The 72,089-nt window shown below is 39.4% G+C and overlaps 3 protein-coding genes and 1 long non-coding RNA gene across 5 annotated transcripts; 2 read left to right on the top strand and 2 right to left on the bottom strand.

Annotated features, from left to right (window-relative positions):
• Window positions 1-15,625: 15,625 nt before the first annotated feature.
• Window positions 15,626-16,469, bottom strand: LOC134283904 (EEF1A lysine methyltransferase 2-like). Its single transcript, XM_062849135.1, has 2 exons — window positions 16,159-16,469; window positions 15,626-16,103 (listed from the first exon to the last, which is right to left on the bottom strand). The coding sequence occupies exons 1-2, from the start codon at window positions 16,364-16,366 to the stop codon at window positions 15,640-15,642; spliced, it is 672 nt and encodes a 223-aa protein (XP_062705119.1). The 5' UTR covers window positions 16,367-16,469; the 3' UTR covers window positions 15,626-15,639.
• A 9,339-nt stretch (window positions 16,470-25,808) lies between these two features.
• On the top strand, window positions 25,809-53,636 carry LOC134288547 (staphylococcal nuclease domain-containing protein 1-like). The gene is made up of 8 exons (XM_062853719.1): window positions 25,809-26,179; window positions 48,345-48,469; window positions 48,542-49,687; window positions 49,947-50,855; window positions 50,921-51,017; window positions 51,486-51,667; window positions 51,963-52,089; window positions 52,530-53,636. The coding sequence occupies exons 1-8, from the start codon at window positions 26,111-26,113 to the stop codon at window positions 52,638-52,640; spliced, it is 2,766 nt and encodes a 921-aa protein (XP_062709703.1). The 5' UTR covers window positions 25,809-26,110; the 3' UTR covers window positions 52,641-53,636.
• Window positions 53,637-58,801: 5,165 nt separating this feature from the next.
• Window positions 58,802-59,370, bottom strand: LOC109398244 (uncharacterized). 2 transcript variants are annotated; one of them, XR_009997263.1, is made up of 3 exons: window positions 59,223-59,370; window positions 59,042-59,159; window positions 58,802-58,977 (listed from the first exon to the last, which is right to left on the bottom strand). It is a non-coding gene; the product is annotated as an uncharacterized LOC109398244 (long non-coding RNA). The 2 variants fall into 2 exon arrangements; XR_009997262.1 differs by having other exon boundaries at window positions 58,802-59,159.
• Window positions 59,371-65,100: 5,730 nt separating this feature from the next.
• Window positions 65,101-66,393, top strand: LOC134287379 (uncharacterized). The gene is made up of 3 exons (XM_062849134.1): window positions 65,101-65,220; window positions 65,285-65,338; window positions 65,489-66,393. The coding sequence occupies exons 1-3, from the start codon at window positions 65,211-65,213 to the stop codon at window positions 65,941-65,943; spliced, it is 519 nt and encodes a 172-aa protein (XP_062705118.1). The 5' UTR covers window positions 65,101-65,210; the 3' UTR covers window positions 65,944-66,393.
• Window positions 66,394-72,089: the final 5,696 nt, after the last annotated feature.

Here is a 72,089-nt window from a genome sequence, read left to right as displayed (position 1 = left end):
GAACACCCCTAGGCTCCTTCAGAAAACCTTTAGTAATTCCCAAAAAAAAAAACTCCTGACATAGCTCTAAGAATTCGTCGGAGAATCACTTCGGGGATTTCTTCAGAAATACCTACGAAAACTGTTGAGGAATAACGCCAAAAAATACTTCCGAAATTCCTCAAGAAACTCTTTCGGGAATTACTCCAGAAATTCCTCCAGGAACTCTTTCAGGTATTCCTTAATAAATTCTTCTTGGAACTCCACCAGGAAGTCCTTCAAGAATTCATCCAGGACTTCCTCCAAGACATCTGCCTAGAATTATTTTAAGAATCCTTCCAGGAATTCCTCTGAAAAATCCTTTAAGACTACTGCCAAGAATCCCTTCAGGTATTTCACCAAGAATATATCCAAGGATTTTTTTTCAACCCCAGGGGTTCCTCCGAGAATTCTTTCAGGTAATTCGCCAGGAACTGCTCCGAGCTTCCCAGAATTCCTCCAAGAATCCCATCAGGAACTTCTCCAATAATTTCTCCAAAAATACGAATTAATGGAATTAATCCGGGAAATACTCCAGGAATTCCTACAAGAAATATTCCGGGAATTCCTCCAGAAAACATGCCAAAGCTTTCTCCAGGAATTCCTCCAGGATTTCCTCCGAGATTTATTCCAGGAAGTACTCCAGGAATTCCTACAAGGAATATTCCAGGAAATTTCCTGGAAATACTCCAGGAAATAAAACTACAAACAAAAAATAACTTCGAAAATTCCTCCAAGAGTTCCTTCAGGACTTCTTCAAGTAAATCCTTCAGGAATTCCTCTAAGGATTCCCCCAGGATGTTCTTTTAAAATTCCTTCACACTACATGAATTCTTCCACAAAGTACTCCATGAATTCCTGCAGGATTTATACAGACATTTCTTCAAGAAATTCTTGGACAGATTCCTGGTAGAATTCTTGTAGGAATTCTTGAAGGAATTCCAAAAAGAATATTTCAAGGAATTCCTGAAGAAATTCCTAGAGAAAATCTTGGTGGAATTCTTAAAAGAAGTCTTGAAAGTATTCCTGAAGTAATTCATGGAAGGGAATCCTGACAGGAATTCTGGATTGATGGAGGAATTCCTGGAGGAGTTCTTGGATGATTTCCTAATGCAATCCCTGGGGAATTTCCTGTAGGCATTTCTGGTGGAATTTCACAAGGATTTTTTGGAAGAATTCCTGAAGGTATTTATTGAAAAATCCCTAAAAGTATTCCTAGAGTAATTTATAAAGGAATCCCTGCCCGAATTCCTGGAGGGATTCTTGGAGGAATTTTTGACAGAAGCATTGGGACAGGTTTTGGAGAAATTCTTAACAGAGTTCCTGCGGAATTCCTGAAAGAATTTCTGGAGGAATTTCTGGACGGATTCTTGGAGAAATTCTTAGCAGAAGTTTTTTTTAGGAATAACTGAAGAAATTCTTGGAAAAAATCCTGGAGGAATTTTGGAATCCTTTGGAGATGAATGTGCTCACCCTTGCAGGATTATCTGAAGGAAAACGTTGAGATATCCCTGAAGGAATCTTTGTAACGTAGCTTGAAAAAATCCTTGGAGAAAAAGAAGTCTTCTCTGGAACTTCTTGAATGATTCATGATTGAATCGTGAAAGGGCAATAGAAAAAAATGCCTAAGGAATCTTTGGTCGATTTCATACAGCAATTATTGGAAGAACTTCTGAAGAAATCTTTGAAATGCTTGAACAATGCTTCGTAAGAAATCCTTGAAAAGACTACAAGAAAAACCATTTATGGCATTGCAAATAGAATTCATGCAGATATTCTTAAAAACAAATCATAAAAGAATTCCTAAGGAATTTCTCTTGGAAATTTGCTCAAGGGATCATGTGGGGTAGCCGCAAAGCAATCGTTTGTTGAAATATTTAAGAAACTCTTTATAGAATTCTTGGGAATTCTTGGGAATACATAAATTCCTTCAGAAACGCTGTAGCAACTTTCGAAACAAATCTTGGAGGAATTTGTAAAAAAAAGTCCTTGAAGTTATTCCTAGATGAATCGTAAAAGATATCTAAGAAAGAGTTCTTGGAGTTCCTCATTTGGAACAAATGCTTGACGAAATCCTTAGAAAAAAAATCCTAGAAGCTTCGTGAAGAAAATTGGTGTTATCGCTAAGTAAATCTTTGATGGTATCAATAGCTGGAATCCTCGGAAGAATGCTTAAAGAATTCATAAAAAAATTCCAATAAAATTTCTTGGACGAATTTTATTGATAATTCCTGAAAGAACTCTTACATTTTTTTATTAGAATTTTCCTTTGGAAATTTCTTTTGGATCTATTTCAGTAATTGCTTTGGAAATCCGTGCAGCAATAGGCCTTTTCAGCTGACAGGTATGTGTATGCCACTGTTTACAACTGCTGAACAAAGGCGCAAACGCTAAACTGTCATTTTCATTGGAGAACTGTCAAAGGCCCGAGAAATCAGCTGATTTAAGACGTCAAATGAAAAGGCCCTTTCGTTAGGGAATATCTTTGAAAATTTATTTGGAAACTCCTTCGACATCCTTCATTTTTTTAGAGAAATTCTTTGGCAACTGTCTCAGCTATTGTGTACGCAATTCCTTTGGTAAAAACTATCGAGATTTTTTTAGGAACTTTGTTACAAGTTTCATTTAAAATTCCTACGGCAAATCTTTTGAGAAATTGTTAGGCAATTCCTTTGGAAACTTCTTTGATAAGTTCTCGGCAATGCTTCAGAAATGGCTTTGCGAACTTCTCCAAAATATTTTTTCTACAGAAATTTCTTTGGAAATTACATTTACAACTTCTCGTTGTTTTTTACCCTTCTTACACCCATATTACCCTTCTTACACCCATAAGAAGGGTATAAATACCGCTTGGAAAACCGACTTTCGATCCGAGGGCCGCAGGGCCGAGTCACATATACCAATCAACTCAGCTCGACGAATTGAGCAAATGTCTGTATGTGCGTGTGTGTGTGTGTATGTGTGTGTGTATGTGTGTGTGTGTGTGTATTAGAGTGGGTCAACGTTGTATGGGAAAATTCATATTTAATCACATCAGCGCGGAACAAAGCTTTTTCGATGCCTATAATGGTCATAAACAACTGTGTAAAATTTGGGCGCGATTGGTTGCGTCCCCGCATTCCGCATTGCGTTTGAAATTTGTATGGAGTTCAATATGGGAAAACACACTTTTTTGCATTTTCCTCGTGAGAGGATCGGATTTGTCAGCAAATATGAAACTCACGATGTTAAAGTATAGCCCAAGAGATGCTGATAAACTTTGCCGAAGAGAGTAACATGCTAGAATGACTCTGAAAAAAGTTATTAATGTTCAAAGTTTGATATCTTCGCTCAACCACTGAAAACCATTTTTTCTGCCAACACTGTTGTTGGTGCTTGAAATGATCAATTCATCCATGCATTATATTCTGTCATTTCGTGGAACGCAAACCTCAACTTTATCAACAAACATCATTCAAACTTATGGTTTTCAGTTGATTTTCCACTCATTCTTCAATTAGTTTTTCTATCACAAAATTCATATCATTTTAGAATCTGCCTTTGGAGATTTTTTTCTGGAGCAGTTGAAGTTCAGCGCCGTAGTAACATTTTTTCTGAAACCGAAGGCCTCTATTTTAGAAAACCACCAGTCCAGGGACGTTTCTGAGCAAGTATAATGCAAGATATGTATGTTGGGACTTTTTGACGACTTCAGGATGCTCTGGATTTACGCAAGGAAGAAAGCAGTTTGCGAATACGTATTTCAGAATCAATAATTTGTAATTCAATTATTATTTTAGTAGGATTTAATGTGGGTAAACCAACAGATAGGCAAGTGAAACTAATAAACAAGTATATTCTGTCTTTTTTGGAACCACTTTCTTTCTAAATCGCAGATCTACCATACGCACATTATAGTTGGAGAGGTGAATGGGTGTCATATATGGTGTTACAGTTCATGCAAAAGTGGAACTGACCAATAATACAAACAGCGTTATAACGGTTAGGAATGTGTTTGAACCGATCATTTGAACCCAAATAATTGAGGAGCCTGCCATGGCCTAGTTTTTATTCCTTCAAATAAAATAGACCCAGTTTGGTAATTACCCTCCACTCTAAAGTCTTTGTTCAATAGCAATATTCTGCCAGGAATGCTAGAATAGATCATTTCAGAATTTCTTCGAAATTTGAATAAAGTACGTATAAAGTCATGGTGGGATATGTTGTCGGCTAAAGTCTACGGTCCAAAAATGTAAAAATGTTGTTTAAATAAAAGTTTCCGAAGGAGAAGGAGGGTCTGATATGGCTAAAACAAGTCGTTTATGGACAGCCTCTTACTTGGAAACTTTTACGTACTACCATCTTTGGGGATAACAAGAAAACATTTTTTTAGTTGCCGCTGTGGTCAACATTTTCAAAACGTTTATTATTGCTCTTGGTTTGCAACACCAAGAAATAAGATGCGCCACAAGCCGGCCTTCAGAAATATTCTTCTTCATATCTGGAATAATCCCGGGAACTATCCATGTCCATTGAATACGCAGCATGCCTGGTTCAGATGAGTTGTTCATAAAGTGGCTACCGGTTCAAGATGGATGGTTTCTATGGTACACATCTATAATAGTTTTTAAACCATTCCCCAAAAGCAGATCCTAGAACGACAAGAATTTTATGATCAAAAAATAAAAGATTGAGTGGAAATTCAACTAAAAACCATTATCTTAGCCGTTGTTTGTTGATGAAACGAGAGTTGGGGTTCCACGAAATGACAGACTATTAAGCAAGGATGAGTTGATCCTTTTAAGCACCAACAGTGTTGGCAGAATAAATGGTTTTCATTAGTTGTGCGGAGATATCAAACTTTGAACATTAATAACTTTTTTCAAAGTCATTCTAGCATCTTACTCTCTTCGGCAAAGTTTATCAGCATCTCCTGGGCTATACTTTAACATCGTGAGTTATATAGTTCCACACAAATACGAGCATCTAACGAGGAATATGCAAAAAAGTGTGTTTTCCCATATTAAACTCCATACAAATTTCAAACGCAATGCGGAATGCGGGGACGCAACCAATCGCGCCCAAATTTTGCACAGTTGTTTGGGACCATAAAAGGCGTCGAAAAAACTTTGTTCCGAAAAAATGACCATGTTGACCCGGTCTAGTGTGTATGTGTGTGTGTGTATGTGCGTTCCAAAAAAAAGTCACGCACGTTTCTCAGCCGTCTGTCAACCGATTTGAGTTCTCTTGGAAGCAAATGAAAGCTATTACATCCTAGTAGAACGCTATTGAATTTTTTTTCGATTGGACGTTTGGTTACCCAGATATCTCTCGAAGAGTACTTATGAGTCATACATCTAAACTTTTCAAGATTTTTGACCAAGTGTATCATAATAAATATTTCGGCCGTTTGTCAATCGATTTCGGTTCTCCTGGCACCAAATGAAAGCTACAACATTCTAGAAGAACCCTATACAATTTCAATCGGATTGGACATTTGGTTACCGAGATATCTTGTAAAGAGTACTTGGGAGTAATACAGGTTAACTTTTTGAGAGATTTTTGACCAAGGGTACCATAATAAATATCTCAGCCGTCTGTCAACCGATTTGGGTTCTCTAAGCACCAAATGAAAGCTACAATATCCTTGTTAAAGGCCCTGAAATTTTATTTCGATTCGACATTTGATTACTGAGATATCTTACGAAGAGTATTTCAATAAATTCTTTTTTATTAATCTATTTACATTACATTTACATTAGTTTTTGACCAGTCTATGGGAAATTAATTTTCAATAAATAATGCTGTTTGTATTGTTGTTTTCAATAAAATTATAAATAACAAATTACAAATACACAGGAATTTTATGAAAACTAACAATATGTTAAATGAAATCTTTGAATTTATACATTGTGGGAAAAAATGCAAGAACCGGACAGCGAAAATAACTAGCTAATGCCAAAACTGATTAACTTAGTAGATGTATCATTTTTGTCCTTTTTTCACCATAACCATGAATACCAAGTACTTCGGAGCTAATTTAATCGACTGATTAAGAGATATTAGACAAAGTATATCTCGCTGATTTTCTTATCCATTTGTTAATCGATTCAAGATCTTTTGGCAGTTAACAAAAGATACAATATTCCAGAATATGTAAGCTATTTTTTTTTTAAATTTTACACAAAATTCTAGAAGGTGTCTGGCATTTCTGGTAGTTTGGTCCATGATGCTATTTTGGAAACCAATTCACTAGATGCCAAATCCACAATATTTTCTAGAACTTTTGGTCCATCACACAAAATAAATATGTTAAATACAAATAATACAACAATAGTTTTAATAAGTGTAAGAAGGGTTCTGTTCACCATAGGTGGATTAAATTGGGTTTTTTTTTTGAAACTATATCGGCAGTTCGTTTGAAATTTGGTTCAGTAACTCATTCGAAAATTTCTGGGCAAGAATATTCGAAATTGATTTAGGTTTTTAATTTTTCAATATATCTACGACATAACTTTTCGAAGTTCTTTGGGCAATAGCTCTAGAAATTTATCAGGAAAACCCTACGATATTCCCTTCAGCAATTTATTTGGAAGATTCACTGGCAGTCCCTTTGCTAATATACTTGATTTGTGTAATTCTTTCAATAGTTCCTTTCGAAATTCCTAAGTCAATTCGTAAATTGAGACGGCAATTTTAAAAAATTCCTCCATTCATTTCTCAAAAAATTTCTTTTGTAATTCCTGTGGAAATTTCATTTGATAATTCCTTACGGATTTCCGTCTATTGTTACTTTTGAGATTTTATGAGATACACTCTTGCGAATTAAAAAAAAACAAGCATTTACAATGGAACGGCCGAAGAAAATCTCAACGAATTATCTAACGAATTATCTAAGGAATTTCCGAAAATCTAAGGAAGTTCACAAACAATTTCCTAAAAAAAACACAAAAATTGTTTGAAGGAATACCAGGATTTTTTTTTATTTGCCACTGTTCTTTGGGGAATTTCTGTGAGAATTCTTGAAAGAATTCTTTCATTTTTTTATTTGAATCAGTTGAATCATTGAAGAAATCGCAAGAGAATCGCAAACTAATAAATAAATCTTTGGAAAAACTCCTGAAGAAAGTTTGGAAGGAATTTCTAAAGCATCTTTGAAGGAATTCTTTTAGAATTTTCAATAAATCCTTGGTAGAATTCCTAAAGCAATCCCTGGAAAAAGCCCAAAAGTAATCTTTTATAGAGTTTTTGGAGAAATTATTGAATAAATTAAGCAAAGAATGCTTTATCCGATTGATAAAACCTTCGCAGAGGTTCTTAATAAGATATTTGAAGAAATTCTGAATGATTTTTTTGAAGAAAAAATTAAGAAGAAAAAATCCCGTAGGAATTTTTGAAGCGATTCCTGAAGAATTCTCGATAGGTACCCTATATGAAATCTTAAACTTGCATTAATCACTTAAAAGATGCTTCTAGGCATTCTTAAAGAATTCTCGAAGAAAGTGGCAAAACAGTCTTAGGAGGAATCCTTGTAGAAACTTCTGAAGAAATCATTTGATATTATCTTATCAAATCATTTATTATTTAAGCATATACGCTCCTATTTTCATCCTACTGACAACAAAGGAATGAAGCGCTTTTTTATATTTTTTTTTAGAAGTGAGCACGAATGATAACAAAAATTACGTAATCAATCGGCGCGGTAATTGCTTTCTTTTCGAAAAGGATGAATTTGGGATTGTAGGATTACTAAGACACGTTGACCCTACCAGGAATCCTCGAAGATTTTTTGGACGAAATTTCAGAGGAACTTCTGGAGGAATCAATAATAAATCCTGAAGAAATGCTTGGCTGAGATGTTGTAGGTAACTTTGTATTTTTTTTTTCTCGGAATGAGAATGAGAGTTTTTCGAAAGAATTTTTAAGGAGCCTGATCAAAAGTGACAATAGAAATTTTTAGAAGAGTTCTTAGAGGAATGCTAGCTAAAATTCCTGAAATAAATCCTTGGGGAAACTCGTAGAGTAGATGAATTCTAAAGAGTTCTTTGGAAGAAATCCAGAAGGATTTTTGGAAAGTATTCCAACAGAAGTTCCTCTCAGAATTATCTTAGAGGAGCTTCTGTATGGATCCTTTGTAGATTTTTTAAAAATTATTATCCAATGGATTCTTTTGAAATTTAATGGAGGATTTCTAGCATGAATCTCTTAATAAAATTTTAGAGAAACTCCTTCAAGAGCCCTTGCAGATTTTTTTTTTCAAAAAAAAGCGTTGCAGTAATTTTTGAAGGAATCCTTAGAGAAATTTGTAAAAGAATCTTTGGATTTTTTCAAGAAATCTTCAAAGGAACGCCAAGATAAGTAATGAATACTTGAGGAAATTTCAAGATATGTAACTTCTTGGATAAATCAATGGAGAAATGATTTACATCCGTGGAAAAATCATTTAGGGGATATTTGGAGGAACTCCTGATAGAAACTATGGAGGAATGTTTGAAAAAATTCTAAAGGACTGCAAGAAGGTTTTGAAGTATTCTGAAGTACTTTTTAAAACATCCTCGGAGACAACACTGTAAGAATACATGAGAGAGTGTTTAGAGAAATATTTAATGACGTCCATTCATGAATTACTTGAAACAGTCTTGAAGACAAATTATTATTCAAGAAAGATTTTTTCAAAGAAAATGATAAAGCAGTCTTTGAAAGAATTCATAAAGGATTACTTGATGCAATTCTATTCTGCTATTCTGCTATTATCAACGCATCCCCTGGCTTTCGCCCATCTGCGTTGTCTTTTCACTAGGCAATACGTCTACCAATTGATGTTTATGGGTTTGCCGGACCAAGTCATGTAGCTAAGCCAAACACCCCACCTACAACTGTTGGGTAGGCACCATTGTCCCGCCCACTGGTCTTTTACAGCTAGTTGTAGGTGCATGTGTGCGTGAAAGTATTGGTGTATGTGTGTTAGGGTGTTAGTGTTGGTGTATTGTAGGCGCCAACTCGTTCTATCCACTCTGATTGCTAACACCCTAATGAACCATTACCCTTAAATCTGGCAATCTATGAAATAGAATGAGTTAAGCGCCTGTACATAATAGTCAGTTAATCAAACAAGGAATATTAGTATTAAAGTGAAGATACAATGAAGCAACGCCCCGAACCTCGAGAGCACAAACCCCAAGAACCAAATGACAGGCTGCGCGAACAGTCGATCGACTGGCCACCACCAGTGAATAATCAATCGAGCAAACCCTCCTGCACAAACCGCCACTAGCTCTTCCGACCTGCGCCCAACAAATCCGAGGCACAGCCCAGCCATAGCTTCACTTTAAAACCAACACCTAGATTGCAGAGCACAATACTTCCCAAGTAACCACGCAGCTCCGGCCGCAAATCACGCACAACACGTTACAAATGAGACAAACACTACCCCGCCCGTACAACCAAAACCGATCAAGGGTAGAGAAGGGTCTCTTTCCACTACAACCCGGACTCAACTGCACCCACAGGGTAGCACACCCCACACACACTGCACTCATGCATCCATCACGACTCGAGCCGCACGGTCACCTGGGTTGCTTCTATCTGCATGACCTCACCCAACCCGTAACGCAGAGTTTAAATCCCTCTCTTGCATTACAAAGCAGTCCCTCTTCCCAAAGTTTGTGCGTGGTATAAATGAGATTATAAAGCTGAAGAAATCGTCACCAACACAACCGCCAACAACACAGAGAAAAATTTCTACTCAGTGGCTGAGTTGGCCTTACTCAGAAATCGAAAAATCCTTTGTTTTCTTACTCAGTTTCCGTTAAAAGTGGGACAACCCATTGCCAATGGGTTGTCCCACTTTTAGCCGAAACTGAGTAAGAAAACAAAGGAATTTTCGATTTCTGAGTAAGACCAACTCAGCCACTGAGTAGAAATTTTTCTCGGTGAATGAGCACTCAATGGTGTCGGCAGAATCAATGACGACCTCCTCAGTCCCAAACCCAATTATCCTACACTACCCAAGTAACCACAATGCTGAAGCCTGTTACAAAAATTTTTTCTTAAGCTAGGACTGAATAATGAAAGTCGTCCTCGCTTAGACTCTACTCGCTGTAATCTACTCAAAGCACCTGACTCACGCAATTGGGTGATTGAGGTCTGTATTTGCTTAGGTCTTTGCCCGGCTATGGCGCTCTTTTCGTTATTGAAACTCTCGCTCAGCCAATAGGGAGTCGGAGAAGTCAAATGAAAATAAGCAAGATGTGCGAAACATGATTATATATTATCCGCATCATTGAAGGACATTGAAGGACCCCATTTTGACAGCAAAAGTTTGTAAACAGTGCACTTTTCTGGACCAACACTTGAAAAGCGCGTAATATTTTCCACAACAAAAAAGACAATTTTCGAAAATACTAGGAGAATCATGAAAAATCTAATTCTCTTAGCTGAAATATGTGTTACAATAAATAAAAACGTGTTCAAATTTTTCCGCTATTGGGGATGCAAAAAACTTTTTTGTTAAAGAAAAAATATCATTCGTAAACTACGCCTAAATCAAATGTTTGACCTGAAACAGATGATGACTTCAAAAACATGGCCGCATCGCAGCTGGTTGGAGAAAATATTGTCGGGCCGCCACCAAACCGGACTTCGCATAATCAAGTCGCGACGCGACCCAACTCGCGACGTTTTTTAGTCATGTCAAAAGTAGTGCGCATCCTTTCCGTTATTGTCTGCAACACAGCGCACTAGATGCGAAACAGTTGCGACACTTGTGGATCAAGAAAATGGCAATTTTTGATTGAATGTCGGTCTTGATTCCAACCGGATAGACAATAGGTAGAGAAGCGAAGAGTGAACAGCCGCCTGAACGGCAACACTTTTTCTGTTTTGATTTCATTGCTCGGATGCTGGCAACTGTCGCAAAGCAGATTAATCCACCCATCGAAGGTAGTGCCTATAGTCCATTTTACGAGCCGATTTTATGAATGAATTTTGACAGGAGGTAGCGTCCAATAACCCGTGAAAACCAATATCATCATCAACATTGTTGTCACTTCGTAAAATGGCTCATCGCGCATACCGCATTTGAAAACTTTTTATACTGTTCAGGCCAAACATTTCAATAGGTCCTATCTGCATTTGAGAGGCTCTCTTTGTTCACTTTCTCTTTCAATTATTGCAATGTAATGGTACACTTTTCAACTATTTTTGCAGTACAAATCAAAAGACGTTTGTTTTGACCATCGTTCAATGCAAGGAGACAATCATAATCCAAATAAACAGCTGAGATATTAACGAAAGAGAGGGAAACCAAAGAGAGCCTCTCTTCTGCAGATAGGACCCTTAGACATGTTTGGCCTGTGTTTTTGTATTAACTAGGAATTATCAATCTGATGTTCCAAAATGGAACAATTTTCATTAATTCAAGAAATCAATGTTGTTTGCACTGTTATCCATAATATTTGGAAACTTTGGTGAAAATTTGTTTGAAATGAGTGCAATACTTATCTTCACTTTTGTGGCAATCGTCAAGGTTTGTTGATTTTGTTCATTAGGATACCAGTTTGACGGTTCGATAAGGTATTTTTGGCTTCACACTATTCGCTTCTCTACCTATTTTCTCTGGTACGAAGTACATACAGACCGAGGGGCGAATCACTAGCGCATTCGATTCAGCCTTGCGTATTGACGGTATTGACATATGCATTGCCGCATTTTGTTACGCATTGGCGTATTAAGGTACGCATTTCTAAAATTGAACAACACCTGTCAAAATTTTACAGCATGCACTTTTCAACGCATTGATGAAATTGTTCGTATTTTTGTACGCATTGACAAAAAAACTTGCAGTTTTCTACGCATGGATAGAAAACATGCATTTTTCTACGCATTGATAGAAAACACGCATTTGTATGCGCATTGGTGGAATGCTCGCATTTTTATACGCATTGATAAATTACACGCATTTTCCTACGCATTGGCGTATTTTTCAACAAATTGTGTATTAAAACTCCAAAAATTCGCCATGCATTCCTGTGCATTTTTCAACGCATTGGATATTTTGGCGCATTTTTCAACGCATTACATTTTCAAACGCATTTTTCAACGCGTTGGAGCATTTTGTAACGCATTTTCCTCAAAACGCATTTTCGATTCAGTTGTTTTGGAAGTGATCCGCCCCTCGATACAGACCTACCCGCACCGCCTAAACAAACCACCTACACGCTAAGGTCAGTTTACCTATTTTTCTAAAATATGGGTAAATTTTACTCAAATATGCGTAAACTTTACGCAAATATGAGTAAATAAAACTCATATTTTGGAAAAGTGCACTTTCGCATTTATGGGTAATATTTACCCATATTTGGGTTACAATTACTCATATTTAGGTACACACTACCCATATTTGAGTCTTGTTTACCTATATTTGAGTATCATTTACGCATATTTGCGGTTGTGCACTTTTTGGAAAAAAGGTAAACTGAGCTTAGCGTGTAGGTCGAACACAAGCGAAAAGCGGCGCCACCACTACAGTTAAACCATGACTATACCAGTAGGTATAATCGCAATTCAGCAATCGTAGATCCATTCCCCGCTCCTACTCAGCCCTAACGATCCATAGCAATGCTTGTCAATATATGCACCCCACACACGCAACCCCCAAAACCCAACAGTATGGTCACTTGAGTATCCCTGGGATTTTGATTACATGATGGTCAGGGATCACAGCCATCAAAACGTTCCACACTTTGCCAGGGCTTGCGACCTGTAACCATGATGATTTCCGCTATGGGAAACCATGATGGCTAGCGGTGTTATAAAGGATTACTTGATGCAATTCATAAATAAATTGTAAAAAAATCGTCAAAATTCTTTGAAAAAAAAATTACGTTCCGGGATGTATCCTTGCAGAAATCTTCTAAGAAATTCTTAAAGGAATACAGAAAATATTTTTTAACCTTCCCAACTAACAATTGCAAGTCACAAACAAGCAAGCTTGCTGAATTGTTGCTTAACAATGGTAATGATAGCTGAACTAAAATTATGCTCTACACATTACTGTTTAAATGATTTTTCAATTGAGAAAATAGTCAATGTTCGACTTTCCTCATCGGTATCAACAATGATAAATTAAAACACTTTTCAAACGTTTAACAACATATTTATTCGACAAGTATTGATTCCTTAACAAAAGAGTTTAACAAAACATTTGTTTGCATCTTATCAAGCTGATGTATCGATAAGCATATGCTTCTGAACAATGTGCTTTTCACTTGTCAAATAAACGCCTTCAGCCCGTCATAGTTTGACTCGGAACTTTGTTCGGATTAAGGGATAAATCATGGCTAAAACTGTTTAGACAACCAAGTTATTAAAGAACCAAAATATTAAACGAATCACATTAAATAAAACAGAATAGAATTATGTAGTTTAACATTGAGTGCTAAGAGACGTAATCAACGTAAAAATGAAGCATTTATTTATTATTATTAGTCTGCAACAAGATATCTTGTACCTTAATTATTATATTTTTTACCTTCCGCAGCAGTTCCATTGTACGAGACGCTTGGATCGATGCATTTGTCATTTCAGTGCTGTCGTGTTTACTGAATATTGTTCCCACAGTCACCTAGACAACCAGCATTCAGAATTCGACACATTTCAAGTATCCCTAAACATCCTTATGCACTATTTATTGAACATAATATCAAGATTCCATGACAAAAGCATAAATAAAAAAATGCTTAACGAATCTTCGACTGAGCATGAGTAGATAACCTGAACAGATGCTGTGAATGCACCATGTCCAAGACCATACCGCACCACATATTGTCATACATTTTTTAAGATTGATATTAAATAATAAAAATAAAAACATTTTCATATCGCAATTAGTTCGTCTGGAAACAATATCTTCAATAAGGACCAACACTTTTTGGCCGCATTCGATACAAGTTTTCTCACCGTGCGATAAAAATACTGTCAGCGAAATCAGAATGGAAAACACGTGTTTTGGGTTGAACAGCTGTTGAGTATAAGGCGTTGTTCAGTTGATTACCACGTGCTTTACTAATTCACCACTGCTGAACACAAGTTCAGGAGTGATCATTATTGAGTATGGGAAGATCATGTTTTGCTTTGGGTGCTGCATTTCACCATCTCTAGGATGGCGCAGATGGGAAGGCATGCGGCTGGTAATCTACAGGTCTCGAGTTCTAATCCGGATTTAGGTAATTTTATATGTAATTATTATTTCATAATAGGTGTTCTCAACATTGAGAGCAAATAATTACTCTCGTGAGAGTTCAAGATTTTTGCATTTTATTTATTTTCAGTCATTTTTGCCAAAGCTTAATAACCACTTTCTTGTCATTTGTAAAACGCTTTGAACAACAAAAAATTAAGTTGGTGCACAACATGATGCTTTATAACTTCTCCAAATTTGTGTTAACAAAACCCGAACATAGGTTGTACGGGGAAATAATTCAAATGTTATTCAACATTTTGCTGAATTAATTCGTCATAATGGTGCCTGTTAAATGAGTGATTGTTAGTTGGGTTCAGTCAGTCAGTTGGCCACCACTGCCAGCATCACGCTAATGCTGAGAAGTCGAGATTTTTTTTAACGCTTTGTACAAAATGCGACGGCGTGATTATTTGAGAGTTAGAAGAATAGATTTAATTGTAAAATATGTATATCTGTAATTATCATGGGGCCCTCAAATTTGGTACCGTACCGGGCCCCCAAATTCCTAGCTACGCCACTGATGAATAGCATTTCATTCAGTCCCCTATGTTGAACCCGTCCAGACGTGATGAAAGTATTTTTCCAAGTTTCGGTTTCATTCACACGAAATGTTTCATTCCTAGTCCGGTCCGATTCCCTTCTTCGGTTATTTCCGTTATTTCACGCACGCACGCAATGCCATGCCATGCCAACGCATAACCTACACCGTGAACTTAGTGGCTGATTTTTTTTCTCGGTCTGTATTCACCAGGCCCCTGGCATCAATGAAATTTATCGTAGCCAACATCTAACTGCCTTATACTCATATTCGTGCAAATTGAAACGAGCGTGTAATCAACAAACACAGCTTTTGTTTGATGTTGTGAGCCACACACGAAATCGATTCACAATGCGTGTTTGTTGGGTTGCTTTATTCAACTAATCGCATGCTCCTCTTACCGTACATTAATATTAAAGCGAGATTGAAGTGTTTTGTGATCATAACAGGTGGAAAAAAATGATTCCAAAAACTGATCAACAAACCAAAATAAACGTCAAACAAAAAATTGTTGATGTTTTCGCATTTGACAGTGGGCGCTATTTATTAGCGCCCAGGACATCCTGTCTACCATGATTCCAATGATTCCAATGCATTGATATAGGCCGTGTCAGGGGCCTGGTATTCACTGAGTAGAAATCTTTTTGGGTGTATGCATCACCGCAAGTCTACATTTAGGCTAATTTAGAAAACGCCGCTACACCCATAAAAATACTTACTTATTACTGAGTGGGTCTGGGTCTAGTTACGAAATTGATCATTAAATATAATTTATTTATTTTAAAAAGGGTGAAAAAGGTCTAGAAAATGCAAAGATTAATGCCGTGATAAACGAAAAAAATGCAAAATGCGATAAAACTATCTATTTAGTAGATTTCTTAACAAAAACAACAGAAGTAACAACATTCCCCACGGCGCCTCCAAACTTAAACGACGGAGTCGGAATGACCACATGCAAATCGAATACTTCTCCAAAACTGTTCACCAGTTCCTTTTGGGTCCAGTTACATGAAGTAAGAACAAAAAGTCCATCATCTTGCAAAAGCTGCGCCACGCTTTTAATGTAAGTCTCCCTCATCTGCTTGGCGTTGTCCGGATGAAGACTGACCGCATCGTAGGTCCCTTTGTCGTGGACGATTTTAAACTTCCCCAAGGCCACCACATCGGACTCGTTTAGAAGATCCACAACCCTGTAATTGATGTCCAGCTCCTGATCTTTTGCTATCGACTGTGCCAGTTCTATTGCTTTTGGTGAATAATCCACACCCGTTAGATTGGAATATCCTTCGCGGGCCAGTTCTACCAGCATCATGCCGTTACCACATCCTGGAGAATTTACAACGTTAATACTTATACAGAGAATTATCAATCAACAAGTTACCCAAGTCTATAATGGAATCGTCCTGCTGAACCCGATCCTCCTGCCGCTCAATCCACCGGATTATTCGCAGCTGACTGTCCTCGTCGAACCACACTTCGCCTACATCGCCGTGGTCCCGGTAGTTGCGTATTTCCGTTTCGTAACTCGCCTCCCAGTAGTCTTTGGTGCCCAGCTCGGAGCTTTCCAGTTCCTCAATTTGGTCCGTCATTTTATAACTGATCACAACCTAAATTTTGTATTAAAATTTTAAATAGGTAACTTTTTGATCAACGCTTTGCAAAATATAATTTTGGTATGTTTACAATCGAACACGCCTAGCATCTCTTGTTGTTGTTTGATAGGGTGCCCAGCGCACTGGAAATCACGAATACCACAGCTGATTAATTTCCGCACGAACATTAGAAAAGGACTCAAACATTGTATTTTTCACGATCAATCAGACTTGGGCGACGAAATTGAACTCGCTCTAAAGCACGGGGGTCAATCTTTATCACGAAAAGGGCTGCTCCTTGATTGCTGAACACTATAGCGAACCTGGTGGTGGAAGTCAAGCTTTTGCGTACAGTCCAATAGTGGACCTCAGGGTGTCGACTCTAGGATAATTTGTTCGTGATTTCAAATTATATATTTATGGGAAATAAAAGATGTTCACTCAGAAACAATACAAATCGTGATCAGTTTAAATTTTATTATTTTTTGTCATATGTCCAATATATACTTTACTCAGTTTAAAAGGTATACTAGCTTCACATCTAGGGGCGGGACAGCTTCTAATACCGTTTCTAATACCGTCCAATAAATATTAATGTCCTAATCTTCACCGTCCACCGAACCATTCTTTGGTTAGTATGTCATGACTTTTCATGCAACAATCAACTGTCACGAAGACGTGAGGTGAAAATATGAGTTGTCTGTGTGTTTCCTACAATTTGTTCTATTTGAAAATTTAATTTCTTTCCATTATTTTAGCTGTGAAAACAATTTGAGCTTCAACCTACATCGTGGGGGTAGTGGCATTCCGAAAGCCAGGAATGTGCTTAAAGAAATCAAATCATATGTGGCTCCTGAAAATTAGGACGAACGAACATATTTTACTGTTGGATGCAAACTGGAATGTTCAATAAATATAAAATGGAGCTTAAGACAATACGTTTTTCAATTTTCTCAACCGAGCAGTTCAGTGGTTTTTCTGTGAGTTGTTTTGACCTGGGATACCCCTGGCACTGCTAGTTCCAAACTATTGAGTCATATTTTGTTGAATATTTTATAAAGAATATTCTCCGGTGGTGTGGCCTCGATATGGTCCAAGATCAGATCTTCGGATAGAGCGGTTTAATCATATGGATTTCAGATAAACTTTGCGTAATAGACGTATGTACGGATACTATTACTGCAATCACTGCATTTTGATGATCATGTCAGCCGGCGATGTGTGTATGTCCGAAGTTTGCTTTTGATGTGAGAAATACGTTATTATTTTATCGATCTCGGTTTAATATTTTTGAAATATTCATTTCTACATATTAGTGGGGTGAAAGTACAAAGTACAACGATCAATTTTGTAATTTATTTTGCTGTCATTTCAAATCAATTCAGTCCAATCAGCGTGGCTTACTTTGTCCGAATAAGGTACGGCTTTGGGATTAATATGCCCTAATACCGCTAATATCGCTAATTAGTATTAGAGCTGTCCCGCCCCTAGCTTCACATAATAAACTAAACTTCGACAGATTTTCACGAGATAATTTTGATCAGTGTTTAAGTTGTTGTGGCCGCCCAGTTCCCAATAAGGGAACGTTCAAAAATTACGTTCATGATTTGGGGGAGGGGGGGGGGTCTAAAAAAGTGTGACAGTACGTGTATTGGGTATAGGAAAAGTGCGTGACAGAGGGGGGAGGGGGGGGGTCTAGAAATCCCGAAAAACGATGGACGTAATATTTGAATCTTCCCTAACGGATCGGGTTTTGAAAAATCATAAGTCTCAAGATGTGGCCAGCGCAGGGGCCAGCGTTTGCATATCGATGGCTAACCGCAGGTAAGTAATGTAAAAGTCGAGGGGCGAATCACTAGTGCATTTTCGATTCAGCCTTCCCAACTAACAATCACTTATTTTACAAGCACCTTTACAACGAATTGATTCAGCATGATGCTGAATAACATTTGGATAATTTTCAGGCACAACCTTTGTTCGGGTTTTGTTCACACAAATTTGGAGAAACTGTAAAGCATAGTGTTGTGTACCCAACTAACAATCGCCAGCCGCAAACAAGCATGCATGCTGAATTGTTGCTTTATAATAGTAATTATAGCTGAACTAAAAATATGCTGTACATATTACTGTACAAATGCTTTTTCAATTGAAAAAGTAGCCAATGTTCAACTTTTCGTATTGGTATTAATAATGATAATTTAAAACACTTTTCAAGCGTTTAATAAGATTTTTATCCGACTCGCAGTAATTCCTTTACAACATAGTTTAACAAGACTTTTTTCTGCTTCTTGTTAAGTTCATGTAAAAATTAGGACATGTATCTGAATAATGTGTTTTTCACAAGTCAAATAAGCGCTTTCGTTTCATCATACTTCGACTCAGAGTACATGATGAAAAACACGTGTTTTTTACCGAACAACAGCTGAATAATTCTGTTGTTCAGTCGTTAACCATAATGTTGTGCTAATTCACCACTGCTGTATAGAAGTCAGAGTCTGATCATTATAAAACCACGGGAAGTTTATGTTTTGATTTGAGCGCTGCAATTCATCATCTCTAGGATGGCGCAGATAGGAAGGCATGCGGCTGGCAATCGACGGGTCTCGAGTTCGAATCTGGATTTAGGTAAATTTATGTGTAGTTATTATTTCACAATATTTGTTCACAGCATTAAGCTCCAATCATAAACTCTCGTGGAAATTGAAAAATTTTGCATTTTTTTATTTTTAATCATTTTTGCTGAAGCTGAATAACAGCTTTACTATATATTTGTAAAACGATTTAACAACAAACATTTCAGTTGGTACACAACACTATGCTTTACAGTTTCTCCAAATTTGTGTGAACAAAACCCGAACAAAGGTTGTGCCTGAAAATTATCCAAATGTTATTCAGCATCATGCTGAATCAATTCGTTGTAAAGGTGCTTGTAAAATAAGTGATTGTTAGTTGGGTACCAACTGAAATGTTTGTTGTTAAATCGTTTTACAAATATATAGTAAAGCTGTTATTCAGCTTCAGCAAAAATGATTAAAAATAAAAAAATGCAAAATTTTTCAATTTCCACGAGAGTTTATGATTGGAGCTTAATGCTGTGAACAAATATTGTGAAATAATAACTACACATAAATTTACCTAAATCCAGATTCGAACTCGAGACCCGTCGATTGCCAGCCGCATGCCTTCCTATTTGCGCCATCCTAGAGATGATGAATTGCAGCGCTCAAATCAAAACATAAACTTCCCGTGGTTTTATAATGATCAGACTCTGACTTCTATACAGCAGTGGTGAATTAGCACAACATTATGGTTAACGACTGAACAACAGAATTATTCAGCTGTTGTTCGGTAAAAAACACGTGTTTTTCATCATGTACTCTGAGTCGAAGTATGATGAAACGAAAGCGCTTATTTGACTTGTGAAAAACACATTATTCAGATACATGTCCTAATTTTTACATGAACTTAACAAGAAGCAGAAAAAAGTCTTGTTAAACTATGTTGTAAAGGAATTACTGCGAGTCGGATAAAAATCTTATTAAACGCTTGAAAAGTGTTTTAAATTATCATTATTAATACCAATACGAAAAGTTGAACATTGGCTACTTTTTCAATTGAAAAAGCATTTGTACAGTAATATGTACAGCATATTTTTAGTTCAGCTATAATTACTATTATAAAGCAACAATTCAGCATGCATGCTTGTTTGCGGCTGGCGATTGTTAGTTGGGTTGCGTATTGACATACGCATTGGCGCATTTTGTTACGCATTTGCGTATTAAGGTAAGCATTTCTAAAATTAAACAACACCTGTCAAAATTTTACAGCATGCACTTTTCAACGCATTGATAAAATTGTTCGTATTTTTATACGCATTGACAAAAAAACTTGCATTTTTCTACGCATTGATAGAAAACACGCATTTTTCTACGCATTGATAGAAACCACGCATTTTTATGCGCATTGGTGGAGTGCTCGCATTTTTATACGCATTGATAAATAACACGCATTTTCCTACGCATTGGCGTATTTTTCAACAAATTATGTATTAAAACTCCAAAAATTCGTCATGCATTCCTGTGCATTTTTCAACGCATTGGATATTTTGGCGCATTTTTCAACGCATTACATTTTCAAATGCATTTTTCAACGCATTGGAGCATTTTGTAACGCATTTCCATCAAAACGTATTTTCGATTCAGTAGTTTTGGAAGTGATCCGCCCCTCGGTAAAAGTGCTCAAAATGATTCAGTTAGGGAACGTTCAAAAATTACGTCCAACATTTAGGGGAGGGGGGGGGGTCTAGAAAAGTGTGACAGTACGTGCTATAGGTATGGGAAAATAGCGTGACAGCCCAACTAACAATCACTCATTTAACAGGCACCATTATGACGAATTAATTCAGCAAAATGTTGAATAACATTTGAATTATTTCCCCGTACAACCTATGTTCGGGTTTTGTTAACACAAATTTGGAGAAGTTATAAAGCATCATGTTGTGCACCAACTTAATTTTTTGTTGTTCAAAGCGTTTTACAAATGACAAGAAAGTGGTTATTAAGCTTTGGCAAAAATGACTGAAAATAAATAAAATGCAAAAATCTTGAACTCTCACGAGAGTAATTATTTGCTCTCAATGTTGAGAACACCTATTATGAAATAATAATTACATATAAAATTACCTAAATCCGGATTAGAACTCGAGACCTGTAGATTACCAGCCGCATGCCTTCCCATCTGCGCCATCCTAGAGATGGTGAAATGCAGCACCCAAAGCAAAACATGATCTTCCCATACTCAATAATGATCACTCCTGAACTTGTGTTCAGCAGTGGTGAATTAGTAAAGCACGTGGTAATCAACTGAACAACGCCTTATACTCAACAGCTGTTCAACCCAAAACACGTGTTTTCCATTCTGATTTCGCTGACAGTATTTTTATCGCACGGTGAGAAAACTTGTATCGAATGCGGCCAAAAAGTGTTGGTCCTTATTGAAGATATTGTTTCCAGACGAACTAATTGCGATATGAAAATGTTTTTATTTTTATTATTTAATATCAATCTTAAAAAATGTATGACAATATGTGGTGCGGTATGGTCTTGGACATGGTGCATTCACAGCATCTGTTCAGGTTATCTACTCATGCTCAGTCGAAGATTCGTTAAGCATTTTTTTATTTATGCTTTTGTCATGGAATCTTGATATTATGTTCAATAAATAGTGCATAAGGATGTTTAGGGATACTTGAAATGTGTCGAATTCTGAATGCTGGTTGTCTAGGTGACTGTGGGAACAATATTCAGTAAACACGACAGCACTGAAATGACAAATGCATCGATCCAAGCGTCTCGTACAATGGAACTGCTGCGGAAGGTAAAAAATATAATAATTAAGGTACAAGATATCTTGTTGCAGACTAATAATAATAAATAAATGCTTCATTTTTACGTTGATTACGTCTCTTAGCACTCAATGTTAAACTACATAATTCTATTCTGTTTTATTTAATGTGATTCGTTTAATATTTTGGTTCTTTAATAACTTGGTTGTCTAAACAGTTTTAGCCATGATTTATCCCTTAATCCGAACAAAGTTCCGAGTCAAACTATGACGGGCTGAAGGCGTTTATTTGACAAGTGAAAAGCACATTGTTCAGAAGCATATGCTTATCGATACATCAGCTTGATAAGATGCAAACAAATGTTTTGTTAAACTCTTTTGTTAAGGAATCAATACTTGTCGAATAAATATGTTGTTAAACGTTTGAAAAGTGTTTTAATTTATCATTGTTGATACCGATGAGGAAAGTCGAACATTGACTATTTTCTCAATTGAAAAATCATTTAAACAGTAATGTGTAGAGCATAATTTTAGTTCAGCTATCATTACCATTGTTAAGCAACAATTCAGCAAGCTTGCTTGTTTGTGACTTGCAATTGTTAGTTGGGAGAGGGGGGAGGGGGGGTCTAGAAATCCCAAAAAATGATGGACGTAATATTTGAATCTTCCCTATTGGAAATTTTGCGTTTCTTGTAGTTCGCCTAAGTTGGCAGCTGAAAATGATAGGACCCGGATGCTAATTATCGTCGTTAGTAGGACCCAACCCAGCCAGAAAAGACAAGCAAAAGGCAGTAATCGGAACTGCACCAGCCTGGCGGAAAAATGGAAGAAGCTAGAGCGTTCAGAGCACAGTTGAAAAGCAACCCACCCGGAGGGTGCAACCGTGACGCCTGGCCTGACGCAGATGTGTGTGCATTTGTGCCGCACGGCCTCGGAAGTGGAAGGTAATGAGCCGCCAATAAGGGGAGACTAACAGTCCGCAGAACATCCGACTAAGCGTATTATCAGCGGCGTCATGGTCGCAATTTTTTCCGCAGTCAAGTTCGCAGATTGTGAACAATCCTCGGTACTCACTTTACGTAATTTATGTTTAGTCCCTTACTGTCAGAGCTGTCAGATCAGTGTAACACGCTAAATAAAATTTACACAAAAGGCAATTTACACGGAAAAAAATACACGGTTATGAATATTTATTGGGTACCGGACTGGACACCAAAAATTTGTTCGTTTTCTTTGGTACATCGAGGTCTTGAAATTAGTCTATGGTATTATGGCGGGGAAGTGCTCACCATACCAGCCATCATCGTTCGTGTCCGTGCGAATGGACTGGGCGATTCCGCGTTGCAGCTTCAAGGAGATCCCTTCCTGGTGAGAGACGATTCTGCCAGTCATCTGAATCTAGAAGCGCCGGGATATTGTGTCTGGATGAACCTGGTCTGGTCTGACTCTGGGAGGATCCCCTACGAAGCGGGTCATTAGCTCATCAACCGAAGGTTCTCTCGACGCTGTCATCCTCCGGACGGAAACCCCTGCCCCTGGATCCCATCATCTAATTCCCGTAGCGTTTGTCAATGCGGTGTCCCACAGCTATTGCAGCCGAAAACGTTGAAGGATTTTAAATTTTATACAATTAATAAAAAAAAAGATCCTATTTAGAGTTGTTTTTTTTTTTTAATTTCAACAATATTAAAAAAACAACCACTTCTACGCAGAATAACACTAAACCTGGATTAAACAGAGCTAAATATAGTTGACTTCTACTAGCATACGTTTAAGTGAATGTTATACTAGGTCAGTTTATTCTGCATTTAAACTAGGTCTAGGGTCAACCAGGCGAAATTGAATTAGAATGGGATTTATACTAAATAGTATAGATTTTTTTCTGAGTGTTTAGGCTTGGGTCAACCAGATGAAATTAATTAGTGTGGGATTTATACTATTTAGTATAGTTTTTTTTTTGAGTGTATTATCTACGCACCACCAAATCGAAGTCGCGGCTTGCTTGAGAGTTGCGAAGTTATCTCATGCGAAGCTAATGTCAAAGCTAAAACAATGGACTGACGGCGGAGTCGTCATAGCAACGACCTCAAACCATAAACAAACAACGGTCAACGGAACGCCTTACACACCAATCTAAAAAGGGCAATTTTCGCGAGAATATTGTTCAACATGGAATTTAGAAATTTTATTTGCACAAATTTCACTCTATAGGGAACGTTCAAAAATTACGTCCAACATTTAGGGGAGGGGGGGGGGGGTCTAGAAAAGTGTGACAGTACGTGCTATAGGTATGGGAAAATAGCGTGACAGAGGGGGGAGGGGGGTCTAGAAATCCCAAAAAATGATGGACGTAATATTTGAATCTTCCCATACTGTTGTGTTTTTTTTCTGTTTATTATGAATATTACTATTATGAATTAAAAGGAAAGTATCTCAACAATGTATATGCGCTTAAATTTTCTTGTTTTTAGATGTAAAACATTTCAGCATTCTTTCACTTACATTTGGGTACCTTATTGTCAAAGTGCATATAAGTTCGCAGCTAGCTCTGGAAGCTTCCAGAGTGAACTGCGATCGGACTTTGATTTTTATCAAAATTGATAATACATCTCATCGAACAAAAAGACCTAAATTAATAAATATCATCGTTAGCGTATTATTTTGGCATAAAATTAGGTCTGTTTTGCAAAAAATATTCATGCTCGATTCAAAGCGTATCGAGGGATTTTCATGAGATATTTTGCTGGTGCATTGTTAAATGGGATTTGATTTTGTTTTTCAAACCTTCACCAGCCATTTTCTCGTTTTGTCACTCATGTTACATTCGACCTAATCAAATCGAGCTCCAGATTTCTGGTTGATGAGCATTTTCTACACGGAACCGCCAAACTACCCAAAATTGAGTTCTTTTGACGCAATCCCATAGTTCGGCCCAATAAGCCAAATTTGAGTAAATCGATTAAACTCACACTAGGTAAATTCTAGATTGAGTTTAAATAAGGGCGAAAGTAACATGAGAGAGTTCTCTTCATCGACTCTCTCTTCTGCAAATTAAAGTGACAAGATGCAAATTCAATCGAACTTTTTTTACACTTAGACGCTAGATTGCATCGCAACCTAGCGATTTATGACCAAAAAGTTTAACAATACTTGCATCTTGTCACTTTAATTTGAAGAAGAGAGAGTCGATGAAGAGAACTCTCTCATGTTACTTTCGCCCTTATTTAAACTCAATCTAGAATTGCCTTCACCTCCAGCAAAAACATTTACTTAAGAGTAGGTAAATTCTGAGACGAGACTCGCGAAGACGGTCTTCTTTTTCTCCACTTTGTTATTTTTTCTTCTTCCTATCTGTGTTGACATTATGTTTTGGGCTGGTGGTTCAAACACGTACGTGACCGCATCACTTCACATGCAGTGTGACTGAATCCCATTCACGCACAAAATCATGTTGAGGTGAAATTTTGCATCGCCAACAATCACCAAGCAAAGTAATCATTGGAATATTTTATTTTCAATTTCTTTTTGACAGTACAGGAGAAGAAAATGCTGCTCGGAGTGAATTTTGGCTTCAGAATTTATCTCGGATAGCAATACTTTCCTCGTTTTAGGTAACGTAATCAAACGAGCTACAACTGACAGCTCAGTTGGACTGCACTTGACGTTGCTTTTTTTCCTCTTCGCGAGTCTCGTCTCAGGGTAAAGACTCCCCCTCATTCAACCCAAATTTGAGTAAACCTGCATTTACCCAAAATTGGCTTATTGGGCTCAAGGACCCCTGTTGGGTAGATGCATCTCTGTTTGTTTTTGACAGCATCGGTGAGGGAAAGAGGGAAAACAACCTAATTTTGGGTAACTAGTTTATTCGATATACTCAGCTTTGAGTAAAATCGACCCAAAAATTAGGTAGTTTGATTTCTCCGTGTACCGACTGAACAAAAAAAGGTAAACAACCCTATTCCCCACAGTTGTTCGGCACCAATCCGGAAGCGCCACAGTTGACCGACCGGCAAATGTCACTTTTGACAGCGCTCAAAAAACATTGCGAACCGGTATTTGACAGCTGGTGCAACTGTCAGCCAACTCGGCGATCTGCGGCTTTTCATCACACCAGTCACTTCTCGAAGCAATCTCGTGCCGTGCAAATGCAACAACCGTGGTGAGAGAAGACTGCGTACGTGTGTCTCGTTAATTTTCTTTCCCTACGGGATCAACCGACCATCACAGAAATTAGTATACGCTTTGTCGGATATCTGGGAAGAAGGAGTGTTGAGTGTGTGTCATAACGGGAATCTGTGCAAGAACAGTGTCCGGAGAGTGCCGCCCTGCTGGAAGACCAAGAGTGAAGTGCGTGTGTGAACCCCGAAACTAGGAGATTTTGCCCCCTCGAGAAAAGAAATGAGTGCTGCACCAGCCGCTGCCGCCCCGGCCCCAGCGCCGGTCCTCAAGAGAGGAATCGTCAAGCAGGTAAGTGTTTCCGGTGGGGATGGTCGACCGTATGTTAAGTGATGAAACGGACCGCAGGTTCGGATATTCCGTCCGAAATCGATGGAGGGTTTTTCTTTTCCTCGCCCTGCCATGATTCGTCTCATTCGGTCTTCTTCGTTATCGTTCGTGGCTCTCTTCTTCTCGGCTACTGCCAGCTAACCAGATTGCTTTGCTCTATGCTCTGCGGTGTTGGTGCCAACTTGGCATTATTGTGTGTCTTGTAGCCTATCTTGACGTTACGACGTGAACGACTTTTTCTGTCTCTTAGGAGGAGCGCAAGCTGTGACCTCTCGGCAGGGAGCAACCTTGGAAAGTTTCAAAACTATTGGAATTATTCGATTCTTTCCAAACTAAATTTCTCAATCTCAATAATTGAGGACTTTAATCAATTGCATAACTCCCCTCGGAAGAGGCAACTTTTGGTGAAAGGAATTCCCTTATTGTTGGGTGGTGAAAGTTTGTGTTGGCCACTGAAGCAAGTAGTTGTACCAGATTTTGCTTACTGTTTTTGCAGCACGTCAGCAGACACTGTTGTCCTCGCCAGATCCAAAAAGTGGGTTACTCAGAGAATGACATTGATGTTATCAAGGCAATATGCCAATAACAATATCCTTTAAAATAGTGTCTGAACAATGTTGTTTCAGTTTCTTGCATAAACATATTTTACGCGTAGCTTCTTTGTTTGTGTCCATTGACCCCGTCACCCCGTCGTTTTCGTTGGCCGACAAAAATAAATTTCAACGGTCCGCCTAGATACTAGATTTATTACTATGACAGAAAATGTCGAACGATTTCTACATTTTAATGCCTTGCCTTTTGCTGCACTCATAAATTATAACTTTATCTAATTTTATTTTGATTTTTGAACAGCTGTTTCCAGATGACATTTTATGCAAAACATCGTAGGGATAGGGTGAGGCGGGCAAGACGGGTCATCATAACTTTGTAGATACAAATCGTATTGGTTTGTATTTGTTCTCTAAGGTAATTCATGTATTTTGGACAGGCTGAGGACAACGTTGGAAAAATCGTCCGCTAGCTTCCTTAGAAAGCAATTAATTATTTTGCAAAGTTACTAATACGCTTATAATATGATTGTACTTTGCGTTCCTGGTGACAACAACCTTAACGAAAGCATTTTAAGCTAATAAAATCACAACTTCCAATCGCCTGTTAGATCTGCATTTTGGACACCGAATATATGTTTTGGACACCCTCAGGTATATATAATTTGGACAGGGCAATTATCTGAATGTTTAGCCATGAATACTGCTAAATCATGAAAGTAGCTTAAATTAGCAAATATTTTCTTGTAAATAATCAAATGTCTCCGCTTAACAGGCATCTATTTTGATAACTATTACAGTTTTTGTTAAAATCGTGGACAAATCGCCAGACCCACAGAATACGCCTCCAAGTATGCAATCGCATAGCATCCCCATGTAGTTCATCAGATGACCAAAATACATATATTTACAGTAGAAAACTTGCAATGTATTTTGGACACCATCTATTTTAAGCGTTCTAGATGAATGTTAAGAGATTGAGTGCTTAATGCTTCTTTATTGATTTATTCTTTATTGCCTTGTTTCATTGCAATAAGGCTTTCAAATTTCTTACAATTATTAATTCAAAGATTTTGAGGTGAAGATTGTATTTGACTGTGAAGTGTACTGCCCCCACTCGCATAACTGTCCCATTTGACTTTTCATCATTTTTGAGTTAACGTTATGAATAGTCATCATTTTCGATGTATGTACTTTCAAAAACAATAATAAAAATTACGAATTTTTAGGTCAATGTGTGAAAAAAATACCAAGTCATGAGCGTCCCATATCAAAAGTACCCGCATAACAGTCCCATCATGGATTTTTGTGTCACGTAACACAAAACTGAACAACTTTGTAGTGATTGTAATATTTTTTACAGTTATATATTCATGTGCAAAGCAATCTGTGAAAGTTTCGAGATGATCGAAATGTTTTTCAATTTTTGGCAATGTAGTTTTATATGGAAACAATTTTTCAAACTTCAAATGCTGTTTTCTCAATTCCTACTTTTTGCAAATGGGACTGTTATGCGAGTGGGGACAGTGTATGTCGTCTTGCATACCTGTGCATTTGAGGGGTTTTCGTGAAACAATTTACATTTTCGATAATTTTGAAGAAGTAAATTCCTAATTGTTAAGCGTATTCTCAACGTAAGTTATCAGAATAGGGTCTGTTTTATCCAAGAATGGAAGAAAATCACTTCTAACGATAAATGATACACCATACGAACAATCAAAGATAGCCGTTGCTCTTGCGGTAGCATGATGCGACACCCTCGCGCTGTGCTCGTATCACAGAGCAATCAAACATCTGATGCACGCTCTATCGCGGGATCTATCGTTATCGGATCATGTTACAAGTCGCGATAAACTTTATTCATCACGATTATGGCCACTTTTGCAGCCGGAACCAAAATTCATGATATGGAATACAAGGTTGTTAATCGATAAATCATCGCCGATAATTTAACGCCAACTATGACCTCGTTGACAGTTTTTCGATAATTCGACGTTAACGATAAATAGTGCGTTAAATTAACGTTATCGTTATCGCGTCTTCGATAATTTATCGAAAATTATCGAGTTAACTGTTGAATGCCAGGAGAAAACAAATCGTTGGAGTGGAGATTTTGTACTTTGGTCAATAGATGTGCCTCTCAGGATGTGCCCGTTCGTGTGTATGACTAGACTATAGTATGAACTTGTTGGGTCGATTTTTTTCCTTATCATAACCTGAAGGAAATTGATACGCATCGCAATCTGCTACGTGTCAAAGTTTAATCGCCCGGGAAAAAATACTTCTTATTTAGGAATGTAATTTACACAATAATGCTTGGAGGAATTTCGGTTGAAAGCTCTGGGAAAATTTCCAATAAAACCTTTAGAGGAATTGTTCTGGAGTCGAACCAGCCTTGGGCTGAAAGTCTCGATAATAAAGACATAAAAGAAGAGGAACTGTTGGGGTTCCTGGCAGAACTCCGATGAAATGCGAGGAATTACTGAATGAATCTTTTGCGACTTTCACGATGGAATTCCTGAAAAAATACTCGGAATCTCTAATTCCCTAGCGGGATTTTCGAAGGAATTATCGTAGGAATTTATGTTGGATTGTCAGAAAATTGTCGATTGAACCCCGATCCTCATAGGAATAGTGCGGGATTCCTGACTATCGCGGCTTTGTGACTTTCGCGATGGAATTCCTGGCAAAATACATGAACTCACTGGCGGGATTTTCGAAGCAATCATCCCCGAAGCAATCCACGTGGAACTTATTTTGGAATGGCAGGATCACCATAGCGTAGGAATAGCGGGGATTTCCTGATGGAATCCTTGGTGGATTATTGATAGGATGACGCGAAATGTCCAATGGAACCACTACTGGTGGAATTTTCGTTTGAATCCTCGAAACATCCAAACAGCCATGAGAGGATGTCAAACGTATTCGACCAAGATTGCTATGATTGAAACTTCCAAAGTTAACTTCAGTTAACTAGCGTTCAATTATCGAACGCCGATGAATCCTGCGATAATTTATCATCATCGCAGTGAGCGATAACGTTAAACATGATTATCGTTATCACCGATAACGATAATTTATCGATTAACAACCTTGATGGAATATTACATTCATATGCAGATCGTGAAGCTTCAGCAATAAGAATGCACAAAAAGTGATCGAAAATCGAAATTTATCATTTCGACTTTATGATAACGATCGCATCGCGGCCGCACATGCCGAGCGATTCATTATTCGCGGAGCATGGGTTGTTATGAATGCTTGACGACAAAATTCTATCCTTGTTGCTATGATCGCGCGATGCCTTCCAACCGCGACACATTTGGGATCCTATCATGATCACTAGATTTCCATCCTTGGTTTTATCCAATAATCGATATTGAGAAGTATCCACATTTACTAGCTCTCCGAAACAAGACATACATCGCCGTGCCTGTCCAAATTACATACATGTCCAAATTATATTTTTTACCCTACTCTTCAATACATTAGTTAGCTATGAAAAGTCGATGAAAAGTTTATAAAATACAAAACATGCTTTTGATTAAGCAGTTTTGAAAAGTGGCTGATTTTGCGCCGAGAAAAAATTGCTGGGCAAGATGGGTCACCTTTAGGGCAATTCAGATTTTCTTAACGAAATAATGACAATACATAGGATTTTTTCTATATTCATATACATATTAGTATGAGGCAAAAATCAAATTCTCGCTTCAGTCGATTTTCTGGATCCCATTCAGGTCCGCAAGCCCGGATTAAGGATTGTGGGGGCGGGTTACGTACAAAAGGCTGAATCACATAAGGCTGAATGATCAAAAGGCTAAAACACATAAGGCTGAATGATCAAAAGGCTGAAAGCATCAAAAGGCTGAAAGATATCAAAAGGCTGAAAGATATCAACATTTTGAAAAGTTTTGAAAGTTGTAGAGAATCGAATGAAATGACATTTTGGACATTTATGGCTAATCTATTGTTTTTGATAAACATTTGACTCGACTTGAAAATGGTCATAGGAAACAAGAGAATCTTTGCTCGAAAGTACATTTGGTCAAACGGTCATTTGGTCAAAACCCATTTTACGGAAGAGGAAGTATATGACATTCAATCGATTTGACTATTCATCGAATGGACATCTGGTCACGTGAGCTAACTCTAACTGATGAAAAGACATTCAAGTGGAACATAATCTTATGGATTTCGGTATCATAATGTTTATGTCGGACCAGGTGGAGCGTGATCTGGCGAGTGTTGGGCGTGACCGACGTTGGAGAGCTGCAGCTGCAAATCGAGTATTATGGCGGCAAATTGTTGATTCAGTATTATCATGAATTTGATGTTAACTAAATAAATGAAAATGAATGTTTATGTTATTGTACTTTCTTCAGTATCATATCGGCCAATACCCCGCTAATACTAAACTATTTTAGCTCAAATTGACAAAGGATTTCGCCAACAATTTATTTCAATTCGTTTGAAGTATTATGTGTGTCAACTCGGAAACTAGTTTGAATGAGTCTTAGATGTAAACAATTGTTCGGGTAATTCAGGTAATAAGCGGTAGTTGAGGCAAAAACTTTTGTACCTAACTGTTGCTCAAAAATGTTTGAATTTTGTTCAGTTCTAAATTTATAACGCGTGCGAGCTCTAAATTGAACACTAGCGAAATCCGCGAAACTAAAATGGCCATACCTCCACCATGTTTCCACAGATTTCAAACATTTTGAGCTCATTAGATTCAGAAATTCTTCTGCTATTGGAACCATATCTGAGCGTACCAGTCCGGTCAACATGGGTTTTGAAAAACCGGATTTCCAATCATATGATTTAATACAATACAGTAACGGATTTATTGGCGCGAATTATCGAAAATCATAAAATTGCCTAAACCAATAGAGTCTGATCATCGGTCCATCAGTTGGCCATTCCTGATTAAGTTTTTCAAGGAACTCCGGGTGACTAAACAGGATTATTAGCATCACATATCGACAGAAACTATTTCCCCCAATGTTGTGCGCATAAGAATTCAGAACCGAATTGCAGCACTGCAGTGTGAACGCGTTCAATTTGCATTGAAGTTCATACTCGGCACACTGCGATCAAATATGTATATTTGAACATGCAAATTGAACGCGGCATGAACTGGATAGGACTGAACCCGTAGCATGCTGACTAACATGTTACCCTGGTATCTGTGATACTAAAATGGTCATATTTGCGCCATTTCACTCTTCAATTTTGGCAATCTTTTGGGCTAATTCAATCTCCTTTTATTGAAGAGTGAACCAGTTCGACCATCGTGTGTTTCGAAAAATCTAAATTCCTGGAGCTGTATTTCAATATCCGAGACCACAATGTCGTACCAAAGGATCTATGATGCATTTCCCTGTGACATAACATAATAACGACCAAACATGTAGATGCGGCACAAGGTTCTAGTCCTAGGAAAGAAGACACATAGGACTTAATGATGAAGATAAGCGCATGTGAACTCAGAGTCAAATGGGAACCGAGCGGGCACTCTTAAGCAGCAAAAGCTCTAACAGGCAAGTTCAATGCTTTGCCGACCAAAAAATTTAAAGTGTTCAGTTCATTTTTGGCTCACGTTCTGTTCGAATGCAATACTGCTTGAAAGAATAGCCTACTTTATAAGAAGGAGAAACATCTGGTAAAAAGTAAGCAGCTTCAACACCTGAACTTAAATTATGGTTCTTTCAACATTTTAAAAGAAGGAAAACCTTTGATAAAAAAAGATGCAGCTATAACATTCAAACACAGTAAGAACAGCCTATGTTCAAAAGAAGGGGAAATCTCCGATGAATCGTTTTTAAGGAATATGCGCACGCAGAAGTTCGCTGCATTTTACACATTGGTAAGAATGCCAACACTGAATATATGCAAATACCTCAAAAGAACAGCCTATTTTTAATAGAAGGAAAAATCACTCACGGGAGAGTTATTAGTATGCAGATATTATCGTCAAGCCTTTCCGCTTGGTCGTTATACTGTACTATTTGCGGCCACAATACTTACTCTTCCTTCAGAGATTTTTCCCGCTTTTTTAAAAAGGTTGTTCTTTCGAGGTAAATGCATAGATCTTAATTTAACCATTCAACTAGGCTGCCTAGTAAACCTCCTAAGCATTAAAATCAATATAACCCATTCGCCTTAGTGTCATTTGAGGCCTGATATCCTTCGGCATAATGACACAGCACCAACGGGAACGACATTTCGGCAAATGCCACTCCGGGGAATAGTATTCCGGAAAATATAATACCTTGTGTAATACCATTTTTTAAATCATTAAACCCTCAGCTCAGATTCTATAGAGTTCATTATTATGCATATTTCAAGAAGTAGGGCCCATATAGCCGAGGCGGTAAACGCACGGGTATTCAGCATGACCATGCTGAGGGTGACGGGTTCGATTCCCGGTCGGTCCAGGATCTTTTTGTAAAGGAAATTTCCTTGACTTCCTTGGGCATAGAGTATCTTCGTGCCTGCCACACGATATACGCATGCAAAATGGTCATTGGCAGAGGAAGCTCTCAGTTAATAACTGTGGAAGTGCTCATAGAACACTAAGCTGAGAAGCAGGCTTTGTCCCAATGAGGACGTTACGCCAAGAAGAGAGAGAGAGAGATTTCAAGAATTTGCCATGCTTTCCATGTTTTCAGCCTTTTGTTATTTCAGCCTTTTGAAATTTCAGCCTTTTGAAATTTCAGCCTTTTGTTACATATCCATAGTTTCAGCCTTTTGTATTCAGCCTTATGTGCATTCAGCCTTTTGAAATTCAGCCTTATGTTACCATCCCGTGGGGGCTCCTCGAAGTGTAACTAGCTGCCTGCCAACTACTTACCTGTACAAGCTAGCAGCAGCAAGAAACTCCTCGAGCTGGGTCTCAGAGTCGGCTTACTACTGAGTGATCAAGGGGACGCGGACAAAGTATGGAAACTCCGGAATTTTCATGTTCTTTCAACAACATTTATTTGCCCTATTCTGTGGCGTGTGGGTGTGGGGTTCACATTTGGTGTGGAGTGTATGAGAGGCGATCGATCGTTCTTTTACTCATCTAACGATTTCGACTGATATGAGTACTTTGGATTTACTTTGGTCTGGCTTGCAGTCTTAATAAGTTGGTCTACGAATTTATTATCTTGGCTCCAACGTTTCGATCCCGATTTGGATCCCTGAGGAAGATCCAAATCGGGATCGAAACGTTGGAGCCAAGATAATAAATTCGTAGGCCAACTTATTAAGACTGCAAGCCAGACCAAAGTAAATCCAAAGTTCTGTTACTCACTGTTGTACTCCGACGTTGGCCCACACGGTTACGCACGATTGCGATAACCCTACCGTGGGGCCGGAATCTCGCCGCGGGGCGGCTCGGGGATGTCCATTGGTCCGGAATGGCATCGGAATCTGTTCAGCGGCTTTGCTGGGGTCGTTGGCGAATGCAGGCGTCTCCTCTCGTTGACAAAATCGGCACGGCCCAGGACGAGACCGGAGTGACCGTGCCGAGAGAGGCCCTCCTGGGTAATTAGGGCCGGAGGCCCGAGGGATTCGTCCGGATTCGGACAACGGGGTGTCCTTTGCGTTTAGGCTCGGAAGCCATCTTGACTTCCGAGTCGACCCGTGTGAGAACCGTATTTTAAAATACGGCAAGAGGTCCTGATAATTAAATTTACCGTCAGGGTGATCAATTGATCAAAATTTAAAGTAAATTACCTGAACGGTAGTAGGCCGTTGCCCCAGGTCCCGCCATCGGAAAAAGGGTGGGGGGGGGTCGTAGAAACACTACGCGGCACTACTTTAACGATCGCGAAGATCGGTGTGTCTCACACGGACGCCTATATATTTCTGCCCCAAAATGCTTCAATTAGAAGGTGGCAGCGCCCATGGCAAAGAATTTCAGCCATCTCTAAAATAGTCATGCAAAGCCGGATAGCCATACTCTACGCCCTTCAGTTGTAAAAGTTTGGTAGCGGAGTAACCCTCTCAGTCGTGTGGGGTCTTCTGATATATACATAAAAAAACATGAAATTTCTACCAACATTTGGCTCATACAAATAATGAAAATCCTAGGATGTAACCGACAGGTTACAGAAGAGAAATGTTTTTCCATATTTTCGAATAGTACTTGAGCAATATGAAAAATAAAGCTAATGTTAGCAACCAAAAAAAGGTTTTTGTTGCTCTCTTGACTGCTGCTGTTTCTGGGGGTAGTGATGCCTCCCGCCACCCCATGCCATCTTTTACGGGGATGCTACAGAGTTTCTTCCCGTTATTGTTAGAGTCCCTCGTGGATTTTTTACCGGAGTTACTCCTGCGTTTTGCTCAAAGAAATTTTTAGATGTTTTCTACCAGAATGTATCCTAAATTCTCTATAAGAATTTCTATCAGGGTAAATCGTAGAAGTTTTCTCCTAGAACTTCTCTCGGGATTCCTCTTGGAGATTTCAAGCGATTCTTTTCGGTGTTTCTCCTGGGACTTTCTTAGGAAGTTTTCCCAGAATTTCTATCAAAGCTGCTACAGGAATTATTTATTCCTGGGATTTCAGCTAGAGTTTCTCCAAGGATTTCTCAATGAGTTTTTTATGAATTTTCTCCAATATTTTCTCCTGTAATTTCTTCAATAAATTTATGTGAGCTAGAGTCCCTTCCTGGTTTTCTACATGAGTTTCAGCTGAGATGTTTCTTAAAAGTTGTCGTGGGGTTTATTTTGAAGTTTTACCTGAGATTTCTCTCGGAGTTACTTCTAGAACTTCTCTCAGAAGATTGCTTCCGGTGTTGGTCCTGGGATGTCTGTCAGAGTTTTTTTTCTGAATTTACCCTGAACTTTATTTTTTTCCGGAGTGCCTTCTGGTATTTCTACTGGAGTTATTGACGATATTTCTCATTGAATTCTTCCCGTGATTTCTTTCAGTTCCTCGTAGTTGCACCGGTATTCCTACAGTGATCCACCAGAGATTTTTTTTACAGTCTTTCTCTACATTGTTTCCAGAACTCTTCCCGGATTTTTCACCAGGAGTTTTTTCAGGGATTGCTTAACAAATTTTTCAGGATTCTTTTCTTTATTCTCCAGATTTTTTTCCAAGCCTGGGATATTTCGGCTTGCCGCTAAAACACCCAAAAATTTGGCGGGTTTTACCGGGTTTTTTCAGCTTTTTTTCGTTTTTTTTTCTTTTGATATTTCGGCTTGGGAAAGCTAGTGTCGTTTCCCAGCCCAGGAGATAATTCTGATGCAATCCTGAAGAAATTTCAGCAGGAATGCATTTCGATAAAAATTCATAAAGGAGTTTTCGAAGAAATCTTCAATTAATTTCTTTAAAAATATCTATGTAATTGTATTTTTGAAGGAATCGCAGGGATTTTTTTTGCAGAAATTTCTGGAGGTACTTCAGAAAAACATTTCGGGAAACTCTTGGTGAAACACCAAGAAAAAAATGTTGAGAAACTTTAGAAGAGTATGGTATGTGGGGGCAAGATGGGTCAGGGGGCAAGATGGGTCAGTACCGTTTTCAACCGTACTATATATTTTTTGAATCTTTCAATAATTTTCCCAGATGAACGAAGTGGATACACAAAAAAGTGATATATTGTTTTGAAAATTCTTTACGTTCCTTGCACAGAAAAAAATAACATATTTTTTCGTTATACTCCTTATGCTATACATTCCATATAACTACGTGTATTGTGTAGACGGGGCAAGATGGGTCACCCTAATTTTTCGGTATGTTTGCATAGTTTTTGAAAATGTTTTATTCTTCATTGAAAGGCTATTCTGTGACCTACATTATCGAAGCAATTAGAGCACTGAGAGTTTGTGAAACTATTTTTGAAATTTTCCTACAAAAAATATAGGTTTTCAAAGTCGGTTCATGGCTACCTGAACAAAAATCTTCTAGTTCTGAGAATAATCTACCGATATGTTTCAACACTTTTTTCATGTAAACTTTACGTCTGTGAAGCTTAGATGTATAGAGAAAAAATAGAAGATATAGTATTTTTTGTTTGAGAAAAATCGAGTTTTCTAATAGCTGACCCATCTTGCCCCCGTAGAAATGAGGTGGGGCAAGATGGGTCATGATTTGAAAATTGCTTGTCAAAAAGCAGGTTTCAAACTTTATGACCTTTCTATACTTTTATATCATAGCTGACTAGTGTATCTGAGAGTCGTGGTAGAATACAGAGAAATGCGATTTATATTCAGACAGTTATAGGGGTCCATTTCTTAGGTGACCCATCCTGCCCCCACTTACCATACCTGAAGATATCATCCAATAGAGTGCTTGGAAGATTTTCTTTAAAAAATCCTAGGGAAATTTGGAAAATCTCTTAAGAAATTTCCAATGGAACTGCTAGTTGACATTCCTATAGAATCTATACAGGCTTCTGTAGGAATCAGTGGAGAAGTTGCTGTCAGTATCACTGATAGTAATAATGCAAGAATATCTGGAGGATTTTTTGCGGGGGTTTCTGGGTGAAGCAATAATAAATACTGGAGACATTTCCTTAAAAAAAATCCCGGAAGAGTTCGTGAAAAAATAGCTGTTCGAATTCCTGAAGGAATATTTTCAGAAAAAACACTGCTGAAATAATTTTAAAACAATCCTTAAAATAATTTCTGAATGCAAAAATTAACCAGCAGAGAGCTAAGAAAATCTCAATTTTAAAGGCATAAAAATCTGAAAACTCTCCTTCACAGAGATTTCCTGAAGGAAACTCTCAGGAAGAATTTCTGAAATATTCTCAGGCAAAGTTTCAAAAAACTTCCTAAGCGAATTCTTGCAGAATTTTATGAAAAAATATTAAAGGGAACCCTGGAGAAATGTATTAAAGATTCGCTGGAAGAATTTTAGAATCCTTGGAAGATTTTATGAATGAATTCCTGGAGTAATTTCAAAAAGATATCCATGGAATAATTTCAGAATGAATCCATAGATGACTTTCAAAAGGAGACATTTTTAAAGAAAGCCCTGGAAGAATTTAAAAAAAAAGCTTTGTTAGGGTGTCTACTACCTGGAAAACCCTGGAAAACCGGGAATCCTCAGGGAATTTTATTTAACAGGGAAAAACCTGGAATACTCAGGGAATTTCTTGAGTACTCAGGGAAATTTTACTCCGATAAAAAAAAACATTGGGCCGTATGAACCTGGTAGGGTAAGTGTACCAATTATGGCTATAGTACCAATTATTCGCCATAGTTGATTTTCATCCTTTAACGATGTTAATCAACAATAAAAAAATGTGAACAACGGATCATGTTCACATAAGATGGTTACATTCATTTAAACTCCACATTTTGCTCAAAAAATGGTAGAAATAAATCATGTTCCTTAAAATTTCGGCTTCTTTGCACCCTTTTTCGCCATAGTGTACCAATTATGGCTAATCCTATAAGAAATGAATGCAAATACATGTAGTGCGAAAAGGAACCGAAGTTAAAAAATGTAGCCATAACTGGTACAGGGTCCCTTTCATTGGCACACGCTGTAATAAATACTCAAAGTATTTTTGGCTCCATTTCTATATTTTTCCTGTAAAGTATAGACACAAAGCTTTCTTTCAACATATTGATGACATTCGTTGGACTTCTTGTTATTTTTGTACGAATACGTTTCGTTATGTAGTGCCATAATTGGTACAGGCACCCTAGTAAAAATCGACATAGAAATTTCGCTACAAGGATTAATTCCGTCAGAATTTCTTTCTGGAACTTCTTTAAAATACCTCCTGGAATGTCTCCCAGGACTTCTTATAAAATTTCTTCCGCATTTTGACGCTATTTTTCTTGGTATTCCTTTTTGATTTTTTTTTCCGGAAAGGTATACTTCCGGATTCCTTCCAGGATTCCTGAACTCCAACCGATTTCTCCTGTGTTTGCTCAAAGAAATCTTCGTAGGATTTCTACAAGAATTTATCCCGAATACTCTATACGAATATCTTTCTTTCGGCACTCCTCACGGAAATTTTACCCGATTCCTTCCGGTGTTCCTCTTGGGACTTCCCCAGAAGATCTTCACAGAATGTCTTTCAGAGTTGCTAAAGGAGTTATTCCTGGGGTTTCTACTAAAGTTCCTCCAAGGGTTTCTGAAGGAGTTTTCACGAATTTACTGCAAGAGTTCCTCAAGAGATTTCTTTCATTTTTTTCCTGTGATATCTTCAAACCATTGCTTTGGGCTTTCTTCGAGATTTTCTTCCTGCTCTCCTACAGGAATTTGTTAAACGTTTTCGCGAGGTTTATTTTGAAGTTTTACCTGAGATTTTTCTCGGAATATCTCCTGGAACTTCTCTCAGAAGATTCCTCCCGATGTTGGTCATGAGATGTCTATCAGAGTTTTTTCTTAATTTACCCTGGATTTTCTCCTAAGATTTTTTTCCAGAGTGCCTTCTGGGATTTCCATTCTTTCAGAGCCAGGCTGTTTCTTGTAGTTGCACCGGATTTCTTGCAGTGATCCACCTGAGAGTTTTTACAAATATTCTGTGCATTATTCCCAAAATTCTTCCCGGAATCTTTACCAGAAATTGTCCCGAGATTCTGGATACTTCTTTAGGGATTTCTCCCAAAGTAATTGCAGGGATTCTTCTACGTGTTTTCCTAAGAATGTCTCCTGAGATAACTTACGAAATACCTTATAGGAAATTCATGGAGAAATATTCGAGGGAATTCAAAAAAAAAACTTGCGAGAAACTCCGCAAAGTGTTATTGGAGAAATCTCGACAGGAACTTCAGGAAAAACCTGAGAAAAAAAATGAGACATCTCGAAAAAAGTTCTAGGTAGTAGTAATCTCGAGAAGAAATATTAAGGACATCCAAGAAGGAATTCTGAAAATCTCATGGAATCCTGAAAGCAGCTGCGGACGAATATCGGAAAACTATCGGTAAAAATCCAATAGTTTATGGATAGCTGTCCCGGAAAACCACTAAAAAAGATATGGACACTGGCTTCAGCCGGCGGCTGTACTGATTGAACGAAACTTAACACGGAGTGGCTACGGATAAAAAGCTATTCTCGTGAAAAATTTCATCGCTCGGAGCGGGAATCGAACCCTCATCCACCCGGACTCTAACCGCATGGCTACGAGGTTCAACCAATGACATTCTTGAAGAAACTTTGAATAGTTTTGGATTTATCTTCAGGAGGAATCCAGTGAGAATCTCTAGAAGTATATCGGAAAATCTTTGCAAGAAATATCGAGACGTACTCAAACAGATATCTCGTGTGAAAGAATCCTGCGGAAAGCCAGAAAGAAACTTTGGAAGTAATTCCAGGAATTATGCTCAGAAATCTTGAAAGAATTTTTGAAGAGTAAGGGAACTTTCATATTTTCGGCAGTTTTGTTCTCTTCGTCATGTTTTTTTTTTTTTGAAACCTGTTGAACTCAGAGTTGGCATCAAATCCTTCCAAATCAAGCTGAATATAATCAAGTTTCAGGCAATTTGGCCGGCATAAATCGCTCATTACGAATAGAACAAACCTGCCGATGATACCCTAAGTTACCCTTTATAATTTTTAGAAAATTTGGGTTATTTTTAGAATTATAAACTTTCAAAATTTCATCTGGAAAAACCTGGAAAACTCAGGGAATTTTATTTTGAGTTTTGAATAGACACCCTGTTTGTAGATTTTTTCCCCTTGAAGATTTTTTAAGGAATCCCTTTTAGGATTATCATTAAGGCCGCACGGGACGACGTGTAATTTTTCCTGTCTTCCCTCTCTTTCTAACAATTTGCCTCGCGATTTTGAAGAAGCAAATATCAATTTCCACTGCACTGACGTAGCTGAAACTTTAGTCGATTGTGCACCACAAATGAGTAAATCTGCATTAACATGTCTAAAGGGTCTAACTCGTTTTGTAAACAAACATTGTTTCTGTCGCTGTAGGGCTCATCTCGATCCACCCACGCATCTGGGGGCCGTTATCGGAAAGAGCGAAGTTAGATCTTTCTGATAACGGCCCCCAGATGCGTGGGTGAATCGAGATGAGCCCTACAGCGACAGAAACAATGTTTGTTTACAAAACGAGTTAGACCCTTTAGACATGTTAATGCAGAAATGAACGATCAAATTTCTAGTCAATAATATGAAGTAGAAGTTGAGATTTGCATCTTACTAACAACAGAGCAATTGCGGACGATTCAACCACCGTCCCGTCCGGCCTTAAGAATTCCTGAAATAATTCTTTAAAAAAAAGTTAAAAGATTTGCTTTTAAGAAACGCTTTGCGAAATTTCGGGAAGAATTTGGAATTTTTGATTTCCTGAAAGCAATTGCTGGAATTTCTTTTTGATGATGGGAAACGATGTTCTGAAGGTATCCATGGAACAATTTTGGAAAGAATCCATGCTAGGATTTATCAGAGTTCTTTATTTTCTGAATGAATCTTAAGCGAACATCAAAAAAAAATAGGAATGAATCTTGAAGGAATTCTCACAGGTATTATAGAATGAATCTATGGCAGAACAACTAAAGATTTCAAGGAAGGCTTTCTAAAGGAGTCACTGTAACATTTTCTGAAGAAATCAATGGAGGAATTGTTGAAGAAATTCGTTAATGATTTGCTAAATCTTTCGTGTAATTTCTGGAACAATCTCTTGAAAGATTTTTGAAGGAATTCTTAAAGGAATCCTGATGAAATTCATGGAATGGAAATTCTGAAGAAAATTTCGCGGAAGATGGAGTAAAGTTTTCTTGACACTGGAAAGAAGATTTTTTACAAAGCAAAACATTTTGAAAAAGGCTCAGGTTACTTCTTAAATTAACATAGTGCCGCCAAATTATGAAGAAATTTCTTTTCCATGATTGAAGCTTCTCAAGAGACATACTTGCCGCGAAATCGCTATAATAGTGGATACGCAAAATCATCATTGCCCCCCAATATCAGGATCCTGGGTCCGCTAGTGTCCAGTATTACGATGTGCTTTTTTGTCGGTGAACATTATGGCTCAGACCTTGTGATTTTTTGATATCTGCACCATAGTAATTGGAAGTCATTTGAACTATCGTAAACCGGAGGATAAATACTTGTAATCGTCGGGTTTCATGCTAGGTAGATAGTTGCATACCAACCTGAAAACGTTAGGGCTGTCACTAAGGTGGCCCAGATTGATATGAAAAAAAAAGTCTTACCTTCTGAATCTGTTATTTTAGACTCCCAGAATCTACGTTCAAAATTTGAGCAAAATCTATTAAGGGGGCGCTCAAAACGCTTGAAGTTTGTATGGGAAAACTTGGCCAAATGTATGCAGAAATTTTAAATTTTCAAATTTTGCCGCTAGGTTCAATAAATAAACCCTTTGATATTTTTGTAGGTAACTATATGCCAAAGAACTTTGTCGAAATGCGAAGTGATCCGACGGCTGTGAAAATAGACAAAGTGAGGCGAAGTATTGAGATTCAATTTTTGATATTTTTCCTTTACATGTACCTACTGGAAAAACAACAATAATGTCTTGCTTCACTTTACAGGGTATAACTTTTTACACAGACGTCGGATCACTTTGCGATCTTCGACAGAGTTGTTTGACATATAGTCACCAACAATAATACCAAAGAGTTTGATCATTGAACGCTTACAGCGCCACCTAGCGGCAAAAATCGAAAATTTCAAATTTCTGCATACATTTGGCCAAGTTTTCCCATACAAACTTCAAGCGTTTTGAGCGCTCCCTTAGGCTTAACCGATTTTGCTCAAATTTTGAACGTAGCTTCTGGTAGTCCAAAATAACTGATTCGGGAGGTATTTTTCAAAATTTTTGTTTTTCATATAAGTGTGGACCACCTTAGATGTCATTATTGTTCGGTACAGGATCAATAAAGCAACTCTTCTTATCTGAACGAATATCAAGAGGGTTTCGACTGGATGTTTGATCGATCTTTTGGGTGGCTTTCTCAGTCTTTAAGCCGAGAACGAAATGTTTCCTACTCTCCCGACGTTTCGGCCGAAGGGTTTTGGCCTTTCTCAAGGGTCGTAGTGTCTATCGTCTCCCGTGTATATAGTTGCCTAACCATTTGTGTTTGGCCTGCCTTTTCATTACCTGTTGTTTTTTAAAGGTTTTTTAATATATTTAGTTTTGATTGGACTTCACAGCACTGGTAACGATCGTTTCAAAAATTTTTGAAACGATCGTTACCAGTGCTGTGAAGTCCAATCAAAACTAAATATATTAAAAAACCGTTCTTGACTTAAAGACTGAGAAAGCCACCCAAAAGATTGAACGAATATGGGTAAATCGAAGGTAGCGTCGAATTTTCCCAACACAACCCATGGCAGGCGCTTTATTCCCAAATTAATTCTCCTTAATACCGGTTTCGCATACACTTTCCTTGTGACCGAGGCCATGCAACTACAGTAAGGACCCGATTTTGTCAGCCCCATTTTGCGACAAACTTTTTGTTCTCATTATCTTACGGTCACATTTTAAGCAATTTATTAATATTTATCATCAAACTACAGCTGAGACGCAGAACATAAAGGAATAAAAAGTTTGAAAAACTGCTTAAGTTTTTTAAGAGAGCAAAAAATGTGTTCCGAAAAGGGGCTGACAAAGTCGGGTCACTTATGTATTATTTTAAAACTTGCTTTTAGTCCAAAAACGAGGATAGTGTGGATGATAAATAAGTATGTTCAATTCACAATCAACTGACATGAATCCCTTCATATGTTTCGTGTTTACCTAGCGTCACCCACCACACTGTATAAAACCATCCCGTTTCCTCAACGTTCTGTTCCGCTCCTAAGTTTCAAAGTCCCTCCAAGTTCATATTTTTTCCAAGTGCAAAAAACACCAAGGCCACGAAGCTTCAAAGATTTAGAAGAATTTTCCTTAGCAACCGCAGTATGCAGTGCCGTATAATATCTATAGCCGCAAGGAAAGGAACACTCACTTGCTTTTTTCTCAGCTCAGAAGCATGCTATCAAAAAACAGTGCATGAATGACTTTTACCTAGTCGAAAGTTTGTCGAAGAAAGTAAGGACATATCAAAATCGTCAAACTTCTAAATTACCGCCAGGTTTATCTATTTGGAGAATTCCATTAGAAACTCATCTCAAATTTCGGTTCTGAAAATTCATGCGGCTGTAGGTATATGATCATCCGCATGATTTCTAGAAATCTGGAATCATGTTTAGTTTAGTCGAATTCTGAAAGTTTTTTGAACCTTGAAAAATCAGAAATTATTAAGGAATTTAATTTTCCTAATTGTGTAGAAATCCTGTCAGAAACAAGATTTGTCTCAGTTGTGACCAAGGGTGTGACATTACACCAAGAAAGAGAAGAAGTAATTTGTAATTTTATTGAAAACGATAACCTGCTAGTATACACTTTATATTATCAATTAGGGGGATTAGGGGCATAATGGACACGCTAAGCAAATGAGTAAGTTAGGCCTGTATAACAGAGAAAAACTTAACATATTATCAGTTGACTTACAACTTTAGCTTGATTCTTACGTATTTCAATCATTTACAGCAGGTAGGATGTCTTTATTGTGAAGAAGAATATAATTGTAAACCGTGTTTTTTAGCGCTGGCGGGAAAAGTACGGGACAAAATGGACACTCATCTGGGTATAATGGACACCTCAGCAGATTTTATGCTAATTCTTTAATTACATCGACCAGTTAAGTAATTTACCTACGGAGATCAATACCACAGATATAATAGGCCATATGTATAAAGTTGAGTAAATACTCTTTACCAAATCTATGTGAAGTCGTGGAGCAAATCTCTGTGAAACTTCACAGAGATCTGAGTAAAGAGCATTTACTCAGCTTTATTCATATGGCCTAATACTCCCTATTAGACGAGTTTACATTACATCGAAGTTAATTCAATAAACTTTAGGCTAAAATAATCGGATTGATTTTTTCCAAACTCTCTAAAACGCCTAACAATATGCAATGCACGTACATTCATTCGTAGTTGCCACTGGCCAGTGTTCATTTCACTCCGAATCGACTACAACATTGAAATTTCTATTTATGAGTAAAATCTGATCAAAAATAAAATGCTTCATCCATTGTTGAATCTGTGTATACTTGGGGATAAAGTAACAATTCCCTTGTTTTTATGGTGGACCCACTCAAATGCTCGTAATACCTTACTTTTTTGCTGCTTCAAAATCACCATCAATTTCAATGATATTTTGGTTATTTTGGAGAAATATAAATGGCACTTTAAAAAATAGAACAATGACTTGTTCCCTTACACTTATGCATTAAAAGTTTAACATAAAATTCAGCGGTTTCGGTAAAAACAGGTGTGTCCATTATGCCCCGATTTCCCCTAAGTTGATAATCGGAGTTTTTGACTAGCGAAATTGATTTTTTCTCCAAATTCATGCATTGGACCTAACTTCGGAAGTGGTGCGCTGTATAGGTAAATCCAACGGAAGCTAACGATCCTTCCGCATCTGGTGGCAGGAATGAGAACCCTATGAAAAACGTGGCTCCGCTAAAATTTTCCATGGCGCAGCATAGGAAAAGTGCACTTCTTTCACTTTTTCGTATCGAATTCCGCATCGTAGAGAAACAAACGAGCACTTTTCGGAAAGAAAATTTGATTCTCTTTCAGATGTGCTTAGATCCGGTAGATACTTGCGAACAATTTATGTGATTAATTTGAGGAGCTCTTGCTATGCCTCCGGCGGGCGATCTTCCGGATTTTTTGTTAGCTGGCCAATCCGGTATCTGTCGGCATGGGCATCAAGAATGATGATAATGGAAGCCATTGCAAATGGAAAATAGCAACTTCTAGAGCAAAAAATGAGTAAAATTTGACGACAAAAAATTTACTTTTTTATGTAAACAAACGATTTTCCCCTTATCTCACCAAGCGCCTCTACAATTGGGGGTCATCTGAAGTAGCCTATAGTATACCTGAACCTGATACGCTATTCGAGAGTTCGAAGGTACGCTGCTGCCACCTGGAAAAAGTTTACTGTATGCGTGAAGGACCAATTTTTTAGCATGGGGAAGCATAGGACGTCAGTTTTCAAATGCTTCTAAAAAATTCAAAACAATATTTAATTAAAAGCGGGTTGTTGTACGTGATGAGAAATTCAATTAGCAAACTTTTTAGCAATAATTTTGATTAAAAAAGTTTTTCTTAGATAAGATACTGATTGTGTTAAAAACGAAGATTCTTTACCCGTACATCAATTTGTTTTTAATTAAATAATGTTTTGAATTTTTTAGAAGCATTTCAAAATTGACTTCCTATGCTTCCCCATGTTAAAGAATCGGCGCTTCACGCACATGATCAACTGTGGTTATTTGCTTCGTAGTCCTCAATTCTTCATTACACCAACGAACCTAACCTCAAAATGATTGACAAATCTCAGGTCATTTTGACAGATGTATAATGAGCATGAAAAGGACGGCAACAAGATCGATAAAGTAGAATACATTATCCGTCTTTTTCGTGCATGTGTGTGGTCTGTCAAAATGACCTGTGAATTTTCAAACATTTTCATGACTAGCTTTGTTGGTGTAATGAAGAATACACGGTGTTCAATAAGTTCGAATACACAGTAAAATTCAATTTATTTCCCATCTGTAATTCAGATTTGCAAAGTTAATGTACTAATTGAAAGCTCACATTATACTGAGGGCCTGTCCATAAACTACGTAGACTCTTAGGGGGGGACGGGGGGGTCTGGCCAAAGTCTACGCTCCATACAAATTTCGAAAATTTTGTATGAACAAAAGTCTACGAGGGGGGAGGGGGGGGTCTGAGATGGCCGAAAAAAAGTCTACGTAGTTTATGGACAGCGCCTGATCAAATACAGTATATGTTTTGAAATAAACTATCCTTTATCCTTTTGTAATATGTAATTGCAAATGTGTCTCAAGTTCCTTTCGGCCGGCACGCACGTCTGTCATTTGTATTTCGTCTAGTCTTTTGTTAAGTTAAATCAAATTAGGTTGTTTTCTTCAGCATTAGTGGTAGCAACTATGGCCATACGAAATAATCTATAAGATTCAGATTGGGTGAAGTACGGACTCATTTTATTTTAATCTTTAAAATTGCTAAAATTGCCGCTGTACCTGTTTTAATGATTTTTTTTTGTCAAAAAGCAAAGCTGCGTTATATCTCAGTTTAATCCATGATTATCTTTTCCAAAACTTGATTACATTCCTATTGTGGCAAATTTTAACCAAAATTGGCTTTATATACATAATGTATTTATGCCTGTTTCATAGATTTTTTAAGCACATTTTGACTAAACTTGCAAATTTATCACCATATCATCACTGAAATAGCAGTGTAAAGCTTTGGTCTATTAATTTAGTTATTTTAATTTAGTATAGTGAGGTGTAAACTCAAAAGTCAACGTTTTAGACTTCTGTAGCTTGAGCAACTTATCGAAAATTATTCCAGCGTGCTGGAGCTAACAAACTTTAGATACATCTAAGGCTTATAAAAAAAGTAGAAAAAGATTTTATTCAAAACCATATGCTATATTTGATCAGTGTTATATGACCTTTCAATAAATACATTTACTTTGAAAATCTGAATTACAGATGTGAAATTAATGCCAAGTTATATGGTGTATCCGAACTTATTGAACACCGTGTATAGCACATCCGAAGTTAGGTCCGAAACATGGATTTGAAGAAAAATCCGTTTTCGCTAGTCGAAAATTCCGGGTGTAAAATATGAGGTTAAAGAAGCGTTAGTTCACACTAATCTTGCTCAATGGTAATAAACAAAGGTTTGCAACTGAATAGTTGTATAAGAATAATGAATAACTTTTGTACTGAATAAATATTGATCCAAAAGCTTACAGCACAATCTCGCTAATGGTAAACGTTTGAGCCGTTAATTTTTAACCAGTACGATCAAATTGAAACGTCATCACCGCGCTACCTCGTAACACCAGTCATTATTATCCCATCATCAACAATCATCGAACCGGCAAAACATGCCGCTCCTTCTTTCTATCGCTTTTTTCGTTTTTATTTTCGGAGCCCTCTTTCTTCATTGTTCTTTTGGCCAAATTTTTATTACCTAATCCCGTATAGAAAAAGGTATACACGCGCAGGAAGATTCACCACAACACGACACACACGGAGGAACCCTGACTGACCGGCCTGTGCTGCTGGATGGGGATCTACCTATCATGCCGTGTGTTGGTTCTATCATTCGTCGTCGGTGTCGTTTAAGACACATTGTGCGATGGTATGGACACTTATTTCCCAACGCGACCAGCCATACACTTTTGAACCATGCTCGCACTTGGGTCATTCCACGGCCAATTGGTAAAACAATTGGCACACGTTATGAATAAAGCCTGTATGTATCTGTTATAATCACCAAATTGTATGGTTATTCGAATAGTACTTTCAACAGTGCAGTCGGAAGAATAATGTTTGTACTTTTCCGAATTGACATGGAATGACCGTTTAAGGCGGAAGCTCGCATGTGTGTGCGACTGTTCGGGTGATACCTATTCTATACTTCTCGACTCTTGAGCCGTTCCATTTCTATTTCTACCCTCGATCAGCGAACATCGCTTCGTTTTAGTGAGCCTAAGACAAGTCCTGATTTTGGATGTTTTGCCTCTTGCCACCGTCAGGTTCTGTCCGGAGATTCGGTCATCATCCGTGGCCAACCGAAAGGAGGACCCCCACCGGAGAAGCAGATCAACTTTTCCGGAGTGATTGCCCCGAAGCTCGCCCGCCGACCAACTAACAATTCCACGTGAGTTTACTTGAAGGGAGATGGTGTGATAGAGGACCTAACCTCACTTTCCCCCTTTTGCGGATTTTACAGGGAGATTACCAAGGACGAACCGTACGCCTGGGAAGCCCGCGAATACCTGCGTCAGCGACTGATCGGCCAGGAAGTTTACTTCTTCGCCGAACGTCCGCCGAATGCCACCCGCGACTATGGCTACGTGTGCCTTGGAAAGGATCCGGCCACCTCGGAGAACATCGTCGAATCGATCGTGTCCGAGGGTCTGGTCAGTGTGCGCCGAGAAGGTGTCCGCCAAACGCCCGAGCTAACCCGCCTCTGTGAGCTGGAAGACGCCTCCAAGGCCGCCCGCAAGGGAAAATGGAGCGATTCACCCTCGTCCGACCACGTGCGGAACATCACTTGGAACATTGAGAACCCCAAGGCCTTCTTCGACCATCACGATGGTAAGCCAATCAAGGCCATCATCGAGCATGTTCGGGATGGATCAACGGTGCGTGCTTTCCTCCTGCCTGAATTCCAACATGTTACGCTGATGATGTCTGGCATCCGGTGCCCCGGTTTCAAGTTGGATCTCGACGGAAAACCGGACGCCACGGCCGAAGTGCCATTCGCGGAGGAAGCTCGGTACTTTGTGGAATCGCGACTGCTCCAACGGGAAGTTGAAATCCGGTTGGAATCGGTGAACAATTCCAACTTTGTCGGAACAATCATCTTCCCCAAGGGCAACATCGCCGAAGCCCTACTCAAGGAAGGTTTCGCCAAGTGCGTCGAGTGGAGCATGCCCTACGTCAAGGAAGGCGTTGATCGTCTTCGAGCCGCCGAAAAGCACGCCAAGGCCAATCGCCTCCGACTGTGGAAGGACTACCAGGCCCCCACCGCTGCGTACAACAGCAAGGACAAGGACTTCACCGGAAACGTGGTCGAGGTGTTCAACGGCGATGCCATCATGGTCAAGATTAGCAACACCGTGTCCAAGAAGGTATTCCTGTCCAGCATCAAGCCTCCACGTGAAGCCGCCCGTACTGCCGATGAGGAGGGAAATCTGCCACCTCGCCCGAAGGGATCCCGCCCTCTGTATGATGTTCCGTGGATGTTCGAGGCCCGTGAGTTCCTGCGCAAGAAGCTGATTGGCAAGAAGGTGCACTGCTCGCTGGACTACGTGACACCGGCCCGCGATAACTTCCCCGAGAAGTGCTGCTACACCGTGACGCTGTCCGGAGCGTGAGTATTGCCTTTTTGTTTTATAATGGGGTGAATAAGTATCCATCACATAGGTTATAGGCTTCTTCCTTTGATGGGAAGTCTTATGATTAAGTGGTGGTATAGCAAACGAAGCAGTCGCTCGAGACTCTAAGGGCGAGGCAGGTTCATGCCATTGCTCGCTCTTACCAATGATCCGATACAAAACTAACGTCCGACGATTCTTTGTATTTGAACTGAATTTTCATTTCCGATACTAATCGACATTTTCTTCCAACAGCAACGTAGCGGAAGCCCTGGTAGCCAAGGGATTGGCCACCGTGATCAAGTACCGCCAGGACGATGACCAACGCTCGGTGCACTACGATGAACTGCGTTCCGCCGAAACGCAAGCCATGAAGCAGTTGAAGGGCGTGCACGCCAAGGATGACATTCCCTCGCACCGCATCAACGACCTGACGGTGGACCATTCCCGCATCAAGCATCAATACCTGCCCTCGTGGCAACGTGCCCTGCGCACCGAAGCCATTGTCGAATTCGTTGCCAGTGGTTCCCGGTTCCGAATCTACTGTCCCAAGGATAGCTGCCTGGTGACATTCCTGCTGGCCGGTATCTCCTGCCCCCGATCATCCCGACCTGCCCTGAGCGGAGTTCCGGCCCAGGAAGGAGAACCCTTCGGCGACGACGCCCTCCAGTTCAGCAAGGAGCGAATCCTCCAGCGGGACGTCAGCGTCAAGATCGAAACAACCGACAAGGCGGCCACCAGTGTGATCGGATGGCTGTGGACCGAAAACAACGTCAATCTGTCGGTGGCCCTCGTCGAGGAAGGTCTGGCTTCGGTGCACTTTACTGCCGAGAAGACGGAACACTACCGCGCTCTCAGCGAAGCCGAAGCCCGTGCCAAGGCCAAGCGGAAGAACATCTGGAAGGACTACGTGGAAAAGGTCGAAGAGGACAACAAGGAGAACGAAGACGAAAAGGATGATCCTGCTGCCCCGGCCGATCGCAAGGTCAAGTACGAGAATGTGGTGGTCACGGAAGTGACCCCGGAACTGCACTTCTACGCCCAGCATGCCGACCAGGGTGCCAAGCTAGAAGAGCTGATGACCAAGCTGCGCCAGGAGTTCCGTGCAATGCCTCCGGTCACCGGTGCGTACAACCCTCGACGAGGCGATATGTGCGCGGCCAAGTGAGTACAGATTTGTGGTCAAAAAGTAGATCGGAACTTCAACACAAATCTTCTCTCTCCAACAGATTCTCGGAAGACAACGAATGGTACCGTGCCAAGGTCGAGAAAATCGAAAAGGGTGGCAACGCTTCCATCCTGTACGTCGACTATGGCAACCGCGAGGTAAGATGTTTGTCCACTCTTTGTTCCCGCCATTTTCCGCAAGTACCTTAGATCCATTTCTGTACCACCAAAAGAAATGCTTGAGTCATATGCTTGCCAGAGTAAACCGAAGAAGATCATGATCAGCCCCTAAGCCGCCCTGTCAGCTCCGCACGCACTCCAAACCACGTTGTCTAAGGCCGTCTCTCCTCTGTCTCAACAGCCGAAGCAAGCTCCAAACCGCCTCACACGCCACCAGCCCGGCACGTTTTGTGTCCGGTGCGTCCCTCGGTGTGTTTGTGTGTGCCCGGAAGCTTCGCCGAGGTTGACGAATAGTGGGGAGACTTTAGGCAGTGGGTGTGCCACGGTGAGCCATGTTCGATTGTAGCTGATGGATTTCAAACAGTTCCTCCCTCTCATCCTTCACTCAATCAACACCCCCACAAGATCAACTATTAATCCTCGTTAAATTGTCCTCATCAAACGCAGACCGTTCCGACGACCCGCCTAGCAATGCTGCCGCCTGCCTTCGTTTCGGACAAACCGTACGCGCACGAGTACTCGCTGGCGCTGGTGGTCCTGCCAACCGACGAGGAAGACAAGGCCGATGCCCTCAAGGCGTTCGCCCAGGATGCGCTCAACAAAACCCTGCAGATGAACGTCGAGTACCGGTGAGTGTCTGTTGTTCAAACCCGCCGATACAATCGGCAATAATGCCAAAGGACTGGCGAATCCCAAGCCACGTTCTTCTAGATTATTGCCTACAGCAAAACCAGGTTGTTACCGCTTGCGGTTTCACCGGACCGACCTTTCGAAGCGTGTCTGCGCCAAGCACCATTGCCCCGGCAGTCATCGCCTTAAATAGGTTCAACACCTCTACTTCAAGTTTTGAAAAATATTTCATCCGTCCTTAAGAATCAGTGAATTAATTATCTATTCTTCTATTGTTTCTCCCTCGGACAACAGTGTCAGCGGTGCCGAACATGTGACTCTCGTTGACCCTGCCACCAAGGCCGACCTCGGCAAGGAGCTCATCAACGACGGTTTCCTGATTGCCGAAAAGAACAAGAAGGACCGCAGACTGCAAAAGCTGGTAAGTTTCTCTCGTAAGGATGACAACCTATATAAATACATATCCCATCATGTATAGGTTATATGGTTTCCCCCAAAATCAGTATGGGGGCATCCATTAAGTACGTCACGCTAAAATTGAGAATTTTCGACCCCCCTCCCCCCTTCGTACGGGTTTTTCCTATATTTAATACATTGCTTGTCACACTTTCACAAACCCCCCCTCCCCCCTTGGACCGTGACGTACTTAATGGATGGCCCCTATGAAACCGTATGATTGATTGATGGTATAGCAAACCTCAAATCTAGCGAGACTCTAAGGCAATCGGTTCAGCAACCCTCAGCGATTGTCTTACCAGGGCTTAGATACATCACATCATCGTTGAATCGCTGTCTTTCAATGAAGTACATTCGTAGCCACATCTCACTCATTCATTTTCCCATTCTTCCTGAAACCAACAGATCAACGACTACAAAGAAGCCGAGCAGTCTGCGCGCAAGAACCGCAATGGCATCTGGCAGTACGGTGACAGCACCGAAGACCAGGCCGGCGAATTCGGCCTTAGCCGTTAATCGGCTCTGCGGCCCTGCGCCCAACTAATCGATGATCACACCTGCCCTTCAAGAAAAAAAATATATAACATATATTATTACAATTATTATCGAGAAAACAGAAAATCCCACTATATAATTGCGAGGAAAGAACACACACACAGAGAAGCAGACAAAATCAATCTAATTAAGATATTATTCCAGTTTATATATTATTATTTTTTCTCCCGGATCGATAGAACCACACAAAACTTCCAAACATCCACTAGTTAGCCGGAGAACAAGAACAGAGAGAGATAGAAATAAAGATCCGACAGCAGCTCCCCATAGTGTAGTACATAATCCAAGTAGTCCAGATAGGTCCACGAATATCGGAAACACAAGAGTCACCTCTCGTCACCAACCGTAGCAGGCGGCGATGATTTCAGGGAAAACCAATAGTGCAACAACACAGAAAACCGAAACAATCATCCATGGTTTTTCACCCAAAACCGGTAGCGCAACAGTTTTAGAAGACGCAGAACACACACGTAGTAGACAAACAAACACGACACGATGTATAACGAAGCAGGCAGGCTGCTGCTGCTGCGCGGTGGCGGTGGCATGCATTTTAGGACGGACAGTTTACATCCAAGTAGGTCTCAGCTCTTTTGTCTAGCCCCCAGAGTTCCCATCTTCTACCGCGACGGACGACCCCGATATCTAGCCTGAAAGACGCGCCCGTACTAGTATCATAACAGGCGAAAGACTGTTTTACTCATTACCTAGTTGAAAGCGGATAACTAAATGCCCCTCCCAGCAGAACACACTAATTAACGCACGTTTAATTATTGTAAAATCACACAGCATACGTATGTAGAGATCGGACCGGAAAGTGGAACAGAAGTAGAGCTTGTTAACAAATTATTGTCTTTATTTTTTTTTATTTTCTGCATTTTTGCTTCCTTTAAGAAAATTATTAAGGCTTCTTAATGTTATAATGGTGGAAATAAATTTTGTGAAACTTTTTTTGTCGAACTTTGGTGTTTTTATTTCTGTTTTAACCGTCTTCAACATTTTTTTACAGCTAAGTATTGCAAACACAAGACAAAAAATAACTATAACTATGCTATAAACGATCACCGTGCTGGAAACTCCTCTTTCAGCTCGTCTATTTGATTGTGGGTGAGTACCAAAGAGAACAGACAATTCAAGTCCCATATGAATGTTGTTCAATCCGGAGACGGCGGGTTCGATTCCCGTTCCGGTCGAGAAAATTATCTCAACACTCTGGGCATAGTGTATCATTGTGCTTGCCTCAAAATATAAAAATTCATACAAAATGGCAGGCAAAGAAAGCCCTTCAATAAAAGATATTATAGTAATATATACTATAATATATACTATACTATAATAATATACTATAATATCTTTTCCTTCAATTAATAACTGTGGAAGTGCTCAAACACAAAAATCTCAAAAAACATTCTAAAAGTTTTACCGAGAGGTTAGTTTTGGGTATTCCTACCAAAACTTCGTTTGAATTTCAAATAGAGCTTCATCCAGAATTTCCCGTAGATTTGTGACAAGGTGTTCCTCGGAAATTCCTCCAGGAGTTTACTCAGAATATTCTAGAGTTCCTCGGAAATTCCTTCAGGAGTTCCTTGGGATTTTCTCCTGGAGATGCTCGCAAATTCGTCCGGTAGTTGTTCGGGAAGTTCTTCGAGAATTACTATAGAACTTTCACAGGAATTCTTCCTGGAGTTCCTCGAGATTTCCTCCTGGAGTTCCTCGGAAATTCTTCCAGGAGTTTGCGGAGAATTTCTCCAGGAGTTCCTAGGAAATTTCTCCATGTAATCCTCAGAATTCCGCTAGGCGAGTTCCTCGGAAATTCTTCCAAGAGTTCCACGAAAATTCCTCCAGGAGATCACGGGAATTCCTCCAGAAGATTTTCAGTAGTTCCTCCAAAAGTTCATTGGAAACTCCTCCAGAAGTGCCTCGGGAATTCCTCCATAAATTTCCCGATATATTCTTCTGGAGTTTCCCAAAAATTGCTCCAGGAAATCCCCGGGAATTCTTCCAGGAGTTCCTAGGGAATTCTTCCATTAGATTCGTGGGAATTCTTCCTGGAGTTCCTTAGGAATTCCTTAAAGGGTTCCTCGGAAATTCTTCCAGCAGTTTACCGCGAATTCATCCAGGAGATCCTCAGGAATTCCTCAAAGAGATCTTCTGGAATTTCTCCAGGGGTTCCTAGTAAATTTCTCCAATCTTCGGGATTCCACCGGAAGTTATTCTGGAGCTCCTCGACAATTCTTCCGGGATTTCCTTTACAATCTCTGCAGGAGTTCCTCGAGAATTTCTATGCGAGTTCCTGGGAATTTCTTCCAAGAGTTCCTCCAAAATTCCTCCAGAAGATTTTCAGTAATTCATCCAAAAGTTCCTCGGAAACTCCTCCAGGAGTTCATCGGGAATTCCTCCATAAATTTCCCGATAATTTCTTCTGAAGTCTTCCCTAGAATTCCTCCAGCAGGCCCCCAGGAATTCTTCCCGGAGTTCCTAGGGAATTCTTCCAGAAGATTCGCGGGGATTCCTCCTGGAGTTCCTAGAAAATTCCTTAAAGGGTTCCTCGGAAATTCTTCCAGGAGTTTGCCGAGAATTCTCCAGGAGATCCTCAGGAATTCCTCTAAGAGATACTCTGGCAATTTCCTCATGTAAGTTCTTCTAGAATTCCTCAAGGAGTTCCTCGGGAATTTCTATGCGAGTTCCTCGGAAATACCAAGAGTACCTCGGAAATCTGTTTAAGAGATTTTCGGGTATACCTTCTGGAGTTATGAATTGCTCCTGGAATTCCTAGGAAATTCCTCCTTGTAATCTTCAGAATTCTTCCAGAAGTTACTCGGGATTCCTCCAGGAGTTTGCCGAGAGTTTCTTCACGAGTTTTTCGGTAAATTCTTCAGGAGTTCCTTGGGAATTCCTCTGGGAGTTCCTTGGGAATTCCTTCTGGAGTTCCTCCAGGAATTTCTTAAGGGGTTCCTCGGGAATTCCTCCAGAAGTTCCTCGGAAATTCCTCTTTGTATTCCTCGGGAAGTTACTTCCTCCAGAAGTTCGGGAATTCTTCATGGAAGTTTCATCCTACAGTTCCTCGAAAATAGATTCAAGAGATTCTCGGGAATTCCTCCTGGGGTTCCTCGGGAATTGCTTTTGAGGTTCACCGGTAATTCCTCCAGGAGGTCCTCGGGAATTCTTCCAACAGATCCTCGAGAATCATCTACTTGAGCTCCTCGACAATTCTTCTAGGATTTCCTTGAAAATCTCTGCAGGAGATTCTCGAGTATACCTCCAGATGTTATTCGGGAATTCTTGATGGAGTTGTTTGGGAATTCCACCAGGACTTCCTAGAGAGTTCTTCTCGCATTTTATCGGGAATTCTTCAGGAGTTTATCACAAAATTATCTGGATGTTTCTAAAAATGCTTTCAGGAAATGCTCGGGAATTCCCGGGAAAACCTCCAGGAACTCCAAAGGATTATTCGTGGAATTCTTGGAAGGAACTTGGAAGGACTTCCGAGAAATTCCCGAGGAACTCCTGGAAGAATTCCTGAGGAACTCCTGTAGGAATTGCCGAGGATCTCCTGGAGGAATTCTCGAGGAACTCCAGGAGGAATTTACTCTTGAAGGAATTTCTAAGGAACTCCTGGAGGAATTACGGAAGAATTCCCGAGGAACTTCTGGAAAAATCCCAAAAACTCCTGGAGGAGTTTTCAAGGATCTCCAGCAGGAATTCCCGAAGATCTCCTGGAGGAATTCTCTAGAAACTCTTGGGGGAATTCCCACGAATCTTCTGGAAGGATTTCCTAAGAACTCTTGGAAGAATTCCCGGGGATCTCCTGGATGAATTTCCGGGGGACTCCTGGAGGAATTCCCGAGTAGTACCTGGAAGACTTCCCGAGGAACTCCTGGTGGAATTCTCGGAAAACTCCTGAAGAAATTATCGGGAAACTTAAGGAGTAATTCCCGAGGAAGTCCTGGAGGAGTTTCCGAGGAACTTTTGGAGGAATTACTGAGGAACTTCACGAAGAATTCCCGTGATCTCCTGGTGGAATTTCCGAGGAATTCCTGGAATCACAAGAATCTCTGGAATATTCCCCGAGGATCTTCTGGAGGAGTTCCCGAGGAACTTTTGACGAAATTTCCGTGAACCTCCTGGAGGAATTCCCGGGAAATGCTGGAGAAATTCCTAGGAAGCTCCAAGATAAACTCTCGGGGACTTCTATAGAGATTGTCTGGAAACTCCTGCAAGTATTCCCGAAGAACTGACGGAGGAATTCGCGAGGATCTCTTGAAGGAATTCCCGAGGGGGAATTCTCGCGGATCACAGGGAAACTTCAGGCGGACTTCCCGGTGACCTGGGGAAATTCTTGTAAATGTTCAAGCATTCCCACCGAAATTTGCCTGAAATCCTACTAACATCAGAAATAAACAATAATTACCAAAATTCTCACCAGAATCTCACTAAAGCTTTTCTGAAATAAAGCTAAATTTTCTTCCAAAGCCACAATTAAATTTCCTTGGAAATCATTGCAAGAATATCCAGGAATGCACCCAGGCTTTTTACGGATTGTTCACAACATTTTTTCGCAAAGCCGTTAGAGTTTCTCCGAGATTGCCTCCAACATTTATTTGATTTTATTTACAATTCAGAATATCTCCGAACTACCCTCACATTTTCTTGAGGAATCTGGTAAGATACATATTTCCATATCGAAATAAATATTTTCTACACGTTTAGCTATATCATGTCGGCGTAGTGTCTACACCTTTCTTGATATATGATATCACTTACATATGACATCTCTATTCCCACCCAATTGAGTTGTCCAAAAAATGTCTCACGAAACCCAATGCAAGCCTATCCATATACGTGAGAACAAAAGATGTTTACAAAGTTCTTACAGATAGATTAACACGGGAAATCTGAACACAAACCACTACCACACAGGAATTTGGATTGGTCAATAGGATTGTTTGCAGCCAACATCAATTGGGTTCCCCCATTGACAATGCATTTGAGTTCCCTAAACATTAGGACAGTAGACGTTCGGTCGGTGCAAACGGTTTAACTGCAATGCTTTTTAACTGCAAGTCCGGTAAGTGCAACAAATTTGCAGTTATCGCACCGCCAAACGTCAAAATGGTGCGCCATGTTAGCCCTAATGAACAGTCGAATGAATTTTTCGTTCATTTAACGTCAATTGACGGCTTGTTGACACTGTCAGGCGTTGCAGTGCATCACTAAAATAACTAAAACGGCCGCTATGAAATGAACAGATAGCGCCACCGTAGCCTTGTGTGTTTGACGTAACTCAACTGCTGTTACCGTCCATATACGGTGGCGCTTTTGTTTTGATGCGGTGAGTAGCGGAAAAGTCGGCTTCAATGATCCGTTATCGAATTTTCGTTCGCTAAGTGAAACGTAAACATGTTGCAGTTATCGAACGTCTACTGTACAAGATGCGAGAATCGAAAACGTGACGTCATCGCACCCTGGTGATATCACTCTATATCAGGGGTTTTCAGACCTTTTAGCTCACGGTGCACTTTTTAGGATTGAATAGCTTTGCGGTGCACATATTCATTATTGACAAAAAGTGCAATTTCAAATTCGTAAAAAACTGCTGTTATTTCATGGCTAGTCCCAGGTGAATACACTCGACGTTGAAATATTTTCCCCCCACCAGTTTCATAACTTATATTTTTTTCTTATTTATCGGAGCATAATAAAAATAACTCAGTTGTTCGATTTGAAATATTTACTTGCTGAGAATATCTCTGGAGATTTCTGGACCTAACCTTTCGAGATACTGTGGGAGATCCTCAGCAAGCTCATGATAAAATTAATATCCGGACCATTAGAGGACCAGGACCAAGATAAATTCTAGTACACGCTAACCCCCAGCTACCCAGATTGGTGTCAAAGTGACCCAGATCGAGCAAAACTGCAGTTACTCTAAAGTGGGTAAAGGTACCTTTACTCAAATCTGGGTAACCGATGTTAGTTGCAAAACCTGGGTAAAGGTTACCCTGATTTTGACGTTTGTAATCAGGGTGATCATCAGGGTAGCCTTTACCCATATTTATGTAAATGAGTTAGCGGACACTACGAAGCCTTCCCAACATTTTTGTTTTGTCAAAAAAAAACCTCGATAAAGCACATAAAACATTTATTTGTCTCAAGTTTTACATGAAAATAAAATCAAAATTCCGTGCAAAAATGACTCCTTGGATGATGAAGATGCTTCCGATGCTTTTGATTTTAAGTGGCTGCTTCACGTACAAAGTATTGATCTTCGTATGGATTTTTGTCAAATCTGGATCACATTCTATATTATAGAAATATATTTAGAAACTTTCTAAATGGATACTGATAAACACAGAAAAACATACCTGCCGCCATTGCAGAAGGGAAGAAACCAAGAGAGCCAAGAAAGCAACGAGTATTTGATCCGTCTGCATCGGGTTACTGGGTCAAAGTACTTGCAGCCAGGCAATCATCGATGAATGTCTAAACAAATTTAAGTTGATTAATGAATGTGAATGATATCATTAAAACTATAAAAAAACATACCAGCCATTAGTTAGTCGGTTTTTTCATCTTAAACTTCCAGAAGTTCCTCCAGAGTGTGTTTCTTTGGATTAGACGCACGGACAATATGAAAATTTTTTCCAAGTCCCATTTACCCTAATGATTACCCAGATTTTGACAACACCATACAACAGGAAAATTAGGGTTTCGAAATTTTCTCAAAGATTCGTTTACCCAGAATCAGGGTAAATGTTACTCTTTTCATGTGAGATCGGTTACCCGGATTTTGACAACTGCTAATATCATGAAAATCCGGGTAGAATCGACCCAGCCGATGGGTAGTTTCAGATAAGCGTGTACTTTTACTGAATTTCAGAAAAAAAATCAAAAAATTATTTGCAAGATGGTTGAAAGATTTATTTCAATTCCTTTGTAACGTTCTGGTAAATTCGGAGAAGGATTACTTTGAAAATAATAAATACGTTATTTGTAGAATTATTGGGGAAATGATATGAAGAGCAGCAACAGACTTTTTCTCCAGTCCTATGCAAAACTTTAGAAACATAAATAAATTCGTTTGTCTTTTTAACAAAATTACAGGAGATGCATTGCAAATCCCTTGTAAGATGTCTGTGAATACCCATGGCGAGTTCTTGGAAAAAACATGATGTTTTGTAGAATGCTTCTATCAGTTTTCGCGAATACCCGAGGGGGTTCTTCTTGGATACCTTCGTAAATTGAGGCAACCTCATCGACGTGAATTATGGAATTATCTTTCTCGATCACTTGTTGCACTTTACGATAGTTTTGCCAAGGATCCTTCCAAGGATCTGAATGATTTTTCATTAAACAGGCAATGAATGTGAAAAACTAGGTAGGCTTTTTAAAGTTTCGCGGTGCACTTGTCATGTCTTTGCGGTGCACCAAGTGCACCGCGGTGCACGATCTGAAAACCCCTGAATTACTTGATATACTCCTACACGGAGAAATCAAACTACCTAATTTTTGAGTCGATTTTACTCAAAGCTGAGTATATCGAATAAACTAGTTACCCAAAATTAGGTTGTTTTCCCTCTTTCCCCCAACGATGTTGTCAAAAACAAACAGAGATGCATCTACCCAATGGGGGTCCTTGAGCCCAATAAGCCAATTTTGAGTAAAGGTATACTCAAATTTGTGGGAAAGTACAATGTTCACCTCTTCCTGCCTTGTGCCAACTCTACAATACAATACCTTAATGATAATTACTTTGATCCTGGTGTGCGAGCGCAAACACGTAGAACACTTTTATTACAACGCAACATTCGATCGCTCACCACCAGTCAGAGCTGTACCTTTTCTGCTATTAAACCTAAGTTCCTTTTCTAAAGTAGTCGCGTGTGTTATTCCTCCACCATATTCCGAAACACCTTTGGGCATTCCGCTGTTGCATCCTGGATTCTGCCAACAGGTTATGGGCCCAGTTACTGGCCCAGAAGGAAAGGATTTATGAGTGGAAGGATTCGGCCGAGAAGAGCCGAATAGTGTTTTTCGTTTTCCTCGTTGCTGCGTCAGTACGAGAAGCGCCGCGTCGCGAAGTGAGAGCTAGTGGTAGCTGCATGATTGAAGCGTGATCGGTACGGAACAGTTCCTGATATTCCACCCGGGTGAGGGTGAAGAGAAACAGTGATTGTGATTGCTTCTCCAGGGGGAGAAAAGTGTTTCGGAGTCGTAGGAAGTAGTGTGGTAGTAGAGAGTGCCGAGCAACCATCGCTCGAGAGAAAGGTAGAATAGAGTGCCGAGCAAGCGGAGTTCGAAGAAATTGAGAAGAAGAATCCATCCGGAAAGTTTTTTTTTTGTGGATACCCGAGTAAAAAGTGTGTCGGTGAAAATGGGTGACGCGAAGTTTTCGATCCCGAAGTTAAACGGTACCAACTGGCAAACCTGGAAGGTACGTGTGGAGATGCTACTCGCTCGCGATGACTTGTGGTACGTTATTGAAGAGCCTGTTTTTGCCGAAGAAGACCGTACCGAGCAGTGGAAAAAGGACGACAGGAAAGCGAAGGCAACAATTATCTTACTGCTCGAAGATAGCCAGTTTTCGTTGGTGAAGAACTGTGTCCTCGCGCGCGATACCTACGAAGCGTTGAAGAGATACCATCAGAAGACGACACGGTCGGTCCGGGTATCGCTCCTGAAAAAGTTGTGTGCAGTGAATCTTGTCGAAAACAGTGACGTGGAAGATCATTTGCGGGAATTCGACGATCTTTTCGACCGTCTCGATGCTGCTGGTACGACCTTGGACAAGGATACCAAGATATGCATGCTGCTTCGAAGTCTTCCGCCGTCGTTCGATGGTCTAGTAACTGCTCTGGACAGTCGGGCAGATGACGACATTTCGCTCGATGTTGTAAAATCGAAGCTCGTCGATGAGTACAACCGACAACTGGAAAGAAGAGGCGGATCTGTTGGGAGTGAAAGGGCCATGCGATCCACGGAAGGTAAGTCGGGAGGAGATCCTAGAATTTGCCATTTCTGTAAAAACGTCGGCCATATCAAGCGGAACTGCCGTAAGTTCCTGGCAACGCTGAAGGAGGAAGCGGATACTCCCTGCACCAGTTGTGGCGAATGCGGCAAGGCCAAAACTGCCCAGAATGATACGCGTAGTGTTGCTTTCACCGTCGGAGAAGAAAATTTCAAACGTTGGGTAATTGACAGTGGCGCAAGTTCGCATATGTGCAGTGACAGGTCGTGTTTCGAATCGTTGAGAGAGTTTTCTGGTGGTAACATCATACTTGCGGATGGGAAAACAAGTCAAGTTCAGGGTGAAGGACAAGTTGTAGTGCATGGCGTTGATGGTTCCGGTGAAACCGTAAAGATCAACATGAACAAAGTGAAGTTTGTACCCGGACTATCCACAAACTTGATCTCTGTTGGACAGCTGGTTCAGAAAGGTTTCAAGGTATCTTTCGCGAATGCAACGTGTGGCATAGTGAATGCTGATGGTGAAGTTGTTGCAACTGGATCCCGACTTGGCAAGCTGTACTACCTTAACATAGCGCAAGTGTCGTTGGCCGCAACGGATGATCGGAGCCACCGGCAGGAACGACCTGTTTCTCGATCCAAGGCCGCTGCCAAGCATTTAGTGAATAGCGGTTTGACATCGGTCCCACGACCAAGGCAAAAGTTCGAAAATCATTACAAAGTTGAGGAGGTTGTGTCAAGTTGCGGTTACAACAGTCGTCGTTGCGGAAGGAAAGAAATCGAAACAGAGTCTCAGCGAACGAGTGGCTACAGGGGATCTACAAGGTGTGTCACTGGACCGGACAATTCCACAGAAGCGTTGGAGGATCCTATCTGGTACGACGCAGTCGACGACGGAGCTGGATTACTATGAGGAAGAGCTGTTACATTGAGGGGGAGTGTGGGAAAGTACAATGTTCACCTCTTCCTGCCTTGTGCCAACTCTACAATACAATACCTTAATGATAATTACTTTGATCCTGGTGTGCGAGCGCAAACACGTAGAACACTTTTATTACAACGCAACATTCGATCGCTCACCACCAGTCAGAGCTGTACCTTTTCTGCTATTAAACCTAAGTTCCTTTTCTAAAGTAGTCGCGTGTGTTATTCCTCCACTATATTCCGTAACACCTTTGGGCATTCCGCTGTTACATCCTGGATTCTGCCAACAAAATTTGGGTTGAATGAGGAGGGGTCTTGGGTTGAATTTACCTACTCTTAAGTATATTTTTTGCTGGAGGTAAAGGCAATTTACCTAGTGTGAGTTTAATCGATTTACTCAAATTTGGCTTATTGGGCGGAACTATGGGATTGCGTCAAAAGAACTCAATTTTTGGTAGTTTGGCGGTTCCGTGTATGCACGCTGACGTTATCAAGAAATCGCTCTCTTTCTCTCCTACAAAAAATCAGAAAACAACAGGACCAACACCTGTCAAATTTGACTGGTACTGGTCCTGTTGTTTTCAAACTTTCTGAAAGAGCGAAAGAGATAGATTTTCGCCGTGAGGTGGTCTATAGAGCACAGGAAGAACATAGCATAAACTTTATTTTTTAACATACATTTTATACTAAAGCCAACATTATGGAGTGTGAAGACATGTGCAGACATTTTAGCATTCTTGTGAACGCATTTGAAAATTGCACCTGTTGAATTGCTTAAAAATGTTTTTGTAACTCCACACTTTAATATCTATTTTTATACTTGTCTTTTTGGTATCGTAACGGCCTACTTTTTTTTACTAGATCAAAGAGTTGCATTATGGTTCATAATGCAACTCATTCCGGTTGCATTATGAATCATAATGCGATTGTTCGATTGGAAACCAGAGTTTCCACGGTAAGAGCTTGAAAGATTGTGACGGTTATAGTAGGGCTTGCTTGATTCAAATTTCGTAGGATGGAACACGTGGGCTAGGTAAGTAATAATAAATATTTTTTTGCAATTTCTCATCGTAATAGGCTGTTTTACCTCATGCAAATCTGACAGGAAAAGGCCTACTTTCCTACACCAAATTAACAGTGCGGTAATGGTTCATTACAGCACTTATTTGCGTTGCGTAATGAACCATTACAGCACTGTTTTCAGTTTTGATCAACTTCTTGATGCTTTCTGGATGCAGTTTTGAAAAATTGTGACAACTGCACAGTATAACCTGCTATGATCAGATTTTCTTAAACATGGCTATGAGCATCAGTATGCAGTTTGATGAAAAATTTTGTTCAAGCGGTAATTTATGAACTTGCAAAAAACGTTGTACGCAACTCGGTGCAGAACTCGATTTTTACAGCACTCGTCGTAATTATCCAACTCGGCAAGCCTCGTTGGATAAATGTACGACTCGTGCTGTAAAAATCGTCATTCTGCACCTTGTAGGATACTGCAAGATGACGTCACGAAGCTGTGCACTGACAGTTCAGCGAGCTTGTTTACATGGACTTAGTCTCTGGCGGAGATCCGGCAAAACTGTTTTTCGATAAAATTTCAGTAAAACAGTAATTATACGATTGGTTTTGTATTAGTAGAGTTGAATATAATCGATATTTCCGTGTCATAATGGTTTCGGGACGGAAAACGTGAATTTAATTTTCGCCGCTCGTTTAAAATTCTAACACCTTGTAAACAAGCTCGCTGAACTGTCAGACAAAGTGAGGTTAGATCAAGTGCTTGCAATACCCTGTTGCGTAAACTACTATTGTGGATTTGGGAGAAAACCGAAGAATGAGCATCGCTCAAAATTCACTGCATTACTAGCGAACTTAAGGTGAGATGAGACGAACTCACCATGGTACTCAGAAACATTTTTCGGTTGTGAAAACAAAAACCAATTTCACACAAAATTCCGGACTTGCTAACTTCTTGTACCTGTACGCTTACTGTTTTTAGTAAATGAATGCTTTTCAGTTTGCGTTTTCGAAAAAAAATCAGATCGACATTACCAAAACAATTTGTCTTATTCACAGCGGCTAGCGTACCGTTTCACCTTAATCACCAACACCACATGCTCACTCACGCAAAATTTGGCGCGCTCGCACTGACAGACGCCCAGGTGGGATAAAGTCGTGGTTGTCGACACGGCGTCGGACTGAAAACGAAAACATCAGGGATGCATGTCGGGTCGGTTGAGGAATGACAGAAAGTTCGCTGAAAACTTCGCTTCGCTAGTCCAACTGGCGAACTCCGATTTGGTGCTGCGAGGTCAATATTACCGTTAGTCTCATAGTAAACAGGACGGTAAACCAAAAATCTTAAAAAAATCATCAAGAAAATGATTTTTACCTCCAAATTAATGACTTCGTCGCAGTGCAATGAAATGTCGCACGAACAAAAATGCTTGCTCGCATCTCCACAAACACAAACCGCGCAACATCGCAAATGTCATGTTGACGAACGTTGCCTCCAAGAGACAGCATAAACAAAAATAACAAATTGTGTTCTAGGAATAATCAAATTATTCGCGAAGTAACGGAAATTTGCGGGAGTTTTATTCAATAAGTATAAAATTGTCGTTTATTATAACATATACCATGGATAAAGGTAAGAATAATTAGTTGGATTCACAAATTATGTATCTCAAAAGCGAAACTTCTTGATATTTTAGATTCTTCGAGGATATTGTCCATGAACAAGACGTTGGAAGAGGTTCGAGCGCTAAGTACGTACAAATTTTGTTATGAGAATTTAGGGTAGGCGAGTTAAGTCTCATCTGAAAATTATGAAAATCATGAACAAGTCGTCACCGATGTCCAATTTTGTCCTTTTTCTAACATTCACACATATCACTTCAACTTCTGTCGATTTCCAGATGCAAAAAACGACAAACTGCTCAAAGACTTCGGCATCGACCTTACCAACCTAAGCGACGCAGCACAAGAAACATTGGAAGACTATGCCAAAATCAAATACCTCACCGGTCTAACGGAAATGGATCCATCCTTCGTCGAAGCTTACTGCTACCAAGAGCAAGCCAAACGCCTCGAAGCACGCCTGCAATCGCTTCCACTGAAGGCCGACATCAAGAAACTGAAGGCGGCCATCCAACGAGAACAGAACGACCTCACCAAACTGGAGAGATTTGTGGAGGAAACACAAGCCCAACTGGTTCCCACCGACGAGATGGAGAAGATGCGCGTCACCCGCGAGGCGCAAATCGAGATGCTGCGACGTAAGCAGAGGCCCCTCATGGAAAAAGCGGACGCCATCAATCTCGACGAGCTGATAGCCAAGGTCGATGCACTTGAGGCCGAGGAGAATAATTAAATGCGTTTTTTTTTATCGATACTGATGCTGTGTGTATACATCAACCGGGCTGTGATTCCCCGCGAGGGGCGCGCGCGGTTCAAATATTTATATCACTTCCTTTCTGGTGGCGCGTGCAATATAGGTAATGAAGAAAAATAAACTATTTTTTGTCACTTCGGATTCCTGTCTCACAAGCAGGTTTCGTGTGATTCCTATCTATGCTTGGCAATAACAATATTCCTTTCACTTTATCATCGTCAAGTTGAGTTTATTGTAACTTGTTTACGCGAGAATTTGCAACCGTTTTACTGCCCCTCTTGGCATGTCAGTCCCATGTTGTTTCTAATGCGAATCATATTTTTGTCTCTCACGAGCCCATTTAAAATAAATTTGATATTCTTCTCGCCTCATTTCACAGCTCAATGTGCCACGAAAAGTTTATGCATCACATGAATACATTTTTATTGAAAACAATTGGAGTTATAAAGAAAAAACGTAGGTGTAGGATTTCTTGATTAGAAAATAATGAATAATCACTGTTTCTTTCCGATTTCATTCACAATTCATTTATTTTCCGCCACCACAGAGACTCACGAACTACAGTCATACCTCGATATAACGTAACTGCAATTTTATTTTCGTTACGTTATATCGAAGTTACGTTATATCGAAGCAAAAATTTTTTTTCACGAATTTCGTTTTAAATACATATTTTGAAAAGAAAATTACCAAAAAGATTATGTTAATCACCCAACAGTGATTTCCAGCCTTTCTTATGTATATATTTTTTTTGTCATTGAATTTTATATATTTTTAAAAGTTTGTAAGATCAAAAATGAGTCGAATACTTGGCATGTCTCTTTGTATTTAACTATTTAAGCCAATGTCACATAAATCAAGATTCTTCTCCTTTTTTGCATCTAGAACTGGTCAAACATCAAGCGTTATCTATTGATGCGATTATAAGTTGATTGATTTGTCTTTATTTAAGAGACTTTCAGCCCTTGGCTGGTTCGTCTCTGTGAGATTATAAGCAGAGCCGTAGCGTGGTCCCATGGCGCCCTTGACAAGCATCCAGATTGGCGCCCCACGACAAATCTAGACCAACATTTGAAAAGGGCGTAACAGCCATTTCGAATTTCTGCTTCTCCCGTCCCTCCTAGGCTTACCCCCCATTATTCATGAAATCTTTTACCAGTAACAGGTAGATCTGACTCTCTTAACGGGTCATATCTGACTCTGTTAACGGGAAAAGTTTGCATAAAAATATTGAAATACCCCCAGGAGGGACGGAACAAGTGAGAATTTGCAATGGATGTTCCGCCCTTTTCAAATGTTAGTCTTAAAATGGTCATTGTTAATTAGCAAAACTTGGTAGTAATTTATTTTTATAAATTTCTTGAAAAGATTGATTTCGGTGGTTCGAAAACACAAATTCACGCAATTTTTTTATAATGTTTTTCTTGGGGAATTTCAATGAGAATTGCCCAGAAATTTTCCAAATTTTTTTTCTCTTATACGAGTATAAGTACAAACACATTTTGCATTTCAAGAATCTCTCTAAGATCAGCACATTAGGAATGACAGTTCAGATTCCTAACAAAAATGATGCATGAATTTCTTCAAGAAATATTACAGTATTTTTTTCTGAATTTTTTGTTTAACTGAATTTTGTTTTCAATTGGTTTTACCAAAATATTTTCCAGAACACCTGTAAGAAAATTTTCAGTAATCATAGACGAACCATGGATATGGATAATTACCAGGAGGAATTCCTAAATAAATCCCCATTTGAGCTTTTGTTGGAATCTCTGGCAGAATTCACAGAATGAAAGTATGCAGGAATCACTGAAGGAATTTCTTCAGGAATATCCGGTGCACATGGAAATCCAGGAGACATACATGTGGAATAGTTGTATTGAGAAATAGATGCATGAAGATTTTTTGAAGAAATTTCTGAAGGTATCCTTGAAGAAAATTTACAAATCGATCACTGAATTTTTCGGGAACATCTGCTGATATTTCGTCGAGGAAAATTTGGAAGATTATCTAATAAAATCCTTAGAGAAATATCAAGAATAATTCTTTGACTAATTTCTGAATAAATACCTGGATATCCTAAATCTTGAATTTCTAAAGGAATAAAAGAAATACTTAAATGAATGCGTAGAATATCCTCAGTAGTAGTTTCAAGACATTCTCTTGTAAACACGTTTAGGAATTTTTTAAAAGGATTTTTAGAAAGAACTTTCACTAGAATTTTAAAAGCATACTGATTTTGCTTTGCTCAATAAAAACCTAAAGTAGTTTCTCAAAAAAGAATAGTAGATAAATTCCCTGGAGACATCATGGTAAATGTTCAAAATAAACAAGAGAATCCTGATTTTTTGAGATTATGGAAAAGCTAAAAAAACAAATGATCAATCTTATATACTGAAATTGGTGAAATCTTGATAACATTCAAGAAAACAATAGCATCATTTTGTTCACTTCTAGCCTTAGACTTTTTTTGCACCCCTCTGAGGCTGTCGTCCTTGGCGGGGGCCAACCTTGCCAACCACACGCTACGGCTCTGATTATAAGTAAAAAAACTATGTGACGCAGGCAAAATTATAATCCGATGATGCCTCCAGGAATTCCTCCAGAAATAATTCGGGAATTCACCCAGGAGTTCCTGGTTGAGTGCCTCATAATATACCTCATGCGATTCATCCAGAAGTTCTCTAAGGATATTTATCCAAGGATCCTTCAATCTTCTATGATTCCTCCATTAATTCTTACTGAGTTTTATATCTGCTCCAGATGTTCTTGATGTAATTCCTCCACGAATTTCCCCTGTGGTTTCTCAAGGGATTGCTGTAAGATTCCCCAAAGAGATTTGCTTTTCAAGATTTATTCCGTCCAAGATTTTTCCAAGGTTTAATTCTGTCGTTCCTCTTAAAATTTCTTCTAGGATTTCTCCAGTCACTCCTGCAAGGATCCTCCAAAAAGTTCATATATTTCATCTATTCCTATTCGAAGAGTCCCAAGTAACACATGAAAACCTACGCCGCTGTGACTCTTCTATGACAAGTGTGTTACTTGGGGTATTTACCAAGATTCACCCAGGTATTCTTGCTGCAACTCATCCAGCACAATTTGACGGAGTTTCGAGAAGATTTCCTCTTCAGATTCCGCTAGAAAAACTTCTGTGATTGCTCCAGAAGTTTCTCCAGAGATTCCTTGGAAATTTCCTTCTGAGATACAGAAGTAATTCTTTAAAAAAATGTTGTAAGGATTTCTCCAAGAATAACAGATAAATTTCCACTAAAAATTTCTTCAAAGATTCTTTCAGATATTCCTTATTTCATTTTTCCAGAATGCATCCAGGATTTTTTTTTAATTACTTCAGGAATTCAACCTGAGTTTTTTTTCATGGATTCTAACTGTGACCCTTCTTGAAAATCCAACTAGGATTCCACCAGTGCATGAATTTCTCCAGAAGTTCCTGCTGAGATTTATACAGAAGTTCCTTATGTAATTAAAGACTGCCCCTGAATGTTACCAGGAATAACTGTGTTTATTGCGGTAGAAATTCCTCCGAGGATAAAGCACGGATTTTTTCAGGCATTCCTCCAGGAGTTCCACCATTTATTCAGGAATGTCTTTAGGAATTCCTTCAAGAGTTCTTCTGATGATTTCTTCGCGAATTTCTCCAGTGATTTCTCAAGAAGTTCCTCCGGGGATTTATCAGAGAATTTCGCTAGTGATTTTCTGCAAAATTTACTCTAAGACAAAGCGGACCGTTACTGGCGTTCTTACAAGCAGTATCACACGAAATTGAGTTCACTTCCAATGCTGTCTACTGTCATCTCGTTTGGAGTTTAAAGGCTATGTTCTAGTAGGGATGTTATGACAATAATGAGTAGAAAATGTAATGTTTGTTCTGTGAAGAGCTATATAACATTTCTCATCAACTGTGACGCCGAAAACTCTTATAAAACTTTGAAATTGGTCGTATAACCCATAACTGGATAGCTGGCTTGGTTCCAGGAGGGGTGTAATATCATATAGAAAATTTTGTAATTCAGTCTTATTATTCAAATAGTGAAAAGTTGGAACCAAAAAAAAAGTTACGTTATATCGAGGTAAAAGTTACGTTATATCGAGTTACGTTATATCGAGGTTACGTTATATAGAGGTTACGTTATATCGAGGTATGACTGTATCCACAATCACATCATTCTCAAAACTGACTATTGATTGATGCACAAAGCGAAAAGAAGAAGAAGTTTTGACATCCAAGCGGTGTGCCGTCGATTAGATCCTCGTCGCTGATTGGTCGATGGATGTAAACGGCACACCGCTTGGATGTCAAAACTCTTCTTCTTACCGCTTGGTGCATCAATCAATTCAACCAGCCTAGCCATTCACATCCATCATCTTGCTCTTTCTTCCCTTTGTTTTCTCTCTTTTGATACGATCCCTTTCTCTTTCTCCCGACAACCAGCGTCCTAGCTCCGAGTAGGATTTCAATCGCTGTCTTTTCGTCGACCACAAGCGCGGAAGAAGGATTTCGGTGTGTATGCAGTTTCTCGATGGATACACTGATGGAAATTGTTGTGCGCATTGAAATGGAAATTCATTTTAATTTAACTATGTCTCGCTTCGTACTTCTACATCCTTCTCCTCTTCTACCCTCAATTTACATATTTATTTATACATGATCATTAAACTATTATTATTTTTTATACTGAATTGCTATATTGCTTTACATTTAGCGTGCCTGAAATATGATGAGCTAAATCTGAAAAGAAAAAGAAACCATATTTAATAAACTTAAAAAATAACTACTTACCATATTTTTTATCATTGGTACAAATCGGTGTCGTTTGTTTATTGTAATGACCTGTAAATTAAAATGAACTGATACGAAGCACGTTACCGAATGCAATAATGTTTCACATAAGATAAATCAGGTTCATCTTCAGTGTCACTTACACAAACTAACTAAAATACAATAGAATAGAAAACCAACCTAAACAAGAACAAATTCAATCTCACGTTACACATTCTTCTCAAATTCCTTTACTTCAATACAACTGATTCTAAAAATGCTTCCACGAATGGAGCTTACCAGGCTCCAGAAGATTCCTTCAAGCATCAAAACCAGTAAAAAACATGCATGCTTAACAATTACAAATTCAATGTCACGTTACATATTCTACTTATCAACTTCCTCAACTTCAATACAACTGATTATAAAATGCTTCCACGGATGGAGCTTACCAGGCTCCAGAAGATTCCTTCAACTTGCTCTCTTGAGTGGAGCTTACCAGGCTCCAGAAGTATCCATCGAGCACAAAATCAGAAATCTCCGATCACCTCACTATACAGGTCTCCCTACGAAATATTCTACCTCTCATTGAACACATCTGCTGATTTTGAACTTGCTCTCTTGGGTGGAGCTTGCCAGGCTCCAGAAGTATCCATCGAGCACAAAATCAGAAATTTTCAATCGAATCACTATACAGATCTCCCTACGAAATGTTCTACCTCTCATTGAACACATCTGCTGATTTTGAACTTGCTCTCTTGGGTGGAGCTTACCAGGCTCCAGAAGTATCCATCGAGCACAAAATCAGAAATTTCCGATCACATCACTATACAGATCTCCCTACAAAATATTCTACCTCTCATTGAACACATCTGCTGATTTTGAACTTGCTCTCTTGGGTGGAGCTTACCAGGCTCCAAAAGTATCCATCGAGCACAAAATCAGAAATTTTCAATCGAACCACTATACAGATCTCCCTACGAAATGTTCTACCTCTCATTGAACACATCTGCTGATTTTGAACTTGCTCTCTTGGGTGGAGCTTGCCAGGCTCCAGAAGTATCCATCGAGCACAAAATCAGAAATTTCCGATCACATCACTATACAGATCTCCCTACGAAATGTTCTACCTCTCATTGAACACATCTGCTGATTTTGAACTTGCTCTCTTGGGTGGAGCTTGCCAGGTTCCAGAAGTATCCATCGAGCACAAAATCAGAAATTTTCAATCGAATCACTATACAGATCTCCCTACGAAATGTTCTACCTCTCATTGAACACATCTGCTGATTTTGAACTTGCTCTCTTGGTGGAGCTTACCAGGCTCCAGAAGAATCCATCGAGCACA

This window comes from Aedes albopictus, chromosome 2 (assembly GCF_035046485.1).
Source record: "Aedes albopictus strain Foshan chromosome 2, AalbF5, whole genome shotgun sequence".
In the NCBI taxonomy this organism is placed as follows: Eukaryota; Metazoa; Arthropoda; class Insecta; order Diptera; family Culicidae; genus Aedes; species Aedes albopictus.
The sequence above is the reverse complement of the archived record's forward strand: the minus strand, read 5'-3'. Positions and strand labels throughout refer to the sequence as shown.

Excerpts from the sequence above, each read along its gene's own strand:
- LOC134283904 (XM_062849135.1), bottom strand. The coding sequence starts at position 16,366 with ATGACGGACCAAATTGAGGAACTGGAAAGCTCCGAGCTGGGCACCAAA. Across the intron at positions 16,104-16,158 it reads CGATTCCATTATAGACTTGG|GATGTGGTAACGGCATGATG; the intron begins GTAACTTGTTGA and ends TAAATTCTCCAG.
- LOC134288547 (XM_062853719.1), top strand. The coding sequence starts at position 26,111 with ATGAGTGCTGCACCAGCCGCTGCCGCCCCGGCCCCAGCGCCGGTCCTC. Across the intron at positions 51,668-51,962 it reads CAGATGAACGTCGAGTACCG|TGTCAGCGGTGCCGAACATG; the intron begins GTGAGTGTCTGT and ends CTCGGACAACAG. Across the intron at positions 52,090-52,529 it reads ACCGCAGACTGCAAAAGCTG|ATCAACGACTACAAAGAAGC; the intron begins GTAAGTTTCTCT and ends TGAAACCAACAG.
- LOC134287379 (XM_062849134.1), top strand. Across the intron at positions 65,339-65,488 it reads GGAAGAGGTTCGAGCGCTAA|ATGCAAAAAACGACAAACTG; the intron begins GTACGTACAAAT and ends GTCGATTTCCAG.